Source organism: Rhinatrema bivittatum, chromosome 1 (assembly GCF_901001135.1).
Source record: "Rhinatrema bivittatum chromosome 1, aRhiBiv1.1, whole genome shotgun sequence".
Lineage (NCBI taxonomy): Eukaryota > Metazoa > Chordata > Amphibia > Gymnophiona > Rhinatrematidae > Rhinatrema > Rhinatrema bivittatum.
Window position 1 is genome coordinate 641,202,653 of NC_042615.1, and position 72,089 is coordinate 641,274,741.

The window sequence follows — 72,089 nt, forward strand, 5'->3', positions numbered from 1 at the left end:
GAAAAGCAGGTTGTTAATACAAACAAAAAAAACACTTTGAAATGTCGGTATGCCAATGCCAGAAGTCTAAGAAGTAAGATGAGAGAGTTATAGTGTATAGCAGTAAATGATGAGACTGACATAATTGGCATCACATAAACTTGGTGGAAGGAGGACAACCAATGGGACAGTACTATATCAGGGTACAAATTATATCACAATGATAGGGAGGATCAACTTGGTGGGGGTGTGGCACTTTATGTCCGGGAGGGTATAGAGTCCAACAGGATAAAGATCATACAAGAGACTAAATGCTCAGTAGAATCTATATGGGTAGAAATCCCATGTGTGTTGGGTAAGAGTATAGTAATAGAAGTATACTACCGTCCACCTGGACAAAATGCTCAGACAGATGATGAAATGCTAAGAGAAATCAGGGAAGCTAATCAATTTGGCAGTGCAATAATAATGGGAGATTTCCATTACCATAGGAAAAATACGTTGTATCAAACTCTTATCTTTTTTGTATCATTACTGTTATATATACTAATAATCATTATTATTTTTTTCCATTATTATTTTTTTTTTTGAATTTGACAATTTTTATTATATAACAATAAAAGCATCATCGAGCAAAAGCAAGTGCTACAAAACAGGTGACTATGTCACAACTGGCCTTCCAGAGGAAGTCACACCCGATCCCACCCGTCCACCCCCCCTTCCCTCCCCCCCCAAAAAATAGTATCATATTTGTACAGGAGAAACAGCACTTAAGCGGAGAACGAGTACAGGAAATAAGTTGGAATACAGGATAACATGGCAAAACACGTTTCAAGGGTCTGGTACAGGGTGAAGCATGGTATTACGCCCTAGCAAACCTAGCAAAGGAGTCGCTGCGCCAGGAAAACATCATAACAATGTGACAGAGCTCGACTAGCAACTGGGGTTTAAGGGGCTGCAGTAAGGGAATCCATAAAGGGTTTCCAGGCAGCCTGAAAGGCGGGTATATGGCGATACTTAACAGCCATTAGATGGGCCATCCGATAGAAGGAGTAAAGTTTAGCTGTAATCTCCCGGAATGATGGTAAAGCCTCGGATTTCCAATGAGAAGCAAACAGAGACCTGGCCGCAATAAATACTTGGGCACAAAACTTCTGATATTTCCAGGGTATATTGTCCGGGAAGATATTTAATAACGCCACCTTGGCATCTGGAGCGATATCAGTACCAAGAAAGGTCTGTAGCCAATCAAATATTTCGCGCCATAATGGGGTGAGTTTAGGGCATTCCCACCAGATATGCAGGTATGTCCCAATGGCTCCGCAGTTGCGCCAGCACTTATCCCCGAGATGAGCGTAAAATTTATATAACTTGTCAGGGGTGAGGTACCACTGGTACACCATTTTATAACAATTTTCCTGTAGTTTGGCTGATATCGAGCAATGTCTAGCTTGTTGCAAAATATCCCCCCAAACACGTGGCTCTAGCTGTAGATGTAAATCCAGCTCCCACCGTTTGACAAAAGTGCACTGTGTAACGCCCTGCTGGAAAAATAGTTGATACAGTTTGGAGATGGCTCCACGAAGAACATCACAATACAGAAAATAGGATTCAAACATAGAGCGGCCCGGCCTGAGAGTGCCCAAACGCTGCAGGGAATGGATAAGTGAGTAATCTGCATATAGGCCATAGCACTTAGTGGCGGTAGATTATATGTGAGTGCTAATTGTGCTAAAGAGATAAGAGCCCCTTGGGAGAGAAAACGCCCTATAGTGAAGATGCCTTTCTCCCTCCAGAAGTGAAACAAGGGGGAGGTGTATCCCAGGCTAAAGCGAGTAGTATATGCCAGTGAGGACTGATAAAAATAAGTAAAATCCCCTACTAACTGCTTGCGTGCCTGACCCCAAACACGCAGTGTGGTGTCAAGAGCCCAAGGAATGCAGCGAGTGGGCCTCCAGTCGACCCTTGGCAACCAAAACATAGAGTCGAGGGCCATAGGACCCAACATGGCCTGTTCCAACTGTGCCCACTGTTTGGGATGTTAAGAGCAGTTAATATCCAAAATAGCTTTGAGCTGGGCTGCTTGGTAGTACCACAACATGTTCAGGACCCCCAGACCACCCTGTTGTTTGGGAAGGTACAGAAGGTCTCGGGGAAATCGCGGTGGTCGTCTGCACCAGATGAAATCAAAAATCTTGCGCTGCCATCTGCGAAATATATGGATAGGGAGATACACCGGCAGGGAAGCGAATAGATAAAGAAATTTAGGCAATATATTCATTTTAACAATGGCAATTCTGCCTAGCCAGGAGTATGGGCCCCTATTCCACCGGCTCATATCAATAGTAGTTTTGTCATCTAGCAATTGATAATTCAGCCGAAATAAATCAGATATTTGGGATGATATGCGGACACCAAGATATTTTATATGAGAGCAAGCCCACTTAAAAGGATATCTATCCTTAATCTGCTGTACCGTCTGAGGAGACAGATTGACGTTTAGCAACTCAGACTTATCCAAGTTAACTTTTAAACCAGACACAACGCTAAACATATCCAATTCTTTCGTGACCTCAGCAAGTGACGACACAGGATCAGTCAACATGAGCAGCACATCGTCCGCAAATAATGAGAGTTTATAGTGTGCGGACCCCAACTCAACCCCTTGAATACTCCTAGAGGCACGAATTCTAGTGGTGACAGGTTCTAAATAAAGTGCAAATAGGAGAGGGGACAGAGGACATCCCTGTCGGGTGCCTCTGTGAATCCCAAAGGCATTCCCATAACCACTATTTACCTTAACCCGGGCCCTAGGTTGGTCGTATAATTTTTGTATCCACTGTAGGAAGTAGGGCCCAAACTCCATACGTTGCAAAGTGTGGAATAAAAAGGGCCAGTGGACCAAATCGAACGCTTTCTCAGCATCTAATGAGAGCAAGACTGCAGGGGTCTGTTCTTTTTGCACCCACCACATTAAGTCCAAGACCTTCCTAATATTATCAGCAGCCATACGATGAGGAACAAATCCCACTTGGTCATTGTGGACAAGAGAGGGGAGACAGGCATTGAGCCGGAGCACCAGGATACGGGCCAAGATCTTAAGGTCCACATTAATAAGGGAGATGGGCCTATAAGACGCGCATTGCATGGGATCCCTGCCTGGTTTAGCCAATACAGTGATACCCGCCACATTCGCTTGAGGGGCAAGAGTCCCACCATCCCGTAAGCTATTAAAGAAATGTACTAGGGGTTCAGCCACGGTGGTCGCACATTTCTTATAGTAAGTTCCGGACAGGCCATCCAAACCCGGTGCCTTACCAAGCTTAAGAGTTTTGATAACCGCCATGACCTTCGCTACTGTAATGGGTGCCTCCAGGGACGACTGCTGCGAGGGAGTTAAACTAGGCAAAGATATATCCTGCAGATACTCCGTTATGCTATTCGGGCATATAGCCGCATCCGCTGCATATAACCGACCATAAAAGTCAGTGAATGTCTCCCTTATGTCCCGAGAAGCTGTCTGCATCTGTCCCTGGGCAGATTTAATTTTAGTGATAGAATTGTGTGCCAACCTGGTTTTCAGGCTACGAGCCAACAAGCGACCCACCTTATCCCCACTCTCAAAATAAACCTGTTTGGTGATCTCCATGGCATGCAGCAATTGGGCGTTATCCAGTTTATATAGTTCGGATTTGACCGCTAATAACTTTTGATAGCAGCGAGGGGAGAGGGTTTGCATATGTTCCCTAGTGAGTGTTTGGAGTTTAGATAGCAGCGCCACCTTCTCTTGCTGGCGCAGCCGCTTGCAGGCCGCTGCTCTAGAGATCAAGAGCCCCCGGACATAAGCCTTGGAGCACTCCCACACCAGTGCCGAGCTGACCTCCGGGGCGGTGTTTAAGGTAAAATATTCAAGTATCTGAGGTTCCAGCCCCCGGAGGAAAGACTCATCTTGTAAAAGGGATTCATTTAACCTCCAAAATCTAACCCCTTGATCCCCGTCACTCACGTCCAGTTCTAATGTAATGGGGGCATGGTCCGACCAGGAAATAGCATCAATATCCGCTTTGCGCTAGAGATGTGAATCGTGTCCTCGATCGTCTTAACGATCGATTTCGGCTGGGAGGGGGAGGGAATCGTATTGTTGCCGTTTGGGTGTTTAAAGTATCGTGAGTATCGTGAAAATCGTGAGCCGGCACACTAAAACCCCCTAAAACCCACCCCTGACTCTTTAAATTAAATCCCCCACCCTCCCGAACCCCCCCCCCCCAATGCCTTAAATTACCTGGGGGTCCAGCGGCGGTCCGGAATGTCAGCGGTCCGGAACGGCCTCCTACAATTGAATCGTGTTGTCTTCAGCCAGTGCCATTTTTCAAAATGGCGGCGCAAAATGGCGGCGGCCATAGACCAACACGATTCGACTGCAGGAGGTCGTTCCGGACCCCCGCTGGACTTTTGGCAAGTCTTGTGGGGGTCAGGAGGCACCCCCAAGCTGGACAAAAGTCCCTGGGGGTCCAGCGGGGGTCCGGAAAACGATCTCCTGCCGCAAATCGTTTTCCGTACGGAAAATGGCGCCGGCAGGAGATCGACTGCAGGAGGTCGTTCAGCGGACCCCCGCTGGATCCCCAGGGACTTTTGGCCAGCTTGGGGGGGCCTCCTGACCCCCACAAGACTTTCCAAAAGTCCAGCGGGGGTCCGGAACGACCTCCTGCAGTCGAATCGTGTTGGTCTATGGCCGCCGCCATTTTGCGCCGCCATTTTGAAAAATGGCGCCGGCTGAAGACAACACGATTCAATTGTAGGAGGCCGTTCCGGACCGCTGCCGTTCCGGACCGCCGCTGGACCCCCAGGTAATTTAAGGCATTTTGGGGGGGGGGTTCGGGAGGGTGGGGGATTTAATTTAAAGGGTCAGGGGTGGGTTTTAGGAGGTTTTAGTGTGCCGGTTTTCCTGCCCTCCCCCTTCCCCCGATTTACGATTTTTTGACGATAAATCGGGGGAATTGGTATTGTATCATGGCCCTAACAATTTTTGACGATTTAAAATATATCGGACGATATTTTAAATCGTCAAAAAACGATTCACATCCCTACTTTGCGCACCCTATTGCTTAACTGCTTATCCACCAAGAAATAGTCAATGCGGGAGTAGCTATCGTGAGGGGAGGAATAAAATGTATATGAACGTGAGGTCGGGTAGCGGTTTCTCCACACGTCTACAAGAGACCAATCCGCTATCAGGGTTTTTAGCTGCTGCCGATACTTCCGGGATGACGCACTGCGTGGGTTCGAATTATCTAAACCCTGTTGCAAAGAAACATTAAAATCGCCTCCCAGAAGGAGAACACCGTCAGCATGATCCAATAGCAAACTTTGAAGGGATGCCAAGAATGGGCCACAATCCTTATTGGGAGCGTAAACAGATACGAGGGTGTACACTCGTGGACCCAATTTAATCTTCAACAGTAGATAGCGGCCGGCCGGGTCCGCAACATGAGAGATATACTCATAAACAAGGGAAGCGGAGAGTAAAATCTCCGTACCCGTATACTTAGATCCGGCCCCACAACCCGCATGATACACATGGGGGTAAGCTCTGTGATCCAAAAGGCGGCCATATCGTGGTTTGAGATGTGTCTCTTGCACATAGACAATGTCCGCCCTTTGGAGACGCAGTTCCTTCCGAAGCAAATAGCGTTTCCTGCATGTATTTAGCCCCTTGACATTAAGGGAGAGTAATTTAACCATAAGGGGCATTAAATGTGAAGTTCCAGCTCTGAAACAGACCCCGATCCAACAGGATAACCATGACAGAAGAGAAAAGAAAAGGAGCTAATATGGGATCCCAATCCTGTACTAACAAATGAGAGAAAAGGTGCTGGCTTTTACACATGGACAGGTGATACTCTATCACTAGTGGGTATAACATCGAACAGGCCCGCTTAGCACTCAGCGAGCCCCTACCCAGGGGGTACCAAGTAGCAACACCAGTGACCCACAAAAGGTCCCCCCCGCAAGCCCAATTAAATCAACAAACTGTAGTCCATGAAAACTGTAAAATGTGCTATAAACAGAAATCCGAGAAGCCCAACTGAGGCTGCCAACAGTGCAGTAAAGGATACCACTGCAGGTATCCAGCAAACATGCATCCAAACCTGTATGCCAGCGTCCAATGTGGCCAGGCTCTAATTGCCCTCAAACATACAGTCCTTATCCGGCGAATAGCCAAAGTTCATCAGCCCTTGTCTGCAGGGTCAGCGCTGACTGAGGAAGCCTGCCGCCGGAGCCGGCCCTTGCCGACCCCGGGTCTCCTCCAACGTGGCGTGGCGTCGACCGTTGCTTTTTTGCTGGGGTACCCTTCAGTGGAAAACGAAAACGCCAGCCCTGCCTCCTGGAATGCTTGAGCGGCGTCCTGCAACGACTTAACCTTATATGTGATCCCATTATGCTAAAATAATAACGCAAAAGGGAAAGTCCAACGATACTTTATCTCCGCCTGCCAGAGAACTGCAGTGGCGTCCCGAAGCTGGAATCATTTTTGAAGCGTGGTGGGCGCCAGATCATTATAAAAAGTGACCGAGAGGCCCTGCCAGGCCCATCCGGGGTGTGCACGCACCAGGGACATAATTTCTTCCTTTTGTTTAAAGTTGAGAAATTTAAGGACAAGGTCTCGCGGTTGATTATCTCTCCTTTGCCCTAGGGCGCGATGTGCGCGTTCAAGCACAATGTCCGGGTCGGTAGGAGAATCCCCCACTGGTGCCCCGTGCTCTCGGAGAAGGGCTTTACAAATGGCTGCCGCCGTTTGTTCACTATCCTTGTAGATGTCAGTCTCCGGCACGCCACATATACGCAGGTTAGAGCGGCGGGACCGATTCTCGAGGTCCTCTAGTTTCTCCTCCATAGCCTCAATCTTTGAAGTCGTTTGTTTCGCGGCATCAGTGAGTGTGTCCAAATGTGCACTCTGGTTGTCAGCCCGCACGTCTAAATCGTCCACACGGCGCCCCACCGCATTTAGGTCCTCGCGAAGCTCAGCCATGCGCTCGATAAGGTCCGTCTTGTAAGATTTAATATCTGCCCGGATTTCGCAAAACCAGGAACGTATTTCAGACCTGGTAGGTATGTCCGGGTGCAGGCTGCCCGCTGCTCGGTCCCCCGCAGCCGCGGAGCCGGGATCCAATTCGGCCTCTGCCTGTAATTCAGGCCGGGGCGGCAGGGCCTGCTCATCGTCATCGGAAGGCAGATCGTCCTGCAATTTATTGAACGCGAACTGACGGAGGTCAGTCGCTCTTTTCTTAGCAGCCATCCTGACACTTTCCACTACCTGCCTGTATAATGTAATCACAAAAAAATCTCGGATATCTGCGAAATATGGAGCAAATTGCAAGCTTTGGGGAGGGAGCTCAACCCCTATGCGGCCATTAGCTAGCGCTGCTCAATAGCGCCCCCCTTCCATTATTATTTTTGTATTATTATTTCAAACCTTTATAACACCCCGCATTTTGCAAGTTCATAGTTTTCACTTGTCTATTCACCGCTGCAGGACATTTTTAATCATCGGTCCATTAATCCTTCTTTAAAAGCAAATACATTTTACTTTTGTGTTTTGTTTTTTGCTTTTTCACTTTTTACTTTTTACTTTTCTGCTTTTAGCTTTTTTGTAATGAACGTAAAGAATGGTACTGCCCTTTCTTGAAAAGACTGGGGTCCAGAGTCCAGAGCCCGACGTGAAATCACGTTTCATGAGCCGCTCCCTCAGGGACGCTCTAGTTGGTATCCGCAAGTGCTATCTCAAGGAATCTCTGAATGTTCATCAACATTTCATTTCAATTGGGATGTCCATCTTATCTTTTCTGCAAATGAGACTGTTTTAGTTTCACATATGATACAAACATTCATAACATGGTAGTGCACATCATGGAGTACTATCTAGGGCTCAAGACCAACTCGCTTACCAGACCCTGCCACCATTTTCTTTCTTCAGCATCTAGGTGTTTTCAGGATGAAAGCGAGTCTAATTTATGTATGAGGTTCACATGCCGCACAAGGCTGCTAACATGCTGTGATTGACAGGCAATAACATCACATGAATTGGACCCACTCAATCTTCTTATTTAACCCGTTCAGCGTTACTGAATGCAATTGATAGATACACCTTTGCTCATGTTGTTTGAGGCATCTTACTCTATCTCCCCCTCTCCAGTGTGATGGGACTATTTCTAACACTATCCATCGCATGTCTTCGAAGCTGTGATTTAACTCTTTAAAGTGGGCTACCAGAGGTTCTTCCATTTTGCCTGTTTTCAAGCAACACTTGTGCTCAGTCAATCTTGTGCGAACTTGGTGTTTGGTCATTCCCACATACACAAGTTGGCACGGGCAGGATATAGCATAAACCACAAGATTGACTGCCAAATGATGGCATCTGCTGGGGTCATTCCAGAGTGAAATATCTCTGGCGTATTCACCCCAGCACATGGCACCATTTTGATGTATGGCAATGGGGACCTGGAATTTGTGGTAGCTCATTTTTCAAGAAAAGGAATTACCATTCATTGCGTTCATTACAAAAAAGGCAGAAAGCAGAAAATGCAATATGGAACGTATGAAACATATGAAATGAATGCACATCTAATTGGCATATAATGGGAAACGTATGAAACAAATTAAATGAATGAAACAAATGCACATCCCTATCAGATTCTACTGCAGTAAATCAATATGCATTGGGCAACTGGGTTTTGTGGGCTCCATTGATTTCTATGGCATTACAAGCAGGAATTATTTTAAATGGTCTGCACTGCACTGCAGTGTATGGTATTAGTGAGAAATTTGACTTGATCCCATATGTTTATCATAGACACAATACTACAATTAAATAGTAGTCACAACTGTTGTACACAGAACAATAAGCGCTGCATGGCCAACAGGTTACATTTACATTGGAGGGTAGAGAAAGGAATCCGTTGCTTGGGCAGGCACTGGAAGGCACGCAACCAGTGAACCACCATTCTTGGGTAGGTAGGAAATTACAACAACTGCCCTGCGCCCATACTCAGGGGTGTGGCAGCCCTGGCACCAGTAGGGAGGCGAACCGGTTGGCCTAAGGGTGGTATCACACAAAACAAAACAGGATGTCATCAGGGAACACCATTACTCACTGATACAGCAGGTCCCGTAGGATCTCATTCATAATATGCTGAAACACTGCTGCTGCGTGGCTTAATCCGAAAGGCATAACGAGATATTCGATAGGGTCCATCGTGGGCGCTAAGGCTGTTCTCCAATCGTCACCAGAACCGTTATGCTTCAAGATCCAATTTAGAGAATATCTTGGCTCCCTGGAGTCCGGCAAAACTATTCTGATATTAAAAGCTAGGGATACAATCTTGGATAGTAAGCACATTCAGACCCTGTAATTGTTGCAGGGCCAAAGGATACTGTCCTTTTCAAAACAAAACAAAACAAAAAAAAAACCTGAGCCAGCCAGGTTTTGGGAGGGTCTGATGCATCCCTTCTGCAGGTTCACTGGTATTTAGGCAGACATAGCCTTACTCTCTACTACTGAGAGAGGATAAACCTTCCCGGGGGAGACGCTGATTTAGGTTTCAAGTTGCTAGCAAAGTCGAAAACCAGGCGAGGAAGAAGTACGGCTATGCTTAGGAGTACTTAATATGATGCTTGTTTTGAGAATACATCCTACAACGCGCATTGAGGAGGGAGGCCCGATAAAATGTTATAGTAGGAATACAGCGTACTGGAACGACTTCTGAAAGGAAGCTACCGGACAGTCAGATTCCCATCGTGAAAATGGAAAGGGGGCCCAGCTGAACTGTGGCATAGGGTTGGGTAGCCAGGGCTATCTGAGCCTCACAGGGTGCAAGCCTCTTCCAATATGAACAAACGTAGGGTCTCGGAGAGAAGCACCCCATTGCATAGGCCTATGGGTGGTTTGGTCGACGAGACCCCCCAGGAAGGGTTCTCCATGTAGCCGTTATGTAATGACATGGCCATGGGCATAGTTCGAATATGTTGATGTTTCACCCATCATTTTAAAATAAAATTGTCCTTCGGCCCCGGGGAGGCGCTGCTTTATTTATTTATTTATTTGCTTTTCTATGCTGACATTCGATCGAGTTATCACATTGGTTTACATATGGCTGAACAGGTGGGGCAGGATCTGCTTGTTTTGCATTGTGGCATGGTGACTTGTATAGTGGATAGAGGGATGCATTTATAATATAACATTACAGCATTGTAACTTGAGAAGATAAGGTTTCAAGTTGCTCAAAGACAAGGTTTTCAAAATACAGGCTTCTGCAGATCAGCGACATAGGCAAGGAGTGTTGGTGTTGTTAGTCCAGGAGGAGGCATGCGAATCCTCGGTCTACAGGTTTCCTGGACAGTTGGGACAATGTTGAAGGCATGGACAGATGGCCATTGTACATGCATTACCCCATGCGCTTGCAAATACGTCTCTCTTTCAAAGTTAAGTGCTACTATCTAATAGCATAAGATCGTCTCCCTCGGAAGGAGAAGGTAAGCCGAAGGTAGGCCGAGAGCAGTATGAAGAGGTTTAGGACATATTACTTACCTGGACATGCTTACGAGGACTCCTGGCCTCCTGAGTCCGGTATCAAATGTGGCAGTCAATTCTTCCAGACAATTCTACGAGAGACTCAAGAGTATCAGGTAAATCACGAGCCAACAATTCGTCCTTAAATCGAGGGTCTAGTTCCTCCAAGAAGATAGCAGGTAGACATCCTAAGTCCCAGCCCAGTCTGGAGGCCAAAGCTTTAAATTCAATCACAGAATATGGTAATAATGGTTTGTTACCTTGCTGGAGATGTAACAGGGTAGATCCAGCAATGGCTCGACGAGTGGGGTCTTCAAATACGGATTCGACGACTCCTTCCATGGAGAGGAGCCCTGAGGGGAACCTCACCGATGGGTTAGACCCAGTAGTAAGCGGTCACAGGTGAAGATGCTTTATTGTTCAGCAAGGGCCTACCCCAGGAGCAGGCAAGCTTGTAGACTGGTGATTCCTCTGCAAGAAGCGGACTACAGACGTTGAATGCTTTCCTGTGGTGGTCCGCTGAGCAGGTTAACTCGAGATCCCGATTCCAGCAAGACTCAGGTAGACAGATCCGGCAAGTGGTCCGCGCAGACGAGACACATGAGGAGCGGGTGTCCTGAGTGGTTAAAGCAAGGCAAACCCCGGAGGGTTGATAGAAGCAGAAGGGCCCCGAGCGGGTACCAAGAGCATGCTGGAATCAGCGAAGTTCTCCTAAGGCCAGAGGATGTCTTACAAGCTGGCGGCTTAGAAGCGGTCAGAATTAGCAGACAGATAGCGGAGGCTAAGACAGCTTCGGATAGGGCCGCCCAAGAAGTTCCCGCTAAGATGTGATGCGGGCACGGCCTTATTATGATGGACCCAATGGACTAGTGATGATGAGACATGGTTTCTATGTTATGGGTATGGTTGGATACCAGGGTTTTTGCTCTGGATAAAGGACCATAGCTAACAAAAGGTCTAATTATTTTGTGCAGATGCAATGTACATAAAGGGTTTATACTGGTCATGGGGTCAGCATATATGTGGAGCTCCAGGTCCGATAAGAGAGCACATGGATGACCCTTTGCGCTACACGTTGGGCTGGCACAGCCAGAGTGGGTCTCAAATTATAGCGTGCGTCCAAAACAGTTATTACAATGAATATGGCGCCCGAGAGGCCTGAGGGCTGTTACACAGGTAATAGCAATAATAAGAATACAGCTGGGGGGGGGGGGGGGTGTGAGGACTTATGACCCCACAGACCATACTTATGACCGGCACGACCTAGGTGGGTCGTCAAATGGATGCGAGAGCCTGGCATGCTTCAAGAACTATGGTGCCCAAGAGTTCAAGGGTTGCTAGAGGGAAGTAATAATAAAGGACTCGTAGGCTCATGGATGACTGAGCCATATTTAATATGCTCCACGGGTGGACATTGGGGCATAGTAAGACAAGACAAGGCACAGGCCACAACTTATTCATGAAGTGAGGGTCACGAGGCAAGGGTCCATCCTAGCTCGTGTTTTGGCGGTTACCCGGGCTGGATGGGCATATTGCAAGTGGTGCTGGTGACATCACAGGACGGCGTGGTAGCCGATCAGCGCCTTGGGCGGCGAAAAAGATAGGGGCGCAGAAGGCGCCAATGGTTGGGGGCCCCTCGCTGGTGGACAAGGCAGGGGCCCAGGGATTAAGACTGTCTTGCTTGGTCCCTATGGTGGGCAGCGGTGGAGACATCCTACCGGCTCGGGTACCCAGGGAAGTTTTTCTGGATGTGTTAAATAAAAACTGCGGCCTTATTGTTCATTGTGTATAAAGTGAATGCTTACGTGTCTAAGGAGAATAAGAAGCAGAAGGTAGGGACGACGGCCACGTGGGTAAATAGTGGTGGCTGCTAGAGTTAGTGTGTGATGAGATGGCAGAATGGCAGAGAGATCCGTTGTGTTGATAGCCTCCTGGGAACTGTGTGGCCCCTTAAACCACTCTACTCATAAATATGAAGGAGAGCTATGTTTGTGTCCAGGAGGGGCCCTAACCTGACAGTTTGCCTGAACCCTTTTACTCTGCTTCCAGATTCACACTGGCCAAAGTTGCTACAGGAAGCTGCCAAAGAGTAAATCCCTTGGGTATATGATGTATTTTTGGTTATGCCTTGAGGCTAAAATTCCTAACTCTGCCTTTGTTATGCAGACTTTGCCCTGATTTAGTCAACACACCAGGGGTCCAAAGAGGAGTTAGGGTTTTAATTTCATTGTTTTCTTTAGAGAAAGAGGAATGGAGTTTATCAGGTGCTAGAGCTAGGAGATAGGTTGCAAACCTCATTAGCCAATAGCCATGACCATACCCTTCAATTTATTTTCATTCTAAGCTTACATTGCTGTCCTGGTATGTAATCCAATCCTGAATCTTGTTTTTGCACCCTAATAGAGAGAAAACAGTGGATAGCGCTTTTTCCCCAGTAAACTCCTCAAAGCTGGTGTGTACAGGTAAGTCTATCCTTTAGGACTGTGTGCGTGAGCACAGCTCCTTACAATAACTACCATGGAAGGACTGCAGTAACAAAATTCAAGAATTGCTATAATGGAAGACCAGCCGGACCCCGTGTCCGGCCGGGCGGCGTAATGTGGGCGCAGGCTCACTTCAGAGGCGAGGCGCGTGTGATTGGAGAGGGGGGGGGGGGAAGGTGGAATAGACGGAGGTGAAAACAACGTGGGGACACAAGTAGGGCTGCAACGTGACGTACGTGAAGGAGGGGGGAGGGGGGGACTGAAGGCGAGTGTCATAGAGTCGTGGAATGCAGTGATTGGCTTTAGGTGCAAGGGGGGGGGGGGCAGAAGGAGTAAGCGTGGAGAGCTGGGATAGGTGGGGAGAAAATTCAAACTGCTGGTTAAGCAGTTTTAGTAACGCGGGCTTCAGTCGGTAGCTGCGAGCGAGAGAGGGGCAGAAGGTTCGCGCGATCTTAACATACCTTTTGTTGCTGGTTCCTGTGTGATTGTTCGTTGGGGACTGTTCGGAGATCGCAGGCATTTTTTGCAGCTGTAAACTTCCAGTGCTCGTGTGCTGACGGCAGCATGGCTGGCAAGAGGCCCGATTGGGAGGAGGAGGAGCTCGATGGTGGTGTGGCTGCGTTCCTGGAGTCAGAGGAAGCCGCATGGGTGCCGGGGGAGGAGGCAGCAGGCGACGGTGTGCTGATCCCAGAATGGGTGAGCGACTTTGGCGTTGCAGAGCAGGGAGGAGCACGATCGTTAGCTCGGGGGGCGGATAGAGGAGGTGTGGAGATTGAAAGGGAGGGACCGTTGCTGTTAATTGAGAGGTCTGCAGAGCTGGGTGTGGTGAGGGGGAGGGGCGGTAGAGCTGTGAGGCCCCGGGCTAAGGGGAAGTCTGGAAAGGCAGCTTCTAAGAGCTGTGAGCCCATTCTAGCTGCAGAAATGATTTCTGATGCTGCAGAGCGCTTTCCTGGCCCTGATGAAGGTTCATTTGGTGAGAGTGCTGTGTCTATGGGAGCTTTATACAAAACTAGGTTTCGTGGTCAGGGGGGTAAGGGAGCGATGGTAGGGCGGTTAAGTGGAGCGGAGGAGCGCAGGGCAAGGGGTGCCGGTAGCATGTTGGGGAGGGGCATGGCTGTGAGAGGGGAGAGGGTGAGTAATACGTTATTGGTTCCAGAACTGGCAAGGGGGATGTTGGGGGGGTAAGCAGGCACTGCATGGGGCAAAGAGGTAATCGTAGATTGACTGGGGGTTCTCGCCGGCGTTTGAATGGAGGGGGGAGAATCGGGAGGGGAAGAGATGACCTTGGTAGAGAGAGGTCTGTGGACAGGGGATGTGCGAGCAGTTTTGGGGAGTTTGGGGGGTTGGAGGTGGAGAGAATTTGGGATATTGCGCCGGCTCCTGTTCCGTCTCCTGCTCCTGCTGTTTTTCCACAGGGGAATTTGGCAGAGGATGATGGTGAAATACCTGGCCCATCTCAATGGGAGGCTTGGCGCAATGACGCGCCAGTGACGGCAGGCAGGGGTCGGCGAGAGCAGTTATACATGGATGATGTGCTGCCTGTGGAGCCTGAACAGACTGGTGAGTTTATTATTTTCCCTAGACAGGACAGAGGTGGAGCTGCATGTGTGAGGGGGGCAGAAGAGAGGGAGGGGGGGAAGCAGGATGGCAAGGACGCAGGTGGCAGCGAAGTGTTACCAAGTGTTAAGGAAGGGGGGGTGGATAGGAAACGGGGGTCTTCAAAGTCTGGGAAGTCTAAGAAAAAGAGAAAGAGGGGGCGCTCTAGTTCATCGGATTCGTCCTCGTCGTCGTCGTCCTCTTCGTCATCTTCTGATACCTCTTCGGATTCGGGAGCAGCGGTTCAGGGGGGAGCAGTCGGAGGGGCCACAGTACGTGGTGCCCCGGCTTTGGTGGCTTTTACGGAGTTATGGGAGGAGGTTCCGCGTTCCATTCGTAGACGAATTAGGCGTAGGCAGTTCATTGATATTTTTCAGCTGCTGGAGGGCAGGCGTGGTAAGCGTAAGGATAAGAAGAAGAGGAATAAGAGAGATCAATTTGTAGGGGTCCCGATTAAGGTGGCACGAAATATTCATAATTGGACAAGGGCTTTTCTGCGGCTAGCAAGTGTAGTGGGGAAGAAAGATCCGTCACAGTATGGGGCGTTGTTATCTTATGCAGATGCAATCCTAGCGGCCAGTAAGACTTACGAAGGTTGGTCCTGGCTTAATTATGATGAGCGATTCCGGGATCGTATGGAAGAAAATAAGTTTATCTCCTGGGGTACTCAGGATGTTGGACTCTGGCTAACGCAGATGGCTGCAAAACCGTCCTCAGGTAGTATGGGGCAGGGGTTAGTGGCTGGTACTGGGCCTGGGAGGTCCTTTCGGAGGGACGTGCCCGGCAGTAGTGTTGGAAAGGGGGGCGCGGGGCGCAGTGATGTGTGTTGGAGATTTAATCGCTCCACGTGTATTTTCCCGGACTGTAAGTTCCGGCACGCTTGTTCCGTGTGTGGAGCCGGTCACCCAGTGTCCAAGTGTTCAAAGCGTCAAGGGGACGGACCGGCCACAGCACAACCTGCAAAAGGTGCCAGTAGACCGGGTCTTTGAGCGAGCACATACACCTATCTGTTTAACCGCGATGTTGCCATGGTTACGGCTGTACCCGCGTATAAAGGTGGCGGAGTTGTTAGATCAGGGTTTTCGTTATGGTTTTAAAATACCGTTTCAAGGACAGGGGGAAGTTGGGGGTGGGGTCAATTGCCCGTCGGTTCGGCGTATGCTAGCGGTGGTAAGGGAAAAGTTGCTGGGGGAAATAGGACTGGGCCGTATTGCAGGTCCCTTTAATGTGATTCCGTTCCGTGATTTGGTCCTATCGCCTTTAGCTGTGATTCCAAAAAAGGATCCGGGCAAGTTTAGATTAATTCATAATTTGTCTTTCCCCGAAGGGAGGTCTGTGAATGATGGTATCCCGAGGGAATTATGCACGGTGCGATACGCATCTTTTGACTCCGCAGTGCGAATAGTTCGGCAGTGTGGCCCAGGGGCTTTAATGGCGAAAGCGGACATAGAAGCGGCATTTCGTTTGTTGCCGGTTCATCCTGATAGTTTTCACCTGTTAGGGTTCCGCTTTCAGCAGCAGTTTTACTTTGATAAGTGTATGCCTATGGGTTGTTCTATAGCATGCTCTTATTTTGAAGCCTTCAGTACATTTGTGCACTGGGTGGTACAGAAGAGGTCGGGATCGAGACTCGTGGTACATTATTTGGATGATTTTCTATTTGTGGGAAGGGCTGGTTCGGGTGATTGTCTCAGTTTGATGAATTGTTTTCAAGAGGTGGCCAATGATTTCGGGATTCCTCTTTCGGTCAGTAAAACAGAAGGACCTAGTACTTCATTGGTATTTTTGGGAATTGAGCTGGATTCGGTAGCTATGGTATCGCGGTTACCGGAGGATAAGGTTCAGCTGTTAAGGGACATGGTGCGTGGGGCTGTTGGTCGGCCTAAGTTGTCTTTACGAGAGTTACAGTCACTCGTTGGTAGTCTAAATTTCGCCTGTCGGGTGATTCCTATGGGCAGAGTGTTTTTGCGCAGGTTATCACATGCTATGTCCGGTTTAAGAAAACCGCATCATCGTGTGCGAAATTCTTGTTTTTTGCGGGAAGATCTGAGACTTTGGGATAGGTTTTTGGAGGATTTTAATGGGGAGGCGTTGTGGCAATCTAATCCGCGGTCAAATCATGATTTGGAGCTGTTCACCGACGCAGCGGGTTCGTTAGGTTTCGGGGCTTATTTTCGAGGGGCTTGGTGCGCAGCAGGTTGGCCGGAGGACTGGATTACGTCTGGAGTTACAAAAAATATAGCTTTCTTGGAATTATTTCCAATTGTAGTGGCAGTGTATATTTGGGGCGCTCAGTTGGCAGGAAAGAGAGTGGTATTTTGGAGCGATAATCAGGGGGTGGTTGAGGTCATAAATAAGAGATCGGCGCGTTGCATCAGAGTGTCAGAGTTATTGCGCGAGCTGATTTTGCGTTGTATGTCCTTAAATGTAACAGTATGGGCTCGACACGTGCCTGGAGTTTCTAACAGTGTGGCTGACTCTCTTTCTCGTTTCAAGTGGGACTTGTTTCGAGAACTCGCCCCAGAAGCGGAGTCATGCGGAACCCCGGTGCCGTCTTTCCTTTGGAAATTTGGTTCCCAGAGTCCTGAAAAATGCTGCGAGATTCATTAGCGCCCTCCACGTGGACAGGTTATGTAGGGGGGGCCCGACGAGTCTCAGCGTTTTTGTGTTCCTTGGGCTGGGCGGGGGGTCCGATCTCGGATATGGCATTGGTACGTTTCATTGAGCGTGCTCGGGCGAGTGGGTGTTCGCAGGCTGCAGTAGGCCGCCAGCTGGCGGGGTTTTCCTTTTTTATGAAGGCACATGGTTGGGGCTTTCCTTCGGGTCGTTTTATAGTTCGGCGTCTGTTGAGGGGTTGGTCGCGGACAACGCAGAGCAGAATTGATCAGCGTTTGCCCATTACACATGATATCTTGATGCTGTTATGGGAGGCGTTGTCTGCAGTGTGCTTTTCCCCTTATGAGACACTATTGTTTCGAGTTGCTTTCGTATTCGCTTTTTTCGGGGCCTTTAGGATTAGCGAGTTGGTGGCTCGCTCAGCCTCCAGTACTGATTACCCAGGGATTTTGGCGCGGAATGTGGTAGTCACGAACAGAGCAGTATTGATAGTAATTCCGCGATCTAAGACGGATCAGAGGGGTCGTGGAGCCTCCGTGTTGTTATCCAGGGTTCCAGGTTTGACGTCCTGCCCGGTTAGAAATGCAGCTGGGTATTGTAGGGTGCGGCCGGAGGTAGCAATGCAATTTCTAGTGCACGAGAACCGGAGGCCATTAACCAAGTATCAATTCGAGACGGTACTGCGCGCAGCATTGTATGCTGTCGGTTTGGAGGGGCGCAGGTTTGGAACACATTCGTTCCGCATTGGGGCCGCTACATCGGCGGCAACGGCGGGTGTGCCTGGAGGGGTCATACAGAGGATAGGCCGGTGGCGTTCCGGGGCCTATAAGAGTTATGTTCGCCCAGATTCTGGGCATGATTGATCTTTGCTAACTCTAGTTTCTTTGCAGGTGCTGCGTCTGAGCCCATGACAGTTTGGATCATTGGTCATTCGTTTACTTACTGGGGTCACAGACACGCCTGCGGCCGTCCTTACGGCCCTCACTTGGACTTACAACGAAGGGGGGTTCGGGTTATCTGGCTTGGCCGGAGGGGTATGCTGTGGGACGAACTTGTTCCTTATGTTAGGAAGGAGCGAGAGCGTCGGGCAGCTCCTCGGGTCTTGGTAGTTCATTTGGGGGGTAACGACTGGGGTAAGATGTCGGGCAAGCACTTCATTAGCAATGTCCGTAAGGACTTAATGACTATATCTATTTTGCTGCCGACGACGATCTTATGCTGGTCTGATATTGTGGTGAGGCCTGCTGAATTGGATAACATCAGATGGAAACGGTGTAGGTCCAAGGCAAACCAACAAATCGGGACTTGGTTGGAGCGCTTGGGTGGTCGGCATATTAAGTATGCCTGGTCATGGGGTAAGGTAACAGGTTTGTTCCGAGATGATGGGGTTCACCTGTCTTTTCTAGGATTAGACTTGTTCCTGAACTCCATTCAGGAGGTCTTAGAGGAGTTATTTCCTCTGTAAAGCGAGGCCGCATCTTTGGGGGTCACAGGGCATTATATGCCTGTGCCTGTGGCGGTTGGTCCGAGCCATAACTGTTCAATTTTGTTGTTCAAGTTATTTGGATTTTGGTAAAGCCGACGGTGGTTGACAACTGAGGGCTGTTGTCAGGGTGTGGCTCCTTGCCGGATGAGGCGGGGGCCGCTTGGCCAGACTCCTTGCAAGTTGGAGGCGGGAGTACACCTGGGTTGGCTCCTTGCAGGAGAGTGTGGCGGGAGTCGGAACCTGGCGTGTTGGGGCCAAAGAGTGTAACAGAGAGGCTGGTTAGGCTATCCTGCCGGAAGGTGGCGGATAGTCTGGTGGGGGCTGGGCAATACCAAAGTCCTAGTTGTTGGTGTTAATGTGTGGATATAAGCTCGGACCACTGAATGATTAAAGCTGCGGCCTTGTTTTACCCACAATGAAATGTGTCTGTGATTATTGGATTGTAAGGGGGTGGTTGCGAGCGAGTGAGGTCCTGCATGCCCACATTATGGAAGACCAGCCGGACCCCGTGTCCGGCCGGGCGGCGTAATGTGGGCGCAGGCTCACTTCAGAGGCGAGGCGCGTGTGGTTGGAGAGGGGGGGGGGGGGGAAGGTGGAATAGACGGAGGTGAAAACAACGTGGGGACACAAGTAGGGCTGCAACGTGACGTACGTGAAGGAGGGGGGAGGGGGGGACTGAAGGCGAGTGTCATAGAGTCGTGGAATGCAGTGATTGGCTTTAGGTGCAAGGGGGGGGGGGGCAGAAGGAGTAAGCGTGGAGAGCTGGGATAGGTGGGGAGAAAATTCAAACTGCTGGTTAAGCAGTTTTAGTAACGCGGGCTTCAGTCGGTAGCTGCGAGCGAGAGAGGGGCAGAAGGTTCGCGCGACCCTCCCACCCACCCTTAGTCCTAGGCGATTGTTGTTGGGGAATTGCAGTTTTGTTTGGGGGATTTGTCGCAGCGGGGGCGGTTGGTCCGAGCCATAACTGTTCAATTTTGTTGTTCAAGTTATTTGGATTTTGGTAAAGCCGACGGTGGTTGACAACTGAGGGCTGTTGTCAGGGTGTGGCTCCTTGCCGGATGAGGCGGGGGCCGCTTGGCCAGACTCCTTGCAAGTTGGAGGCGGGAGTACACCTGGGTTGGCTCCTTGCAGGAGAGTGTGGCGGGAGTCGGAACCTGGCGTGTTGGGGCCAAAGAGTGTAACAGAGAGGCTGGTTAGGCTATCCTGCCGGAAGGTGGCGGATAGTCTGGTGGGGGCTGGGCAATACCAAAGTCCTAGTTGTTGGTGTTAATGTGTGGATATAAGCTCGGACCACTGAATGATTAAAGCTGCGGCCTTGTTTTACCCACAATGAAATGTGTCTGTGATTATTGGATTGTAAGGGGGTGGTTGCGAGCGAGTGAGGTCCTGCATGCCCACATTATTGCAGCATCTTTCATAAAAGTAATTATTAATTAAATCATTGAGAGTTATGTTTCACAATGGATCTATAGCTATATCTTCTGTTGTATATGAGATGGTCCTAGCCTGCCCCTCATGCATTGAAAAGATCATTGCTTTTTTAACTGAAAACAGTATTTCTATTTTTAGAGGTCTTGGGCTAATTGGCAGATTTATTGTAAATGTTATTTTAAGTACTATCTTCATGCTTACTGTGTGCTTTTATATTTGTTTTGCGCTTGTCTTTTATTTGTTTGTATTACATATGTATTATGCAATCCACCTAGCACTTGTTTTGGAATATATGGGATATAAGTGTGATAAATAAATTGTCTGTCAAATATATTCCAGTTTGACCTCAGGGAGAAAGAAAAACATTTATTCAGCAAAGACAGTTCCTGGGGACTCAGTGATCACAGTATTACCCAATTGCTATTTACAGTTGATGGTCCTTCTGAAATGTCAAAAAGTTGTCTTACTAGTATGTCTGTGTTCTCTTATTGCTACACTTTTCTGTTAAAAAACAGTGTAACCTATGAGCAGTAGTGAATCTTTCATAAATATTCATAATTCTATTACTGTTTTAATATGCAATCTGTATTCACTCATTTCATGATTGCATTAGGGGCTCAAGCTGGCAAATAGATCAGGACATGCTCTCTCTGTCCTCTAACAGAATACACTTGGTCATCTGAATATCAATAAGGAAGGGGAGTTTACAGGGGATGTGATATTTCTGGATGGATGGGTGGGGGGTGAATATTGGAGAAAAAGAACATGTTTTACAATAGCTAGGAAGCTGACTTTGGGAGAAAGTCTATAACACAAAAATATAGGAAGAATAGCATACCCCTGTTCCCATCAAGAGCTCCAACTTCTCCCCATATTCATTTCTGAAACCTGATTGATTTTGTTTAGGATTTTACATTGTCCAACTGAACTAAAGTACATTTTTGAAGCCTTTTACAGTAAAGTGACAGCCTTCCTCATAAAGGGGATTCATTTCTCTTGATCTGTAAAGAAAGCATTGCTAGTATATATGCAGAATATATCGAACTGTAATTACACAGAAAAGTACATGTGCATATATTAGACTCTAGGGATGCACAGAGGAAATTTTTTCATTTCAATTCATTCATTCATTCATTTCATGGGGCACCTCCATTTGATTCATTAGTTTCAAACTAAAAAAATAAATTTGTCTCTTTGTTTCATTCGTTCATTAGTTTACCATTAAAGTCAATGGGGGAAGCACTGCAACCTTTTTTGGATTCCAAAATTGGGGTTTTTTTCATCAATTCTAATGAAATATATGGGAAGACATCATCAGAACTGTAAAAGAACTCAGGTTACCTAGACTGTGACAAAATGGCACCATAAAGGGGCAAAGGAGTACAAGCAGTTCTTTAAGGCAACATGAGAGCAGCAAAGAAGCAGCAAGAGTGGGAAAGACACCTAAGGCTTCATATGAGGGCACAAACAACAATGGCATGAACCTCCTAAGGCAGCAACATAGGCAAAGTGGCACCAAGACTGGGCATCAACTTCCTAGGCTTCATGAAAGGGGAGCAAAGCAGAAAATGTGATAGAAACCCCCCCAAGACATTGATAAAAGGACAAAGCACCAAAGCAGCACAAAGAGTGTCATCAATACATCAAGCAGCACCTCAGACACTGGCAAAGAACACCCCAGGTGTAGTGTCTGGGATATAGTAGCAAGGCAGAGTAACAGAAAGAACTCCAGGGTATAAATTCTGAGAAATGGCAGCAAGGCTGAGTGGCATAAAGACCCCAAGGTGTAGCATGAGGGGAAAAGCAGCAAGGCAGATGTTACGGTTCTGGCTACTGTGCAACCTCCCCTCCACCAGGGGACACATGTGAGCCCTGTTCTGAAATGTACTCTCTAGCATGTCCCTAGTTTCTTGCCTCAGCCAATCCTACATCTTCTGCTCCATCAGGGGACCTCCTGGAGCATACTTTCCTGGCTGGCCAAGCTCCTCTTGCATGCTTTCACTATGTTCAGACTGCAGCATTACTTAACCTAGTCTGTCCCTTTCCTCAGTGCTTTGGCATCGAGTTTATTTGTACTCCTTGCTCAAGCCACTTCTGCTTGCAGCCTTCTAAGGCCTTTCTTTTTTTTTTTTTGCCTCATGGTCTCTGAGCCTTTTGATCTCTGTTTTGCCTTGCTTTGTCTTTTGACCTTTGGCCCTTTCGACTTCAGCCTTCTTTGTCTTTGCCTTGTGGCCTCTAGGCCTTCAGGTCCTTTATTGTTTAGAGCTTTCCTTAACCCTGGCCTAGCCCTGAGGCCTCCCTAGGCCTCTTTCTGACTCTAGGCTTTTCTCTTACTCTTGACCTCTGGCCTAGCCCTGAGGCTTCCCTAGGTCTCTTGCTGACTCTAGGCCTTTCTCTGTCTTGCCCCTAGGGATCTTTCTACGTTGTTGCCTTCGGGTTTTATGTTCCATGTTCTGTGGTGTCCTTGTCCTGTCTTAGTCTCTCCATACCCTAGCCTTTGGTCCAATTCTAGGCTTACCCACACTCTGTTCCAGTGTTTCTGAGTTTCACTCTTACCTCCACACAGCTCCAGTCTGTTCCAGGTGTTCAAGTTCACTCTTATCTCCATGCAGCTCCTCTCCGTTTCTGTGTTCCGGTTCACTCTTACCTACATGCAGCTCCAGTCTGTTTCTTTGTTCCAGTTCACTCTTATCTCCACGCAGCTCAAGTCTGCTCCTTTGTTCCGGTTCACTCTTACCTCCACACAGCTCCAACCTGTTCCTGAGTTCCAGTCCAGTCTGCACTTTGTTCCTGAGTTCCAGCCCAGCCTGTACTCTGTTTCTGAACTTCAGCGAAGTCTGCACAGCCTGCCTTGCTCCAGCCTCACTGGACCACCCAAGTCTAACCCTAGTCTTGTTATGTCATCTTGTGGTACTCTGGAGGTGGTGTCCACCACCCTTCCCCAGCACTGAACCCGCAACATCAGAGTGGTGGGGGAGATATCTGTCTTCCTGTTGATGTACTTGCCACTTGTCAGATTTAGTACACTTTTGTGACATAAACTTTTATTACATTCCTTTCATGAAATTCATCTTGCTGCTGGGTGGAATTTTGGGTGTATTTAAGCTTTTTATATACCGTCATTCTTAATAAAGATCACAATGGTTCACAAGAGACATTCATAGATCATGGCTATTCAATAGTTTGAGGAGACATTCATAATATGGGTCTAACGGCTTGCGAATCTCAAACCCTTCCATTAACTGAGTGAAGATTAATTTAACGGTGGTTAAAGAGGATTGGTAATTCTAGCTTTCAGAAATTTTTGGGCTTATAAAAATTTGGTGAAAGGTGAAATTAAGGGATATATTCTTTAGAGTTTGTGTGTGTCTGAGGTAATAAGCAAGCCAGAGATAGTTAGTTCTAGTGTCTGTCTTTCCCACCCACTCAACCCTTGATTTTTAGGCATGAGACACTTTCTCATTAAAAATCAATCAGGGTCTTATGTAAATCATACTATTGTACCAGCCCTTATTGAAAGTTTAATCATCCACTTATAGGACACTAGCTGATTGATTAGTAAATTCACCTGTAAATTTAAACTACTCTCATTCCAACTCCCTTAGTATCCTAAACTTAACTAGGAACTCAATAAAACTAAGATGAAGGCAGCAGTCCAGCAGCAAGAGGGGGGCTTTCCAGTCTTTTGCATTGAGTGTCACATATATGATTTTGTACCCGCCGGTGAGAGATTGCATGTGTGCACTCGGTCCAAAGAGCTCCTGGCTCTCAGGGAACGAGTCCGATCTCTGGAGGCTAGAGTAGCAGACTTGGAGGAGCTGAGGGAGACAGAGAGGTACATTGATGAGACCTTCAGGGACATAGTAGCCAAGTCCCAAATCCAGTCTGGCAGCCCTAGTGCTGCCTTGGATCAGAAAGGTCTCTCAGTAGGAGAATATCACCCTGGTATAGGAGGAAGTGATCCTGTAGCAAGGACCTGCTCTCCTGGTGATGTATTGTCCTCTCCCAGGGCTACTGCCCAGGAGGGAAGGGTTAGGCTGGCCATCGCAGTTAGTGATTCGATTATTAGAAATGTAGATAGCAGGGTGGCTGGTGGACGTGAGGACCGTCTGGTAACTTGCTTGCCTGGTGCGAAGGTGGCAGACCTCACACGTCACCTAGATAGAATTATAGACAGTGCTGGGGAGGAGCCGGCTATCGTGGTACATATGGGCTCAAATGACATAGGAAAATGTGGGAGAGAGGTTCTGGAAGCCAAATCTAGGATTTTAGGTAGGAAGCTAAAATCCAGATCCTCCAGGGTGGCATTCTCTGAAATGCTTCCTGTTCCTCGTGCAGGTCCCCAGAGGCAGGCAGAGCTCCAGATTTTCAATGTGTGGATGAGATGATGGTGCAGGGAAGAGGGATTCAGCTTTGTAAGGAACTGGGGAAACTTAAACAATAAAGGCCCAGTTAAGGCATCCTTGTTATAATGTAACTTTATACTCCTTCAAATTGTCTCTTGTTGATTGGTTGGTTATAGTTACTGCCTAGTTCGATGTAAACCGAGTTGATTTGATTTGTATCAAGAAAGTCAGTATATAAAAGCCTTTAATAAATAAATAAATAAATAAACTTTTGGGGAAAGGGGAGACTTTTCCGAAAGGATGGGCTCCACCTTAACCAGAGTGGAACCAAGCTGCTGGCACTAACTTTCAAAAAAGAGATAGAGCAGCTTTTAAACTAGAACAAGGGGGAAAGCCAACAGTCACTCAGCAGTGCATGGTTCGGAGAAATGTATCCTTGAAGGATAGGCGCTAATTTCTGAAAGTAAAATGTGCAGCTTGGCTGCACATTTTACTTACTGAATCGCGCAGGAATAACTAATAGGGCCATCAACATGCATTTGCATGTTGCGGGTGCTATTAGTTTCGAGGGGGTTGGACGCGCGTTTTCAACGCACTATTACCCCTTACTGAATAAGGGGAAAGCTAGCATGTTGTAAATGCGCGTCCAAATGCGGGTTAACAGTGCGCTCCGCCAGAGTGCACTGTACTGTATCGGCCTGTGAGTTAGATTAGTTTGTATGCGTTTTTGAAGAGCCATGTTTTTAGCTCATTTTTATATTTCTTTTTGTTTGGGATCAGTTGTAGCCTTCCAGGTAGAGAGTTCCACAGATCTGGTCCAGCAGTGGAAAATTGATCATTTAATCCTAGTCTCTGGTTCCTGTCTTTTAACCAGTTTGTAATCCACGAAAGGACATTGCCTCCTATCCCATGACTTTTTAGTGTTCTTAGAAGGCTCTCATGAGGGACTTTATCAGACGCCTTCTGAAAATCCAAATACACTACATCTACTGGTTCACCTTTACCCACATGTTTATTAACCCCTTCAAATAACATTCAATAATTAAAACTAATAAGGATTTTAAAAATCCCCTGCATGCATGCATGCACACTGTTATGGTTATGAGGTAGGGATCTGAATTGGTACCGGACTCGTTTCTGGTATCGGGTTCGGGTAAAAACCGTGGGAAAAATTTGTTCCAGTGGTTTTTACCGGTTTTTGTCGGCTGTCTTGAGCCGAAAAAAACCCAACCCATCCCGACCCTTTAAATTTAATTCTTTCAAATCCCCCCCCCCCCCCCCCCCCCCCCCCCCCAACTTTTTTAAAGTACCTGGTGGTCCAGGTTCTAAACATTGATCTCACCTCTCGGGCCGTCGGCTGCCAGTAAACAAAATGGTGCCGATGGCCCTTTGCCCTTACCATGTGACAGGGGTATCCATGCCATTGGCTGGCCCCTGTCACATGGTAGGAGCAATGGATTGCCCGTGCTATTTTTTAAGATGGTGCCGGCCACCCATTGCTCCTACCATGTGACAGAGGCAAGCCAATGGCACCGATAGCTCCTCATATACTGACACACTTTCAGGGCCAGTTTCTCCCTTCTTCGGCTGCCGGTGGCAATGCTGGGCCTGGCCTTCTGCCACCAGTTCTCCGAGTGCCGCCACACTAGCTCCAGGAAATGCCGGCAGTGCCGCTGGCCTCTGCCACTGCAGCTCCTTGCTTTTGCTGGTGGGGTTTCCCCCACCATGTCACTGTTCCACGCTGCTGCAGGACCTTCCTGTCAGCAACAATGGCATTCCTCCCCCTGTTGCCACCTGGGCAGGACCGCCCCCTTGCCCCCCCCCCCCCCCCCCTTAGCATGTCTCTGCCACCAATAGTATGAGATTTGGTAGGCCTGGGATTACTTCTTCTGCAATAGTTACAGTATGTGTGTGTGGGGGGGTGGGGGGCAGGGGAGGGCATGGTTAGCCTGGGGTGAATAAAGAAACCCTTTTGGCTTCACTCAACCTTGTATTAGCCCTCAGTGATATGCAACCAGTGGTGGTGGTAACACATCAGCATTATCTTGTGCAATACACCAAATTTAACATATTTAAGTAAATTGGTGTTTAAAGGGGTGTTTTCTGGGAGATAATTCTCATTTTAAAATTGGCCATTAATGCATCTTAGTACATTGGCTCCTAAATAAGACCAAGTTGTGACTGAAGCAAAGGCATGACTTTTCACCCAGGCCTTCCCTGAAGACCCACTTTCTCTGGTCTGTCTACCTCAACTCCCATGAACGGACTGTGTTATACACAAGAGGGGCTCAACTGGGTCTTAAACTAATCGCAATTTGGAAATGGGTTTCCTATGCTGGATCCAATTTCTACTCAAATTGCACATTCTGATTGTAAGCTAGTCAAATGCCCCTGCTTATTTCAAATTTATTGTAATCCACCTTGAGACCAAAATTGTTAAAAGGCAAAATATCAAATTCTCATAAATAAATACATAAATAATATATAATAAGACGTTTACATGGCTATTTCAAATAAAAGGAGGCACTAATCTGAAGACTATACAACAAAAAAGCCTATCTCCTTTTCTAGGTCTCTTTTGCAATGTCAGGGAAAACTCCAATTTTAGAATTGTAAAATAAATAATCTCTATGTCTAAAAAACAATTTGAAAACTAACTCTGCATCTGATTCCAAGAAAAAAATTAACTATTAAAATAGAATCAAATATTGCTTGTATGTCCTTTTCTGTGAGAGGAGATATATCCAAGCTATCCGATGAAAGCATAATAACAACCATTTCCTTTGATTCAACCTTCTGGTATGGTGCAAGATAATAAATCCTATATACAAATGATAAATATTCAAGAAGAATTAGCAAATACTTTTTCAAATATTGCCAAAATTAGATATTGAAGTCAATGAGGGAACTTTAGGAAAATTAATAAATGTCAATGTTTTCTTCCAAACCAAGTTCTTTACACTTTCCAATGTTCCATGTAATGCAAAATTATTCTTAATAATAGTGCTTCCAGAATCTTCTGGCTTCTTTCAAGTCGTTTCTACTTTAGCAATCCGAGGGACCAATTTACTAAGGCTTTTCTGCCTTTTTTGATTAGGGGCTCATGGGACTGGCTCACAAGCTGCCGCACTTACCCTCACCACTGACCAACAATGACAGAGGCTTCCTCTTGTGGCAGAATGCCACCATCGATACACGCTGCTGACTGCTGCTGCCACCGCTGCCTTCCCTTAGATGTATTATGCGCGCATGTGCGTGTATAATATAAGCCCTGTGCCTGGACTGAGCAGCACCTCCCAATGATGTCAGCTCAACTGAGCTATTTAAGCAAGGGCCCTGCAGTATTACCTCAGCTCTGCAATGGGTCTCCTGCCTTGCAATATATGTTGCTTGCATGTTCCTGCTTCCTGTTTTCCTATGTTCCTGAGACCAGTCTTGTCTTCCAGTCTTGTCTTATCCAGCCTTGCCTTCTCCAGTTTTCTTTGTCCAATTTGCCTTATCTTATCTGTCTTGTCCAGTGTCTGGAGTGTGTCCTCATCCACCCTTGGTCTGACTTTCTGGATCTTGACTTCTTGCTTATACCTGACCATGATTGCCTGCTGTCTGGTACTGATCCATCACCTGGACCTGTCCATGATTGCTTGCTGCCTGGACCTGACCCCTTGCCTAGATCTGACCACTCTTGCTAGCTGCCTGCACCAACCTTGGCCTGTCTCTGACCATTAGTCTGCCACCTGCCCTAACTCTGGTATGCTTTTGGACTCTAGCTCTCTTCACCATCCTAGGGACCTGCCCAACTATTACCGGCCACCAGAACCCAAGGGCTCAAACTGCGGGGGAAGAGGCGGGTATAGGTGAAGCTCCAGACTGTCCCACTACAGGGCATGTTCATTAACTGCTGGTGTAGACCTTGCGGGTTCACTTTTGAGGCTGCGTCAACTACACCACAGCAAAAAAGGGATCACGCAGCCACCACCCTTCCTTCTGCCACTCTGTGTCTATGTGAAAAATGCTTAAAAACGGAGTCCCAACTTTGATCATTAATCTAATGTTCATAAACTTTTCCTTTAGCCTTAAGATCATGTAAATGCCCTGCAATTTGGAAAGTTTGGCCAGATAAGTGCTTCCCCATGTTGTAAATAACTTTCCAGAGTTCATCTAATGTAACCATCAAAGGTTTTTCCAAAGCAAAGACTTTATTATTAGTAGGAATAAAAGTTTGATGTGTACCTGAGAGAGGAATCCTAAATTACTTTTAAATCCATCTTCTTTGGTCTTCTATATGATAACATTAACAACTGGCTCAATGTCCTTTAACCTAGAAAAATGTTGTCTCTTCAAACTCAATGAACCAGCATCAAGCTGCTCTTTTTCACCTGAGAGCCTAAAGCTGGCATCTTTAAGCCACACCGCTGCATCCAAGGAGCCCAAATTGTTCAGCAAAGGTTTCTGGGAAGTGATGCATCTCCCCAAAGCTGAGGACATCTCAAACTCTGGTATTGAACTGCTGTTCAGCCCTGCCAAAGAATTCTCCCATCTAGGCAAACCTGCCACAGGGATATAGGGGGTTGAGGTCTGCATGCTTGCTGCTGTCAGAAAGGAGTCCACGGACCTACGGTTTTGATTGCATGATTCCAGGTGGAACAACCTGGGCTTTAACCTTTCTTTTGTGACCTATAAACCAAAAAGGTAATAAGTATATATTTATTTGTTTAAAAGGATTTATATTCCATACACATAGAGAAAATGTTTACAATGGAGGAAAAACTAAGGAAATTTAAGGAAGTGTCAGTAACAGTAACCTGACATGCTGCCATTTTATATCCCCTCCCTTTAACTTTTATCTTTATCTTTATTAATAGTTATTAATTGCTTAACATGAATTGCTTAACTTTATAACATACATATTTCAGACCATTTACAACAGAAATATTTCATATAAGGTATCACAGTGCTATGCCAAATGTAGAAATATCTAGACCAAACTATAGATAGGCCTGCTTATAAAGAAAGGCTTTTAGTAGGATCTTGAATGATTTAAGATAATCACATAAGTGCATCTCTTCTTGAAAAGAGTTTTACAAAGTTGAAGCCACCACAGGAAAGACAGGTTCTCTCTCATCATCGGGAGTTGTGCAAATCTGACCACAGGGATGTCTAGCATGCCTCTTTGGGAAGACCTGAGTGAGTGTGTAGGCTGAAAGATCCTCAAATCGGTATTAACCCAAGGACAGGCAGTGCAGTTGTAGAATGCGTTGTAGAATTGATAGCCAGTCTAGGTTAATGAGAGTCAGGGTGATGTGTTTTCTGTGGTTCAGACCTGATAAAAATGAGATACACAGTTAATCACCCAATATAGTTACAAGATATTACAACATAAACAAAATACATATAACTAATTTTAACAAATAGAGATGTGTGGGGACATTGCAATTTTTTTGTTTTATTTTATTTAGTTTTAGATCATTTGTTCATTTTGTTGGCTTTTTTTTTCATTTGTTCCGTTTTTTTTCATAAAATAGTGTGCTATTGCACTGTTTGCAAACAATACTCACTATTTTCCAAAATGAATGAACCTGAAAATTTTAGGGATTTTCAGGAGGATTGGGCATTTGTTTTGGGGTAAAGTGAAACGAGATGAAAATGCCTGATTCTGTTTGGATAACCATTAATTTTATAAGTCATACATATTCTTAATAACAATTAGTTTAATTACTCCAGCAAAATGAACCCCATACAATCATCCCAACAACCCTCTTCAAAGACCTCAGAACCTCATCCTCCAGTGGTCTACTTCATAGAACAAAACTGACCACCATTTCACTATGTAGCACTTTCTCTAAAACAAAGTAATACCTAAGATCCTACTGATTAATAAATCAAGGAAAGAAATCTAACAGCTAAAAGGGTAGCCATATAACTATTGTGCAAATAGCAAATATGTTTAACTAACATTTGAAATAAAGCAAATCACCTGCAAGCCTTAATTCACGTGACCACAAACCTGATGTTACACACATTGGCTAGATGTCATTGAGGGTGAAATAAGTAAATTCTCTAACTGGGAGCATAGGAATCTGCCTTGAATATACTTATATAATCTAGATCTTAATAGTCTGGATTATATTACTGAAGAGTCTTAAATGCAAGAGATAAAGCCTAAAAAAAAATTTCTGGCATCAATTGGCAACCAATTTAAGATGGCTAGAATTGGACTGATATGTAGATGTGACTCACTCCCCACCAGCAACATAGTTGTGGTGTTCTGGATGATTTGTAAGCATTTAAGACTGTTCTGTGGCAGCCCTGCATACAGCAGATTACTGTAGCCTAACCTGGAATTGAAAACTGCATAAATGATAAGGGCAAATGCTATCTGGAAAAAATATGGTTGGATCTGGTGAAGTTGGCAAAGATGAAAGAAGCAAGATTTCATTATCTATTCATCTCTAATTTGGCTCTCAGGGAGCAGTTTCCAAACTCAAGATAGCATATAAGATATTCACCAGACCCAACCCTCTTTAATAGCTATTCAGCACAGAGCCTCATTTCTAGTCTCTAAATGGATGAAATGACCCTAAATATGGATTTGGATTTTTTGCCCATCATTCCGAATGATGCCCAAGAATAAGCCCCTGGCTATATAAGCATAAAGATGAATTTTAAAACCTGGCACAGACATAAATTAGGGCATATGCTTAAAAGTCAGGATTATGTGCACCAAATGAATTTTAAAAGCCTCATGCATATCTCCTGTTATTTGCACCTCACTTGATTTCTAAAAGGGGTGCTGTGTGGGAGTGGTCTAGGCAGGATGCGGACATTTCAGGGCATGGTCAAGAGATGTGTGTGTAAATTCTTATGAGTCCCGGGGCAGCCCAGTTCCACTGCTGCATAACTTTAATTCAGCTATGTAGGAGATATAACTTAAAAAAATAAAATAAATTAGCCATTTCTGCTGGGTTTAAAGGGCCTGGAGTAATTAGGGGGAGTGCAGGCTATCAAACCAGTGGGTTTGAAAGTCCTAGCTCTTAACTGGTCAAACTGGTGGATGGACTGGTGAAATTCTGTCCTCAGAGAATCTCTACCATGGCTATAGAGATAAATCAGGACTTAGTCCGGTATTGCGTGGTGACTCCCTGACCTGAAGAGTACTTGGGGAAGGGAGAGAGTGTTGCACGCCCCGTCCGTGCTCGGCCCACGCCCGGACCTGCTCACCTCGTCCCAGCTTTGACGGGTACCAGGACGTCCTCCCCCACTGCTGCTGCTAGCTCAGCTTGGCTGCGGCGTCCTGCAGTGATGACCGCCGGGGCCTTCCAGCTCCTACTTGGCCTCACGGCGGGGCTCAGCGTCCTCTGTGGCGTCGGTCCCACCCCTAGGCGCGCTTGCGTGGACTGCCCGGCTTCTTAAAGGGCCAAGGGCAGGTCCCAGCTCTGTGGCATGCCCTGATTGATGGGAATACTTAAGGAAGTGGTCAACCACCACTTCCTCGCCTTGGCAATTGGGTCAACACTCCGGTGTCTCTAGTTTGCCTTCCAGCATCTCCTGTTCCAGTGTCTCTTTTTCCAGCGTCTCCTGTTCCAGTGTCTCCTATGTCTCCTGTTCCAGCGTCTCCTGCGTCTCCTGTTCCAGCATCTCCTGTGTCTCCTGTTCCAGCGTCTCCTGTTCCTTTGTCTCTCCATCCCTGGCAGTACCCTTTGGACTGATCTCACGGTACTGACCATTGCTTGCTCTCTGACTACTCCTGATTGCTGCCTGGACCTGACCTGATCGCTGCCTGGAACCGATCTCTGCCCTGACTACTGATGTCTCCTGACCGCTGCCTGACCTAACTACTTCTGGATTGACTGCAGGTACTGACCCCTGCTTTGGCTGACCATTCTGGACTGATACTCTGGCCTTGATCCTCACTATACACTCGGACTCTCTGTTCTGGCCTCCTGTGACCTTTGGACCTTCTGCTCTGAACATCGACCATGCACCCTTGTTCGTGGTGGGCACGCCACTGCACTTCCTCTCTAGGAGACCCTGCGAGACCCACCTAAGATCAGGCGGCCCGGGTAACCAAGGGCTCAACCTGAGGGAACCCCGGGTTGCTATTGGTGAAGCTCCCGCTAGCCTCTGTCTCCTCCTGTGCTCCGCCTTCTGGTGGCAAGTGCTCTCCGGGTCCGGCCGGAGGGCCGTACCAATCCTGCATCAGGCCAAGGGTCCACCTCCAGTGCAACAGGTTGCCAAGGCCATGGACTTGGCGGAGTCTCCCGCCTTACAGGCAGGCCATTCCGGGCCTAGCCGCTCATGTCCGAGAACAACAGCGAACTATTGAAGCGTTGACTTCATCCGTGGAGAGACTCCAGTCTCAGTTACAAGACTCTGTCATGGCCAATTCTGGGGGTTGGGCTCAAAGCCCGCCTCCACGGGCATCATTAGTCCTTCCAGATCCACCTCGTTTCAATGGGGATCCATGCCTCTGCTGAGCCTTCATCAATCAGTGCTTTATGCAATAGAGATGTGAATCGTGTGATCGATCGTCTTAACGATCGATTTCGGCTGGGGGGGGGGGAGGGAATCGGATCGTCGCGGTTTTGTTTTTGTAAATATCGTGTAAATCGTAAATCTGGGGAGGGCGGGAAAACCGGCACACTAAAACATCCCTAAAACCCACCCCGACCCTTTAAAATAAATCCCCCACCCTCCTGAACCCCCCCAAAATGCCTTAAATTACCTGGGGTCCAGAGCGGGGGTCCCGGTGTGATCTTTTACTCTCAGGCCTGCGGTGCGTTGTAGAAATGGCGCTGGCGCCATTTTGTTTTTTGTCCCCCGACGTCAGGAGCGTAGGAGATCGCTCCCGGACCCCCATTGGACCCCAGGGGACTTTTGGCCAGCTTGGGGGGCCTCCTGACCCCCACAAGACTTGCCAAAAGTCCAGCGGGGGTCCGGGAGCGACCTCCTGCAGTCGAATCGTGTTGCCGTACGGCCGGCGCCATTTTGGCGCCGGCCTACGGACCCCCAGTGGGGGTGCGAGATCGCTCTCGCACCCCCACTGGGGGTCCAGTGGGGGTGTGAGAGCGATCTCCTACGCTCCTGACGTCATTTTGCCGTAGAAAATGGCGCCGGCCATACGGCGTATGGCCGGCGCCATTTTGTACGGCAAAACGATTCGAGTGCAGGAGGTCGCTCCCGGACCCCCGCTGGACTTTTGGCAAGTCTTGTGGGGGTCAGGAGGCCCCCCAAGCTGGCCAAAAGTCCCCTGGGGTCCAGCGGGGGTCCGGGAGCGATCTCCTACGCTCCTGACGTCGGGGGACAAAAAACAAAATGGCGCCGGCGCCATTTCTACAACGCACCGCAGGCCCGAGAGTAAAAGATCACACCGGGACCCCTGCTCTGGACCCCAGGTAATTTAAGGCATTTTGGGGGGGTTCAGGAGGGTGGGGGATTTATTTTAAAGGGTCGGGGTGGGTTTTAGGGATTGTTTTAGTGTGCCGGTTTTCCCGCCCTCCCCCTTCCACTCCCCCTTCCCCCGATTTACGATTTTTGACGATAAATTGGGGGAATTCCTATTGTATCGCGCTTCTAACGATTTTTGACGATTTAAAATATATCGGACGATATTTTAAATCGTCAAAAAACGATTCACATCCCTATTATGCAATTTGCACTGCAGCCTGCATTGTTTCCAAGTGAGACCACTAAGATTACCTTCATCCTCTCACGCCTTGAAGGGTGTTGCATTCGTGCCTGTTCTCGCCCTCGCTCCACCCTCTCTACCTTAGTGGTGACTCCCTTTGGGTCTGACGGACAGATGCTTCGCTGCTTCTCCTCACCGCTTCTCCCTGGAATCCCCGGGCTGGCCTGATGCTGCGGATCTGCCATGTTCTTGATGTCGTAAGGGTGCGCGCGTGAGTGTGCGCTCCAGACTTTGTACCAGCAAGGGCGCGAACCTCGGGGATGTCCCCCCATTGTGACGTCATCTGCTTCCAACTTACAAGGTCTTTGCTTGCAACTACGAATCGAGTTAGCAAGGGAAGGAGAACATCTCTCTCTGCTGCTCTGCCTCCACAAACGTACCTAGGGGTACGCGCTCCTCGGGGGCCCCACACTCTCTTCTTGATTCCAGATTGCTAAGACGGGATCCGGTACTCGCTCCTCGAGGGCCTACGTCCATGAATGCTCAGAAGACTCCTTACTGCCTGGAAGTGATCGCAGACGTGAACACTGTGAGTTCCATTACAGATAGGAACCAGTACTCGCTCCACGAGGGCCTATGTTCCTAATCTCTGAAGACTCTCTTCTGTCTAAGACGTTATCGCAGGTACGGAGATCGTGAGTTATATTTGCAGTTTGCAGATAGGAACGGTACTCACTCCATGAGGGCCCATGTTCCTAAAACCCTTCAAAAACTCTCTTCTATCTCAGAAGCTGTTGCCTATCTATATCTTGTGAATTACTATTACAGATTGCAGATAGGAACCGGTACTCGCTCCATGAGGGCCTATGTTCCTAAAACCCTCCAAAGACTCTCTTCTATTCCAGAAGCTATCTCATACACAGATATTGTGAGTTCTTATTCCAGACTGCATTTAGGAACCAGTACTCGCCTACGGCTCCTGTTCCTGAATATACTGAAGACTCTCTGTTGCATAGAAGCCATTACAGATATCTACAACTGTGAGTGTATCATCTACTACTGGTTATATATCCTGCATACCCTGTCTACTCACTACCTATAGTCGCCCTTGGGAACTCCTCCAGCCTCTTCCAGCTCCCACCGAAACTTGGTCAAGCATCTCAACTGACTTCATCATTGATCTGCCCCCGTCAAAGGGCAACATGGTCATCTGGGTTATCTTCAACTGTTTTTTGAAAATGGGCCACTTCGTGCCTTTGTCGAGTCTCCCCTCAGCTCCTGAATTGACAAAGCTCTTCTTAAAGAATGTATTCCGCTTACATGGGCTGCCCAGAGAAATTGTTTCTGATCGTGGTCGGCAATTCACTGCCAAATACTGGAAATTCTTGTGTACCAAATTTGACATCATCCTGAACCTGACGTCAGCTTATCATCCTCAAGTGAATGGCCAAGCCGAGAGGACGAACCACTCACTGAAGACGTTCCTGAGGTCCTACGTCAATGATCAACAGAATGATTGGGCCGACCTCTTGCCGTGGGCTGAGTTGTCAGCGTCGAAGCCGCTGGGAATACCTTCTTGCCTGGGAGGGATTTGAGGCCAAAGAGAAATCTTGGGAACCCTCACAGAATATCCTCGATAAGAATCTATTGCAAGACTCCTATCAGTCTCACCCAGACAAACCTCGACCGAGGAGGGGGAGGCCTAGAGGGGTGATACAGTTGCACGCCCCAACCGCGCTCGGCCCACACTCGGGCCTGCTCACCTCATCCCAGCTCCAATGGGTCCTGGGCCATTCTCCCCCCCCTGCTGCTGCTAGCTCGACTCGGGGCTCGGCATCCTATGTGGCGTTGGCCCCGCCCCTAGGCACACGCGCGTGGACCGCCCGGCCTCTTAATGGGCCAAGGGCAGGTCCCAGCTCTGCGGCGCGCCGTGATAGATGGGAATACTTAAGTAAGTGGTTAGACACCACTTTCTCACCTTGGCAATCGGGTCGTATACTCCGGTGTCTCTAGTTTGCCTTCCAGAGTCTCTTGTTCCAGCGTCTCCTGTTCCAGCGTCTCCTGTTCCTTTGTCTCTCCATTCCTGGTAGTACCCTTTGGGCTGATCTCACGGTACTGACCATTGTTTGTTCTCTGACTACTCCTGATTGCTGCCTGGACCTGACCTCTGCCTGTTCTCTGACTACTCCTGATCGCTGCCTGGAACTGACCTCTGCCTGATTACTGACTACTCCTGATCGCTGCCTGGAACTTGACCTCTGCCTGTCCACTGACTTCTCCTGATTGCTGCCTGGATCTTGACCGCTGCCTGACCTGACTACTTCTGGACTGATACTCTGGCCTTGATCCTTGCTATACCCTCAGACTCTCTGTTCTGGCCTCCTTTGGACATTCTACTCTGAACATCGACCACGCACCCTTGTTCATGGTGGGCACGCCCCTGTGCTTCCTCTCTAGGAGACCCTGCAAGGCCCACCTAAGACCAGGTGGCCCGGGTAACCAAGGGCTCAACCTGATGAAACCCCAGGTTACTATTGGCGAAGCTCTAGCTAGCCTCTGTCTCTTCCTGTGCTCCGCCTCCTGGTGACAGGCGCTCTCCGGGTCTGACCGGAGGGCTGTACCAATCCTGCACCAGGCCAAGGGTCCACCTCCAGCGCCACAGAGATTTTAGCCCAATCCTCAAATCTCTTTCTTTAGTTTTTACTGTTAGACAATGCCAAATAAAAGGTTGTGAAACTAATGCAGTACAAATATAGTAAAAGGTCATCTCCCACTCTCTGCTCCACATGGCATAATCATTTATGTTAATAAAATAAATTTCATTGAACAGTTTTAAACTGAGTCAATGCACAGCACTCTCTCCCATATTCTTGAAACTTGTGCATATAGCCGCTAACCATTACATCCACAGACAACAGTACACGATAGTTTGAATATTTTTAATTGAGACACATCCAGATTTTAAAATGCAAAACTCAGAATAAAATAAATGTACTTGGTCTATTCAATTTATAAAGCTTGAGAAAATTTTGTAATGGCTTCCTTGGGCATGTGTTTGACAGGTATAAGAAACTAGCAGCCACTGAACATTTTCAACACTTGACATCATCCGTTAATGGCAGCCCCGTGCAGCTTGGCTGCTCAAATGCCATCCACTGCAGGAAACACAAAGTGAAATAATTCCTGAGAGAAACCTAAATGAAGCCTTTAATTAAAAAATGAAGTCTGACTGGGGCTTTAGTTATTGAATACCCCTTCCGAATTGATAGAACTCAGTTTTGTCATTTGAGCACCAGCAGGCTCTCTTTCAAATAAGAATATCAAAACCCAATTTCTCTCTATAAGAAAGGAATAAAAAAGGATGGTACTAGGGACAAAAATAATAAATGATGATTGCTTTATTATGTTTATTGAAATATGTTTTTATGTATCTGTAATGTATTATAGCAAGATATTGAAACTTAGATACTCATGTACCCAGAATAATAGGGAAACAGCAAGAGGAGATGACAGAGCAATAATGCTGATGTGTCAAAAAGATGAGATAAGGTCAACCATCATGCAGGGCAGCTTTAGTACATTCTAATATAAAGTCAGGTAAGGTACAAAGGTTCATAGCATGAGCAATAGGATGACTTGGCTATACTTCCTAGCTAAGAGCAAAAAGAGTCCATTGTAGTAAAGTGCACTAACGGCCAGATTTTAAATTGGCCACATGCATAGAAATCACTTACAGGCGTGGCTGGGTCCTGCGCACATTTAAAAAAGGCCCAGCCACGAGCATAAATGGCGATATGCGCATAAGTGCCAGGCCCTGACAAATGGGTGGTCCAGGGGGCAGGCTGGGACAGTGCCATTCATCGCTGTCCCGGAGCCTCGCACGCTGGCTGACTGTCAGCATGTGCAAGTTACTTTGGGTTGAGCCCTAAAGTAACTTGAAGAATAGAAGATAAAAAAAATAAAGGGATTTAGAGGATGGGGAGGAGAGGGGAAGGGAGATTAGGGTAGGGGGTAGGAAAGTTCCCTCCCAGTCCACACTTAAATTGGAGCGGACTGTGAGGGAACTCCGATCTTGTTGCTGTGCGAATTTTGTAAACTTTTTCCCCCCTTGTGCGTGTCGCCCGCACATAATCATGCAGATTATAAAATCTGGTGCATATGTGTGTATGGCCCATGTATTTTATAACGTGTGTACCGGTGTGCGCATGTTATAAAATCAGCGCGTCCATGTGCGCGCGGCGGGTAGCACGTGCACATGGATGTGCGCGCACGTTTTAAAATCTACCCTTAATTCTTTAGCGAGCTGTAATGTGTGTTAAGAGTCCAGTTAGCATGCACAATCTAATTAATGAGCAGACAAAATGAAGGATAGATGATCACCTTAGATGTAGGGATACATTTATTCGCTATGCAACTTCACAGGATAAAATGATATTCGCCTGACTCAGGCCGAGTTCTACCTATAAATTAGGCTGCATCAGGGGCTAAAGGACATATTAAATAAAAACATATCAAATTAAACCTAAAAGAAAACAATAACTAAATGTAAAATACATTAGAATAGCTATGAAAAGGCTAAAAAAAAAATAAAAAAAAAATATATTAAACATTATGACATTTATTTATTTATTTGAAACCTTTTATATACCGGCATTAGTAAGCATACATCATACCGGTTCACATGTCAGCAAATGGTCAAACATGGGCCATAAAGACATAAAAAGGTAAATTGAAAAGTACATGGCAAAAAGTATAGAGGTGATAACACAGAAACAAGCATAATCACAATAAAAAAAATGTGAATATCTACTATTTATCAAATCACCACTAATTAAATGTAAAAATATAAAATGTATAATGCTTTTAAAAATAACATTTATACATACGGGGTAGATTTTAAAAGGTGTGCGCGGGAGTACATGTGCTACCCGACATGAACACACGTATGCCCGATTTTATAACATGAGCGCGCAGGCATGTACATGTTATAAAATCAGGGGTCAGCATGTGCAAGGGGGTGCACAATTATGCACCTTGTGCACGCTGAGCCGCACTGCCTTCCCCCGTTCCCTTCCCCCTAGCCTGACCTTCCCACCCCTTCCCCTAACCTTCCCCTCTAGCCCTAATCTAACCCCCCTCCTGACCTTTGATTTACCTTTTGCGCATGCCTCTTGTGTGCGCCGGCAACCTGCCAGCATGTGATCCTTCAAAACAGCCGCAAAGGCCGCTGTGTCAGAGGCTTCTGGCCCCGCCCCCTCCCCACCCCTTTTTGCAAGCTCCCGGACTTACATGCATCCCGGGGCTTTACTCGCGTCACCGGGCCTTTAAAAAATAGTCCCGGCATGCGTAATCCCCCCTATACGTGTAAATCCTCTGGATTTACACGCATAGGGCTTTTAAAATCTGGCCCGTATTGTGAAAAATCAAATGCATGCATCCATTTTACATTGATCAAGATAAAAATATAGTCATCTTAAATACAAATATGTAACTGTTGAGAGAGCGCTATGGAGTGGTCCCGATTCCAGGGAGATTAGTGTGCCCTTGGACCACGGCATGACTGCAGAGAAGCTCCGTGGAAGTGCTGAGGCAGGCAAGACGTGTCAAAGCATGGGCGGACAGGCTGAAGATCAAGAGCCCTGACCTCTGCCAAACCTGAACGCATCGGAAGAGACCCAGCAACACAATGCTGGTCTCTGGGGTGGTCCTCTGGCCACTTGATAGCCCTTTTGGATCTGCTGCCTGGGAATGGCAGATGCGACAGGATGGACAGAGGACAGGCAATGGTACTGTAACTGGAACAAACGAGGATACTAGGAGACTTGGATGAGACGAGGATACTTGGAGACTTGGATGAGACAAGCACTTAGAACTTGGACAAGAATTCAGGATGCTCAGACGTGAATGGAGATACATGATGCTCAGATGTGGATGGAGATACAGGATAGTCAGACGAGAACTCAGGATAGTCAGACGAGCACTCAAGATACAGGTATAGTATGGATTGAGTACTGCGCCACAGTGCACCCTACACAGCCACTCATGGCTGGTCACAGAGCACGCCGGAATCGAAGCAGACTCCAGTGAAGAAGTGAAGACTTGGATTCAGAAACATAGCGGAGATTCAGGAGAAGCCTGCACTGAGGCGCACCCTACACAGCCGCCGATGGCTGGTCGTGGACCATGCTGAAGCAGAGCAGGATCCGGCTTGAGTCTAAGTCATGGACATAAGCAGGTAAGAGGTACTCTGAAGACTGGGAACATGATATAAGATTCTTATATTGGATCCTGGAACTCAGAACTCAGATTCAGGAACATTAAAAGCAAGGGTCTTCTGGAGGTTTGAGCTGCAGACGTGAAGGTAGGCCTTGTGCCACGAAGTGCCCTACGCAGCCTCAGGGGCTGGTCACGGACCATGACAGAGGCACCCCAGGAAGGATGGACGAGAGGAACCTGGAAGCTGGACGAAGAGCAGGCGAGAAGGATATCAGGATTAGGACTGAAACATAGGACATCAGGAACATCAGGACACCGGGACCTCTGGACACCAGGACATCGAGGCATCTGGACATCAGGGACCTCCGGAGACGAGGACTTCAGGGATGTCAGAAACACGGAGCATGGGACATCAGGTACCTCTGGACTAGGAACATCAGGACTAGGAACATCCAGAGACTTGAACATCTGAAGACAAGGACATCTGAAGACAGGGACATCTAAAGACAGGGACATATGAAGACAGGACGAATGAGGATGCAGGATCTGATGAGAGACCAGGAAGTATGAACAAAGATGGAGATGAAGGATCAGGAACCACAGATGAAGACACGGGAATTCCCATGAAGAACAGAGTGCCTTGAAGAAGCAGAGATGGACTTCGGAGTCTCCTGGAACAAAGAGCTGAAACAGCAGAGAATCCAGGAGCAGGCTAGCTCCTTGCAAAGGTGAATACAGACTGACAGAAGGCCCTTCTTATAGGGCTGAAGAGGAGACGCCTTGGAAACGTCATCAGATGGAGCCATGGAGGACTGCCCACCGCGGGCCCTTTAAATGATGAAGAGCGGCACGGCCACACGCCTAGGAGAGGGGCAGGACCATGGACAGCGGCGACGGCATCCATGCTGCGAAGCAAGACCCAGATATCAGCGGCTCCCTGCCGCGAAGAAATAAGATTGATGGCAGCTCCCTGCTGCGAGAAGTGGAGCTCCGCAACGGCCTCCAGGCTGCAGAAGAGGACCTAGTCGGTGGCGGCCTCCGGGCTGCATGAAGGAGGAGCATCAGTGGTGGCCTAGCCATGAAGAGCAGGAGGTGGTGGTGCCCAGGCCCTGCGGAAGGCAGCAGCAGCGAGGCCGCGCCAAAGGTAAGAGGCTGCTTGTGGCTGGGCCCACAAGCAGCATCGCAACACGTAACCTCAAGAAAAAGAAAAAATATATACCGTAAAAGGGGCAATCATCTTTAATAAAAATATGTATAAAAAAAAGGAAAAAAGGACAGCAAACTGAGAGAGATTATCTAAAATCTTTGAAACAGCATCTATATAAATCATTATGAGGAGTAATGAATATACAATAGGTTGACAAGCAAGCCGATTAAGTCGCCAAGAAAGCAATAATGTACAGGATCCACTAAGTAAAAACATCTAAAGTGCAATTTAAGTACATAATCTTAACATAGTAAAATGTATCAGGAGATAAATATCTATACTATAGAGGTAACCACCATGAACAAATCTATAAAAAAGCTAAGAAATTACATACCTAAGCTGATATGTATCACGTGAGCAATTGGAAATGCTGTCAAAAAAATAAAACCATTATAAAATCAACAAAAAGAATTAAATGTAAAACATATTTAAAAAGCAATGATAAAAACATGCACAGTCAGACATATGAACAGCACAGTACACATCAGTGAAGATTGGATGTGATTTGGAATGAGGAATGATATACAAAAATGAGATTTGTACAGTGTTCTCTTGCCTTAGCTTGTTGCTTCTCTACCTGGGTACTATGAATATTTGAATCAATGTATATCATTTTTTTGGTATGTTTTTATAAATATGTAACTCATATGTTTTATGTATACCTACATGTTTGCATTCTTATTTCTATAAGTTTTTCACAACTTTATGAGCATTATCTAATAATGTGGCAATATTTTTATTTATATTTTTTATATATGTTCCATCTTCTTATAATGAGTGATTTATGTGCCTTTAATTGCAAAATGGATGATGGACATGTGTATTCTTTTATGCTACATCCTGTACTATTTTTGACAACTGCCGTGTTTTTGTGAATTTTGATTTATCACTCGGTACAATATTGATGCCATTTGTCCTTACCCTTTTATACACATTTATTGTGACACTTATATTTAGTCCATGGTGCTCCCTTTCTTCCCTCCTTTTATTTTTTATTTACTATAGCACTTCCTTGAGTATTATAAGGCATATTGGATACATATGGTTTATATTGGTGTACGATTATATGTATTGGTATTTTCGGTTTATTATTTGGACTGACTCCTTATGTTGCAGCTAGAAGTAATTGAGCAAACATAAGCCTAGATTTATCAAATTGCTATAAATAAAGCTAAAATAATGCTCACAATAGAACAAGGGCTGAGTTAGGGTAATTTGAATGATGCCACACTGCGCGATAAATTGCCACATTGCATAGCAATTTTTTTGCATGCTGCGTTGCATCATTGCGCTGCACATTGTGTAATTTATTTTATTTATTTATTTCAGGTTTTTATATACCGGCATTCGAGAGCGCAGTCCCATCATGCTGGTTCACATAAAACAGGGGTGCATTGTGAACATAAACTAAAACAATGGTGCGGAAAAGGCAGTTACATATAACAGGGTGATTAGAACTTGGCAGAGAAAGAAGAGAAAGGACAGGTTAATAATTAATTTAAACATGTAAACAATAGTGGAGGTGGTTAATCATGGTGTAGGTGGTGATAAGGATTGGTGTGGAAGAGATAGGTCAGTTTGAGTCCGGGAATGCTTGTATGAATATCCATGTTTTTAGTCTTTTTTTAAAAGTTGAGATGCATGTTTCCAGTCTGAGGTTTGAGGGGATGGAGTTCCATAACGGTGGAATGGCTGTAGAGCATGCCCGATCTCTTAGCGTGATGTGTCTGGTAGATTTGGGCGGTGGTACCTGTAGCAATCCTTTGTAGGCATCTCTTGTTGGTCTTGATGAATTATGTAGTTGTAGAATATAGTTGGAGAGGGATCTGTAGGTCAATGGGAGCCAGTAGGTGGATATTTTTGTATGTGGTAAGAATGGCTTTGTATATTATTCTAAAGTGTATAGGTAACCAATGGAGGCTCTTTAGGATGGGGGTTATGTGATCCCTTCTCCTGGAATTTGTCAGTATTCGTGCAGCTGTATTTTGTACCATCTGAAGTGGTTTGGTGTAAGAGGCGGGAAGTCCAAGTAGGATGGTGTTACAATAGTCTAATTTAGAGAAAATGATTGCTTGCAGGATGGTTCTGAAATCTTGTGCATGGAAAAGAGGTCTAATTCTTTTCAGCACCTGTAGTGCTGAAAAGAATGACATAACGCCATGTTATGTCATTGCACTGTAGAGATGTGAATCGTGTCCTCGATCGTCTTAACGATCGATTTCGGCTGGGAGGGGGAGGGAATCGTATCGTCGCCGTTTGGGTGTTTAGAGTATCGTTAAAATCGTTAAAATCGTGAACCGGCACACTAAAACCCCCTAAAACCCACCCCCGCTGAACGACCTCCTGCAGTCGATCTCCTGCCGGCGCCATTTTCCGTACGGAAACGATTCGCGGCAGGAGATCGCTCCAGGGCCCCCGCTGGACCCCCAGGAACTTTTGGCCAGCTTGGGGGGGCCTCCTGACCCCCACAAGACTTGCCAAAAGTCCAGCGGGGGTCCGGAACGACCTCCTGCGCCGAATCGTATTGGTCTATGGCCGCCGCCATTTTGCGGCGGCCATTTTGCAAAATGGCGCCGGCTGAAGACACCACGATTCAGTTTGCCGGATTTCCTGCGCTCACCCTTCCCTCGTTTAGCTACGGACCCGGGGGTAATTTAAGCTACGGACTGCCGCTACGGACCCCCAGGTAATTTAAGGCATTTGGGGTGGGGGATTTAATTTAAAGGGTCGGGGTGGGTTTTAGGGGGTTTTAGTGTGCCGCTGGACCCCCAGGTCATTTAAGGCATTTGGTGGGGGGGGTCGGGAGGGTGGGGGATTTAATTTAAAGGGTCGGGGGTGGGTTTTAGGGGGTTTTAGTGTGCCGGTTTTCCTGCCCTCCCCCTTCCCCCGATTTACGATTTTTTGACGATAAATCGGGGGAATTGGTATTGTATCGTGGCCCTAACGATTTTTGACGATTTAAAATATATCGGACGATATTTTAAATCGTCAAAAAACGATTCACATCCCTATTGCACTGCGTCTTGTGTCATTGTGGCATGAATTATTTTTTCCCAGTATAAATACTCACTTCCTGCACATGCCTCTTTGAGGGTGTTAGGCACTGGAGTGAGAGGAGAGGAGGTTAGTGGTTGTAGAGGAGGTTTAGAGGAGGTTTTGGCAAATACTGAGTGAGTTGACTTGTTTTTTTTGTTCTCATCTGTTTCCCTTTCCCTTTGTTATTAGTCTTATTTGTTGGAGTGAAAGATAGTTAGTCCAGTCTGTCATTTTGTGTGGGAGTAGTGAGGAGGAGTGGAGGAGTGTGTGGAAGAGATGAGGAGTGTGTGGAGGAGTAGAGGAGTAGAGGAGCAGAGGAGCAGAGAAGTGAGTGGAGGAGTGAGTGGAGGAGTGTGACTGTGTGCAGTGAGGAGTGTGTGTGTGTGTGTGTGTATGTCTGTTTGCTGAGATATGTGTGTGTGCTGAGAGAATTGGGCATGAGAGGCATGGGGAGAGAGGAGAGAAGAGGCATGAGGAGAGGGAGGAGGGGGCAGAGGGAGTGGGAGGGTGAGGGTAGGAGTGCCAGGAAAAGAAGGAGTAGGAGTTGGGACAGGGGTAGGAGTGGAGATAGGCAGGAGGGAAGAGATAGGAGGGTGCAGGTGGGGGAAGGGGTTAGGCAGGCCAGAGTGGAGGAAGGAGTAGGACAGTGGAGGAAGGAGTAGGAAGGAGTAGGAGTATAGACAGAGAGGGCACGGGGGGGAGTTGGTAGGCCAGGGTCAGGTGGGGAGGGGGGGGGGGAATGGAAGGGAGAGGAGAGCAGGATGGAGAGCGAGGAAAGGGAGGGCACCACTCCGGAACAGGAAGTGGCACCCCCCTCAAGCAGCCAAGTAGCACCAGGGAAGCATCTCAGAGCCATTAAGTTTAGTGTGCAGGAGAATGAGCTGCTAATCGCAGGGATCCTGAAACATTACCCGATGTTGTTTGGCAACTGGGCAGCAAAGATCTCTAAGACAAGCAAGGGCCAAATATGGCGAACCCTTGTCCAGGCCATCAGCTGGCACAGAGGAGTGGAAAAAAACAGAGAGCAGTCACCCATAGATATTGTGATATCAAAGCCCAGATCAAGGCAAAGCTTGCATCCAGAGCTAAGTATCAATGGATGACCAGAGGAGGGGTCCCGTGTCCTATAGCTGTTACAGAAATAGAGCAACGACTAATTGAAAGGCTGGGACCAGACGTATATGAGGGCATGGAAGAGCGGCTAGACACCTCACGAGCTGCAGCCTGTAAGTTCAGAGTTGGTGTGCCGTCTAGCAGCTCCTGCAAGTGGTGCCTCCATGCGCTGCTGGTTTTCATCTCAGCTCCTGCAAGTGGTGCCTCTATGCTGCTGGGTCTCCTCCTGGGCTTTCATGCTGCCTTCATGCTGAACTGTTTGGTCTTGGTCCTGTTGCATTCATGCTGAACTCTGCTGCCTTGGCCTGTAGGCCGTCCTCTTTGAGTGTACTCTTTCAACATGGACAGTCTGGGGCCTTTGTGTTTACAGCACATATTTGTGCTGCTGTTACCTGTAATATTACAAAGTATTGTTATAGGGGTGCCACTTTCTGTTTCTATATTCTTAGTTGTAATTTTGATTGTGAATTAAGTATAAGATGCTAAGCCTGTATTTGTAAAGATCCAATGTCAATTTATGTTTGTACAGGTCTACACAGAATGTGAAGGAAATGAAATCTACAAATGGTTTTTGCTATTTCTTTTCTTGTCATTGCATAAAATGATTACTTAAGACATAAACTTTTTAAAAAAACAGTGCACTACATGTGTTTGTTATAAAGTGTTCACTGTTTCGCTTAACAAACATCATCTTCTTCCATTGTATACTTTTTTGTGCTAATGGTTGAGAGGGTTAATGGTTTGACCTCCACATTTACTCGCATGATAGAACACACAGGCACTTTCCAAATTTGCATTTATGTTGCAGCCAACAATATCTTGCCTAGCCCATACCACACAAACCTCTGGTTATGCTAGTAAGGAATACAGACAAGGGTTAAAAAGAAGCTCTCCCGACGAGCGCCCAGGCACCTCTCCTGGGCGCGCGATTCTGTATTTAAATTAGGCTTTGTGCTAATAAGGAGGTGCTAGGGACAATAGCGAGTCCCTAGCACCTCTCTATTAGTGGAAGAGTCAGCTGTCAGTGGGTCTGACAACCAATGCTTAATTTTACTGGCGTTAGTTATAGAACCCGCTGACAGCCACGGATTTGGAAAACGGATGCTGGCAAAATTGAGTGTCCATTTTCAAACCCGCAGACCAGGGAGAAGATTTTTTTTTTTAATATATATTTTTTAATTTTTGATGCCTCCAACTTAATATCGCTATGATATTAAGTCAGAGGGTATACAGAAAAGCAGTTTTTTCTACTTTTCTGTACACTTTTCCCTGTGATTTCAAAGTTAACGCCGGCCCTGCTTGGCCGCACATTTTACTTTCAGTATTCCGGGCAAATAACCAATAGGCTCATCAACATGCATTTGCATGTGATAAGCGCTATTAGTTTCGTGAGGGTTGGCAGCGGTTTTCCACAGGCTATTACCCCTTACAGTATAAGGGGTAATGGGAGCGCTTCAAAAACACGTGTCTAAATGGGCGTTAAATGGTGCACTCGGCTGAGCGCACCGTACTGTATCAGCCTGATTGACAGCACTTTTCTTAACCTGCACAACCTTCTGCTAGAAAGTTTAACACATCCGTGACCAGCAAAGGCCTGTGTAGGATGCCCATCCCTGTAATAACTGGCTTCTCCAACTTGTATGTGTAAATAATCAAGGGTGGGAGAGGGTGCAGGCGCCAAAACAGTGTCGCATAAACTATGACAATCAAGTTGTACAGCATCTTTGATGTGGCACAATGACAACCAGCACACCTCGGACTCTATAAACAGTAGGGATGTGAATCGTTTTAGGACGATTAAAATTATCGTCCGATAATTTTAATATCGTCTTAAACCGTTATGGAACACAATACAATAGAGATTCTAACGATTTATCGTTATAAATCGTTAGAATCGTGAGCCGGCACACTAAAACCCCCTAAAACCCACCCCCGACCCTTTAAATTAAATCCCCCACCCTCCCGAACCCCCCCCCCAAATGACTTAAATAACCTGCGGGTCCAGCGGCGGTCCGGAACAGCAGCGGTCCGGAACGGGCTCCTGCTACTGAATCTTGTTGTCTTCGGCCGGCGCCATTTTCCAAAATGGCGCCGAAAAATGGCGGCGGCCATAGACGAACACGATTGGACGGCAGGAGGTCCTTCCGGACCCCCGCTGGACTTTTGGCAAGTCTTGTGGGGGTCAGGAGGCCCCCCCCAAGCTGTCCAAAAGTTCCTGGAGGTCCAGCGGGGGTCAGGGAGTGATTTCCCGCCGCGAATCGTTTTCGTACGGAAAATGGCGCCGGCAGGAGATCGACTGCAGGAGGTCGTTCAGCGAGGGTTCCGGCGCCTCGCTGAACGACCTCCTGCAGTCGATCTCCTGCCAGCGCCATTTTCCGTACGAAAACGATTCGCGGCGGGAAATCGCTCCCTGACCCCCGCTGGACCTCCAGGAACTTTTGGCCAGCTTGGGGGGGGCCTCCTGACCCCCACAAGACTTGCCAAAAGTCCAGCGGGGGTCCGGAAGGACCTCCTGCCGTCCAATCGTGTTCGTCTATGGCCGCCGCCATTTTTCGGCGCCATTTTGGAAAATGGCGCCGGCCGAAGACAACAAGATTCAGTAGCAGGAGCCCGTTCCGGACCGCTGCCGTTCCGGACCGCCGCTGGACCCGCAGGTTATTTAAGTCATTTGGGGGGGGTTCGGGAGGGTGGGGGATTTAATTTAAAGGGTCGGGGGTGGGTTTTAGGGGGTTTTAATGTGCCGGTTTTGCGATTTTACGTTTTTTCGATTTTTTACGATTTTTCACGATATTTTACCCCCCCAAACGGCAACAATACGATTCCCTCCCCTTCCCAGCCGAAATCGATCGTTAAGACGATCGAGGACACGATTCACATCTCTAATAAACAGTATGCATAAACTCTGAGTGTAATTGGGGAAATGTTACAGTACAAGGGGTCAGGCCATTGCAACCTAAGGTCATATGCTGCACTTTCAGAGGCGCCATGTTTCAACACTCTGCTAACACCGCTAGCTCTGTATGAATCTGCACCCAGTGCCTGCTCAGGGTTCAGGATTGTAGTGGCAAGGGAGGGACCTCAGAGTTCTGCTGCACCCACACACACAACAATTGAGCAAGGAAAACACAGCAGGTCTTTTACACAGTGAGACCAACACAGTAATATTTTGAGTATGGATGACCCTGTCAACTTCCTGCACCTACACATGTGCTATGTGTTAGGGATGTGAATCGTATTTCTGACGATTGAAAATATCGTACGATATTTTCAAAATCGTCAGAAATTGGGGGCTCCCCGAAACCGATAGGAAAACCTCTTGAAATTGTTCGTGGGGTTCTCTTATCGTTTTGGGGAGGGGCGGGAAAAACAGCACACAAAAATAACCCCTAAACCCACCCTGACCCTTTAAAACTAATCCCTTGGCTTCCCCCACCCTCCCAACCCCCCCAAAATTTTTTTTACAGATACCTGGTGGTCCAGTGGAGGTCCCGGGAGCGATCTCCCGCTCTCGGGCCGTCGGCTGCCACTAATAAAAATGGCGCCGATGGCCCTTTGCCCTTACCATGTGACAGGGTATCCGTGCCATTGGCCAGCCCCTGTCACATGGTAGGAGCACTGGATGGCCCACGCCATTTTTAAAGATGTGTTAGTTATCACATTTTTGTGATCCTGGTACATTGAGCTCTATGATTGCTTCTCTGTAAGGGCCCTATAAAAGAACTGTGAAGGACTTCAAAGGGGCGTGGGATAAACACTGTGGATCCATAAAGTCAAGAGGCCGCCAATGAAGAGTGGGTGACTCACCAGAATGACAGCTACTGCCTGGAGACAATACCCTTATTCAATAAACATACATATGCTTACTGTGACTCCAACATCGCTCTAAGCTTCAACAGCAAGAGGAAATGTGGAAAAATGGATTTACACTCACAAAGAGGGGAGTAGCTGGCTTGTTACGGCGGTTACTACCCCAAACCAAATGTGTCTGATACTTCACTTTCGATGCATATCCAGCATGGCTCTCTGCTTCAACGGCATGGGAGAAGACTGATACATCACGCATTTCCAGCATAGCTCCCTGCTTCAACAGCAGGGGAGAAGAAAAACAACCAATAAGGACTGTAAAACATAGTCTGGGTAAAACAAATAAGCATGGGTGTAGCTTGCTTATTGCGGCGGTTACTACCCCTACTACCCCTAACTAATCAAGCTAGATATTTCAATGGTGGGGGTGGAAGGTAAATAGAACCAAGAGCTAAGAGAAACAGACAAGTATGAGAGAAAAAATGTGTGAAGCTTGCTGGGCAGACTGGATGGGCCGTTTGGTCTTCTTCTGCCGTCATTTCTATGTTTCTATGTTTCTATGTTTCTATGTTTCTTACAATCTGTGTGTGTAGATAAAATGCTTTACATCCTGCAGTAAGTTCGACTGACTGTCTCTGAGTCCTTCCTGGCAAACCTAAGTAGCTGGACACCTAAAATCATTATGTCTGAGGCATTAATTATATAGACTTAGCGTGAGTTAGTGGGATAGGTGGCTGAAGGGCCTAGGTAGCACTAAATTTGTGTCTCGCAAGACTGCAACACAGAAAGGCCATCAGCCAGCATGCCTAAGACATTATAATTGTGGGCGCAGTAGGAATATACATTCAGCACTATTTGCCCTTTAGTATGTGGCCAGCTATTAAGCTCTGGACCTCTTCAGCTGAGAATATTTTCTCTACACCTAATGCTATGCACAGACCACTTCACTGCCAGTGCAGCAGCACACCTGCCATTCTCAGAACAAGCAGTGGAAGAAACTTACAGCACTTGAGGCTCGGCCTAGAGGATAGCATCTCTTCCTGATTCCCCAACAGTGGTGTTAAGCATGTGCATCAGCAAGGACATGCAACCATAAAATCATGAAAATGTTTGTGGTTTTCGCAAAGGAACTGTCAGCAAACATTTTGGGCGAGGACTCATCAGCCTATGTGCTTTCCCAGTGTTAATATGTGGCAGCTGCACTGTAAGAGATTCTTGGTATATGTAAAAGGGTAATAATCAGTATATGTTAAATGGTCATACATATGTGCATACACCAGCACTGCATTAATGTCATTGATGCATAAGGCACAAATTCCTAGCATGTACGTGACTTCTTTATATCTGAGTAATGATACATGTCAGGGGACATTTGAAGGCAGGAGGTTCAGATACACCCTACCGTTGGCCTGTATCAGATATACCTTTGTTCTTGATCAATGTGAATGATGTAAGAGTGGTAAGGAAATAAACTGTGACAGTTACATATCAGTGGTCATTGCAAATGACACTTGAAGGCAGAACACTATCTGATACCTAATCCTGCCTTCACTACATGTTATGTGCATGCTGCTGCTGCTGCAGCCTCACCAAGAAGCTAACATTATATACATGACATCACGATGGAAAAGGGCGTCACCTTTTTCACAGCATATTTTAGAAACAGCATAGCTATGTGTAGTGGTGTGCATGTGTGTTGGGATGCATACAGACCTAACACGATTTGAAAAATGACCCTGATAGTTTCCGTTACTGTTTTCCACATTAATATTTACTTTTTATTTAACAACAGCAATTTAGTCTTTACTTTGAATTTGGGATACATATTTTTTTATTTATGTACAATTATTTTTAGATTATTTTATAATTTTTTCCTATTGCGGTTAATGTTTTGGCATCATTTCCATTTTTAAAGTGTTTCCAGTTTGTTAACATCGCTCTTTGCAAGGGACATGCTGCTGCATGTTCGAGTGGAGTAACATATGGGGGTAATACCGCAGCTTGTTTTATCATTTCCTTTTTAGTATTTATTTATTTATTTATTTAGCATTTTTATATACCGACTTTCCAATAACAGAATTACTGATCAATTCGGTTTACATTTTAACAGAACAATAACATTGACAAGTAAATGTCTTACAAAGAACAGGTCGATATAACTTGGATAAGTAAATATGGGGTTAACCAGTAAAGATACATTGCCTAATATAGGTATAAGTAAAAGATACAGTGCCTAATGTAGGTTAAATAAACAGTTGCTAATTATAAGGGGAGGCCTAAGTTAAATAAACAGTTGCTAATTATAAGACTAGGTTATGTCTTCGACTGCCATAGATTAAGTGAGTTCTATAGATGATCTAAATAGCTCTCAGGTGGGTAATCATTGGCCGAGATGTTCCACAGGAAGCTGTTATGAGAAAGCTTGGTTGAACAACCAAGTCTTGAGTCTTTTTTTAAATGTAGATGAGCATTGCACTGCTCTGAGTTCTGGTGGGAGAGAGTTCCAGATTTTGGGGCCCGCTGTAGAGAAGTATGTTTTATACTTAATTTGTTTTGTCAATTTTATAATGGTTTTATTTTTTGAAAGCATTTCCAATTTCTCACTGAGATGTTGCAGGAGCGCTAGGGAGTGGTCCCGATTCCGGTGAGATTGGTGTGCCCTTGGACCATGGCGTGACTGCAGAGAGCTCCGTAGAAGCACTGAGGCAGGCAAGACGTGTCTAAGCATGGGCAGATAGGCTGACCTCTGCTGAACCTGCACGCACTGGGAGAGACCCAGCAATGCAATACTGGTCTCTGGGGTAGCCCTCCAGCCCTGCCACTTGGGAATGGCAGATGCAACAGGATGGACAGAGGTTGAGAACAGGCGATGGTTCTTGAACTTGGAACAAGACAGTAACTCAGGGGGTCATTTTCTAAGGAGTTACCGCAGGAGATAAATTTGCAAATTTCTTAATTTAGTATTCAGGGGGCAGAGTTTATGTAAAGTTATCACATGTGGCGAAACACGGCCAATAGCTACAACCCTTTCATTCACGATACAGGCCGGTAAAGGGTTATCACGGTTCACAGACAGCCCATTTCAGTGTATATATATATATATGTGAGAGAGAGAGAGAGAGAGAGAGAGAGAACCTTCCTATAATGCCTATGCCCTAGACAGGTATTTGTATCCCTATGGGAGGGCCACCTAGTAACTCGAGGTGGGGATTAGGTATGAGCGTAGGGGGTTGGGGGCCACTTTCACATTCAACATGAGACCTACGGAAAGAACAGTGGTCTCTAGTGAAGATTTGCTGGCCGTCGGAGTGAGGAAACTCACTCCAAGAAGAGATTTGGGCAACGTTCTCTCAACCTAGCTTGTTGTTGCCCAGGGTAGAGTGTCCATCAAGCTAGGTTGAGAGAACGTTGCCCAAATCTTTTCTTGGAGTGAGTGTCCTCACTCCGACGGCCAGCAAATCTTCACTAGAGACCATGTGAAAGTGGCCCCCAACCCCCTACACTCATACCTAATCCCCACCTCGAGTTACTAGGTGGCCCTCCCATAGGGATACAAATACCTGTCTAGGGCATAGGCATTATAGGAAGTCTCTCTCCTCTCTCTCTCTCTCTCTCTCTCTCTCTCTCTCTCTCTCTCGTCTATCTCTCTCTCTCTCTCTCTCTCTCTCCCTCCCTCCCCTCCATCCCCATATGATACTCCTGGCTGGACACTTTCGTGTACTGTGAAGATTCATTGGTTGTTTTATTGCGATGTTTCCCCGCTGCACGAAAAATGCCTTATTTGCATAGGACACGCCCCCTCATGCGTTACCACCGTGATATTGGAAAATGAGGCCCTTGGACAAGGTTAGAAGACTTGAACAATACGAGGACACTTGGAAACTCAGACGAGACGAGATAATTTGGAACTTGGACAAGATGAGGATGGTTCGAATTCAGACAGGACGAGGATGCTTGGAACCTGGAACTCAGATGAGATCAGGACACTTGGAACTCAGATGAGACGAGGATAATTTGAATTTGGAACTTGGATGAGATGAGGATGCTTGGAATTCAGACGGGACGAGGATACTTGGAACTTGGACAAGACGAGGATAAGGACTCAGGATAGTCAGAAGCTTAGACAGTGCCCCTCAGGGCACCCTACACAGCCAATGTGGGCTGGTCACGGACCACCCTGTCCCACTGCGTACCCTAACCAACCTGAAGAGGCTGGTCACGGACCACGTGGAGAGCAGGACATGTGCTGGACTGAGGCTCAGGACGAAGGAGGAATCTGGGCAGTGCTCAAGGAAGGATCCATCCGGAAGAGGACTCCAGCCACTAGAAATGGACACTGCATCAATACGGATTTACTCCCAGGAAGGTCAGCTGGAGGTGAGGTCCTGGGCGAGGAAAAGTTGAACCCGGACTAGGAACTAGTGGTTACATCAGGATCAGGACTGGAACATAGGTCATCAGGATCAGGACTCTGAACTTGGAACTCGGAACATCAGGATCAGGACTTGGAACTTGGAACTTGGAAACATCAGGATCAGGACTCAGAACTTGGAACTCGGAACTTGGAACTCAAAACTCAGAAACATCAGGATCATGACTTGGAACTAGAACTTGGAGCTTGGAACTCGGATACATCAGGGTCAGGACTGGAACATAGGACAATGGGTACAACAGGACACCAGTACCTCTGGACACCTGAAGACGAAGACATCGGAAGTCAGGAACATCTGGACATCTAGAGACAAGGACATCTGGACAACTGGAAACAAGGACATCTGGACATCTGGAAACAAGGAGACTTGATCCGACGAGTGACCAGGACATGGAATGAAGTTGAAGACAAAGGATCAGGAACCACAGATGAAGACAAGGGAATTCCCACAAAGAAACAGAGTGACTTGAAGAAGCGAAGATGGACGTCAGAGCCTCCTGGACAAAGAGCTGGAACAGCGGAGAATCCAGGAGCAGGCAGCTCTTGCAAAGGTGATGACGGACTGAAGGAAGGCCCTCTTTATAGGGCTAAAGAGGGAGACACCTCAGGAACGTCATCAGGAAGAACTGCCCACCACTGGCCCTTTAAAAGAAGCACAGAAGTGTGGCCACATGCCTAGGAGGAGGGCAGGACCTTGGAGAGTGGCGTCCATGCTGCGAAGGAGGAACAGGCCCCGACGTGAACGGCTCCCTGCCGTGAAGAAAGAAGATGATGGCGGCTCCCAGGCCACATGAAGAGGAGCTCCGGGGCGGCCTCCTGGCCGCAGAAGAGGACCTGGTCGGTGGCTCCCAGGCCGCATGGAAGGCGCGGCGTCAGCTGGCCCACCACAGAAGAGGAGCATCGGCGGCATCCTCCAGGCTGCGAAGAGTAGGATGGAGACGGCACCCAGGCCACAGGAGGCAGTGAGAGTGGAGGCGGCCTCCAGGCCACAAGGGAATGATGGCGGCCTCCAAGCCGTGGAGGATGGCAGGCGCTCCAGGCTGCATGGAAACCCAGTTGCGGCGGCGACAGCAGCAGCAACGGTGGTGGCCTCCAAGCCGTGGGAGATGAAGTGGCAGCAGCGGCCTCCAGGTCCCGCTGCAAGCTGAGAGGCTGCTTGTGGATCTAGCCCGCAAGCAGCATCGTAACACACAATACATATCAGCTTAGTATTTCCAATTGCGCACCATGATACATATCAGCTTAGGTATGTAATTTGTTTGCTTTTTTATAGATTCCTTCATGGTAGTTACCTCTACAGTAAAGATATTTATCTCCTGACATGTTTTTCTATGTTAAGATTATCTATTTAAAGTGCACTTATCTATTTAGATTTTTTTTACTTAGTGGATACTGTACATTATTGTTTTCTTGGCGGCTTAATCAGCTTGCTTTTCATCCTATTGTATATTTATTAATCTTCATAATGATTTATATAGATGCTGTTTCAAAGTTTCTGGATACTATCTCTCAGTATGCTGTCCTTTTTTCCTTTTTTTTTTAAATACATATTTTTATTAAAGATGATTGTACCCTTTATGGTATATATTTTTTTCTTTTACTTGAAGCTACATATTTTTATTTAAGATGATTATAGTTAAATCTTGTTAAATGTAAAATGTGTGCATGCATTTGATTTTTCACAATATATGTATGAATGTTATTTTTAAAAGCAGTACACTTTTTATATTTTTATATTTAATTAGTGGTGCTTTTGCTGAATAATAGATATTCACATTTTTTTTATTGTGATTATGCTTGCAACTGCGTTATCACCTCTAAATGTTTTACCATGTACTTTTCAATTTATCTTTTTATGTCTTTGATGCCCATATTTGACCATTTGCTGACGTGATAATTTTTTTTAGTTTTTTATTTTTCTTAGCCTTTTCATAGATATTTTAATGTATTTTAAATGTTGTTATTGTTACCTTTTATGTTTAATATGATATGTTTTTATTTTATATGTCCTTTAGCCTCTGATGCAGCCTAGTTAGTTGGGCGAAACTCAGCCTGAGTCGGGCATATGTCATTTTATCCTGTAAAGTTGCACAACGAATAAAAGTATTCCTACATCTAAGGTGACCGGTCTAATCTTCATTTTGTCTGCTCACTGTCTTTATTAGACTGCCTTCCTTGTTGTTTTCTGGGACAATCTAATTAATGCACATTGACTGTTTTTTTAACACACATAAATTAGCTCACAAGAGTTTTAACACAAAAGCCTATTTTAATAAGATAATGAGACACAAAACAATGCTAAAGAGTTTATTGATGCTTTCTTCATAGAAAAATAACATGCTTTCAAATGCATAAAAGTGAACACAGAACTATTAGTGCAAAGCACTTAACTGAGGTGTAGTTAAGTCATTGAGATATTGCCCATGTTAATGCACTAACTTTATTGTTGTTAAATTAATGCAGAATTTATTTCCATGTCAACAGCATAGCCCTGTAATGCAAGCTAATTAACTTGCTTTAGCACATTGGTCTCACTCTCAACAGATAAGAAGTGATCTCTTGCAAGGTGGTCAAGCTTGTCCATTTGAAAGTTGGAAGATATCATAGGTGGTAAGGGAAAGGAAGAATGTACATAAACTGGTCCACATAAAGTAGTTATTAGGGGTGTGCATTCGGATTGACCGCATTAGTAAAACGCAACTCATATTTTTTTTTTACTTAAAAAATTGATTCGACATAAACAATCGGATTTCCCACATATCGAACATAGATATGTTCGATATGTGGGAAATCGCGATTGTTGAGCCAAAATAAAAATATAAACCCCCTCACCCTCCTTAATCCCCCCCCGACTTACCACAACTCCCTGGTGATCGAGCGAGGAGTGAGGACGTCATTTCTGCAATCCTTGGCGAGAAGCATGTGACATCGGCGGCACGTCGAGTGACGCCGGCGTCACGTGATTCCCGGCAAGTTCGCGCCGGACGGCTCGTTCGGCCCAAAAAGAACTTTTGGCCAGATTGGGGGGGCCTCCTGACTTGCCGGGAATCACGTGACGCCGCGTCTGAGTGACGCGGCGCCACGTGATTCCCGGCTCGTTCGCGCCGGACGGCTCGTTCGGCCCAAAAAGAACTTTTGGCCAGATTGAGGGGGTCAGGAGGCCCCCCAAGCTGGCCAAAAGTTCTTTTTGGGCCGAACGAGCCGTCCGGCGCGAACTCGCCGGGAATCACGTGATGCCGCGTCACTCGACGTGCCACCGACGTCACATGCTTCTCGCCAAGGATTGCAGAAATGACGTCCTCACTCCTCGCTTGATCACCAGGGAGTTGTGGTAAGTCTGGGGGGGGGATTAAGGAGGGTGAGGGGGTTTAAATTTTTTTTTTTGCACATATGTACATATACCCAACTCATTGGATTTTTTTTATGTCCATATTGGCCGCAAGTGGGACCCCCTTTCGGACATAAAAAATATGAACATAAAATTTTGCTCTGCACATCCCTAGTAGTTATTCATCCACTCACTCACATATTCCAGAGCCCTGAAACCAAATATATTTATTCCTTCCAAGGTCTAGAATATTTATTGATGAGCTATTTGCTGCATAATGTAACTTCCTTTATAGTGTATGGGACTGATTTTGTTACTTTTATTTTAGTTTTCTCTCATGATAAACATAGAAAACCTTGTTTAAATAACCTATGCCATTTTACTCTATCACATGCCATGAAAAAGGAAAGCAACAAAGCCTCTTTTTCTGTACAAAAACACTGTGGGGTAGATTTTCAGAGCCCTGCTCGCCTAAATCCGCCCAAAACCGGGCGGATTTAGGCGAGCAGGGCCCTGCGCGCCGGTAAGCCTATTTTACATAGGCCTACCGGCGCGCGCAGGACCCCGGGACTCGCGTACGTCCCGGGGGTTTCGGAGGGGGGCGAGTCGGGGGTGTGTCGGGGGGCGGGCCCGGTCGTCGCGGCGTTTCGGGGGCGTGTCGGCAGCGTTTTGGGGGCGGGTACGGGGCGTGGCTACGGCCCGGGGGCGTGGCCGCACCCTCCGTACCCGCCCCCAGGTCGCGGCCCGGCGCGCAGCAGGCCCGCTGGCGCGCGGGGATTTACGTCTCCCTCCGGGAGGCGTAAATCCCCCGACAAAGGTAAGGGGGGGGTGTAGACAGGGCCGGGTGGGTGGGTTAGGTAGGGGAAGGGAGGGTAAGGTGAGGGGAGGGCAAAGGAAAGTTCCCTCCGAGGCCGCTCCGATTTCGGAGCGGCCTTGGAGGGAACGGGGGGAGGCAGCGCGGCTCGGCGCGCGCAGGCTATACAAAATCGATAGCCTTGCGCGCGCCGATCCAGGATTTTAGTGGATACGCGCGGCTCCGCGCGTATCTACTAAAATCCAGCGTACTTTTGCTTGAGTCTGATGCGCAAGCAAAAGTAGGCTGATCGCGCTTCTTTTAAAATCTACCCCTGTGCACTCTCTTAAGGCAAATACTGCTTTTATAGAGGCAATGCCATTTTCTCCACAGGAAATCATGGCACTCATCTTTTCAAAGTGCCTGGTCAGACCTGCATTCTATACAACCACTCTTTTATCATATATGACCCTCCCTTTTAATCTTACCACATCTTCACATTCTTTTTATCATATACACAGTTGCAGATTATACATCCTGCACATATGTATGTATACTCTTTCACTCGTGATACCAGTCTTATACATAGTACACATGTCTCAAATGAATCCCTGCCCTTTATGTATACTGTAACAAAACACATATTCATTATAGCTATAAATTTCCCTTTCATCTATACCCAGGACTCTGTCACAATTACACGTTGCTCTACCATCTGCCAACACCTTAATCCTTTTCAAACATATGCAAACAAAAATTCCAGCATCCATTACAACATAAATATACATACCTCTGTCTTTCGCATATGCACACACTCACTTCTTCTGCACCATACAGATTCCCTCACAGCTGTACCAGGAAGAAATGATATCATACAACATATTCACAGTATATTGCATTTTTACTGATATTATTCAGTAGTAAAAAAAAAAATCTCAATATGTTTCATCCCCTTTGGGAAGTATTGCTGTTTGTTGAAAGATGGTGGGTTCCTCTCAGCATGTCCTAGAGGGGGTGGAAATGTTGCTTTCCTCCTGCTCTGCTCCCTCCTCTGGCTCACATTCCTGCCAAGGAACCAGCATGTCAAGATGCAGTTAAAAGAGAAAAAGTTAAATAGGAAATAATTCTCAACAGACTTACCACAAGGCAAAGCATAACACTGAAAATGTGAAGCACAATTATAAGAATCAGCAGCCATCAATTCCATGCTAGGTTAAATCTTAGTGCACACATGCATTCACTGGTATAAAACCTGGACTGGAAGGGGTAAGACCTTTGAGAGAAGGATGCTGTACTTTCTCAGGACCCTCCTTGTATATGTCAAGGGGCCGCCTTCAGATGCTGCAGAGTTAGGGCAAAACTGGCTGCAACTCTGGATCAGGAGTCTCCAATAGCAGGCATGGGAGGGGCTAGGCAGCAAAGTCTGCGAGCCTCAAGGGATTAATGGGAAGTTATTCTAATAAAAAAAACCCTTCTATACCAGTAGAGTTGTTCCAAAACTCAAAGTTTATGGAAAAATAATAAAGCTGTAGAAAATGGCAAAAAGCCTCTTTCAAAAGTACAATCTCTTCAAACACTTTTATTTTTTTGCTAGAAAGTGTCATACACAGAGCTGTCAAGTTACCCATTTTCAGGAAGGTGATTTTATTCAGCCAGTCCTGGTTTTGATTTTGTATTCTAAAGCAGTGTGGTATTTGTAGTCCCTGATTATGCCTGTTGGAATTAGTGCTGCAAGTCCCATAATGCATCAGAATAGAGTTGTCAGAAATCCGGGACTGGCTTAAAATGTTTAAAGCACATTAATTTCTGCATTAGTCTTAATGCACTTGTGTGTAAGTCTATGTTAAACATTTTTTCAGACACATAATGTGGACTTACATGATACAAATATTAATGAACAGCTCATTCATATTAAAATGGAGATAATGGGAAATGTAAGTAATGCAATTTTAACCAATTTAAAAGCATCTCCTTGCGTTATCACTGCTAACATAAAGTCCACTCTGGGCTGTGATAGCCCCTGGAATTTGAAAACAGGTTTCACCAGCCACTTGACACTCCACCCAGTCCACTGGACATTGAAAATAAGCTTCTTGGGCTGCCCAAAAAAAACCCTGTCCCTTTTCCCTCCCCCTAGGTTGGGATCCCTGACTACCACTTGGCAGCAGCCTATATGCTCATGTGGACAGGAGAGGTTTCTTGCCTCTTGCCACATTGACTCTGCCATATAAAACAACATGCATATGAGGTAAAGGAGGTTTGCAGGTAAGTTTGTGCCATTTGATGCCTCAGAGCGAGCAGATCCGAAGACCAGAACAGGACTCAGAAACTCAAACTGAGACTCAGGAACTTGGACTCAGATTCAGGATCTCAGACTCAGACTCAGGAACTCAAGACCAGGGACAAAACTCCAGTATTCAGGAACTCGAACTCAGACTCAGACTCAGGAACTCAGGACCAGGGATGGGACCCCAGAATTCAGGAACTCAGAACAGGAATTTAAAACTAAAGCATTTCCAGAGACTTGGACGAGCAGACGAAGACTCTGGACAGGATGATGACCTGGAACCAGGAACAAGATGTAGAATGCAGGAATGAAGACTTCGACTCAGGAATGAAGACACTGAAGACAGGACCCAGGAACTGATGAGACCAGGAACATAGAACAGGCAACATGGAAGACCTTGAAAGTGCTTACAGACCTTTGCTAAGGCAATGAGGGACTGACTAAAGAGCCCTTATATATACGACTGGCTGGAGATGACATCATCAGGAGGCACCAAGGCATTTCGCGCCATGGGCCCTTTAAATGCTAAACAGAGGCACATGTTTGTTTAAAGTTTTAAAGTTAAAGTTTTATGGTTTTATTGTTTTAACTTAATTTAATATTTTGATGTTATGATTTGACTATTAACTTGTCTTTGATTAGATTACCATATTATTGTATATAACTGTATTTTATGTACACTGTTATGATGGTTGAATAACTGATGTGATGGTATATAAAACCAAATAAACTATAAACTATAGGGCGATGGTGCTGTGGTGCTGAGCAGGAGCAGAGATGGACATCAGTGGCCCTCAGGCCACAAAGACCAGGACGGCACGTTGATGAGGCTATACTCAGTGGCATCACTCTGGGCTGTGAAGAACAGGTGGCTCCCCTCCAGCCACAGAAAGGAAGATGTAGCAGTGACAATGGCGGCATTAAGAGGGTTCACTCAGTGCTGCATGGGAGTATTAGCATGGCTTGGAGGCGACAGCCATGTCTTGGGAGGTGATTGAGCAGCTCATCAGGCCCTCCCATGAGCGGAATCACACCATTTTCCCCCTTAGATACCCAGCCTGTCCTGGTTCTTTGATGTGCAAAGATCCAGATGGGGTCTTCTCCTCTTGATCTTTCTTCCTTTGACTCAGTTGTTCATTTCCTTAGCTGTTACTTCTGGGGTTTCTCTTGTGGGAAAATCAGGGGATTGGGCTATTTCTCAGCACTGCCATTCCAGTGGAGAAGGGGGATCCAAAACTTCCCCACTTACCCATAGTCCAAATCATACTTTCAAAAGTATCTCGCAGCAGGATCCATCATTGGTGCTTGTCTACCTAGTGAATAGAATAGGCTCACAGGTCTTAGGTCCTCTGAAAAGAGCTCCTTTGCTCCAAAGGGATATCAGGCTTAAAATCTATCTCTCTGTAAAATAGAAGACCCTCAGGCTGTGAATGTACTGGGAGGTATCACTTCTAAACAAAACTCCTTTGGGTGGAACTGGGTGACCTCACCAGAGTGTAGTAAAAATACATCCTGCTCTCTGACTTCTCTCTAATTGAATCCCATAGTGTTTTAAAATGGTTGGGCTAAGTGGTACTGAGTCATCCAATCAGAACCTCCAGGTGGGAGGCTCTGAAGGGTATGGATGGCTCCCTTTCTAAGTGTATTATAAGGACAGGAATAGTGGCATCTAGGGGCCAGACTGGGAGCATCTGTCACAAATATAGTAATGGGACAAAGATTGCTTAATTGCCAGCAAATCATTTCTGGGCCAGGGGGTCATATACTTCCTGAAGGCAATCACCATTTGCAGCTGGTATTGTCCTCAATGGAAATAGAGCCATTGGCTCTGGCTTCAGCTGGAAGGCACCCAACTCAGTAGGAGATGTTTTGGTAATGAAGGGGCTCTGAAAGTAGGAGTGCTGACACTCAGATTCCCCCTTACATCCTGGGAAATTAGACACACACATCAATGTTAAACTAGGGAGTGGGGAATTGGAACTTTCCTCACCGGTTGCATTGTCCGACTTGAATGACTTACTCTCCAGGTTAAATGAGAATTGCTCCCGGACGTCATCTAGTTTCTGGTAAGCCTGTTGTAATGTTTAATTTTCTTTATTAACTAAAGCCTGCAAGGTGTACAGCCCTTCCTGTAATGTTTTATTTTTTGCCTAGCCTAAACCTGTTAGTCATCAAGGCACTGCATGGTTGGGGATCTTCGAGCTGCCTCCTCCAAGGATGGCACAGAGGAAATATTCCTAATGTGACCCAGAGGACTCACAGTGGCATACTGAACCTGATAAGGTGGTCTGGTAATGAGAGGGAGGGGGGTCCTTGACAAACTGAGAGGAGATTTCCCCCCCCCCCGACAGCACATCTCAAAGGTGAGGATCTTCACATTCCAGCCTGATAAGCTGAGTCATTCAGGATATCCTCTGATGGAAGATCTGGACAGGAGGGAACAATGACAGGATATAATGGGACAGAAGTATATTAGGGAGGGGCTGGATGACTGATATTCGAGACAAGGGCAAGCCCTTTCTTTCATCTTTCATTTGTATTGAGCTGCAGATGCCAGAACCAGGGACACACCCATTTTTGCTTCCTGTGACTGCAGCTGCACTCTGACAGTATTTAACTTCCTCATTTGAATATTCACTGCACAAAGACCTTAGTTCTTCTTTGGCCACAAGTAATGCCTTTTGAGATTTTCCTTAATAATCTGTTAAACTCACTTTGATAGATTTATCCTTCCTAAGGGAAATTTCATGCTACCAGTGTTGATATCATAACCCAGTGGCGTAGCCAGAATTGATTTTTTGGGTGGGCACAAGGTTAACATAGGTGGGCACAAGGCATGCAGGTCTACTAGTTGTTTTCTTACTGATAAATAATGCCATATACTGCACCCTAGAATGGCTTTCTAAGTAGTTTGCAACAGCCATTATGTGTCATGTATGAAACTTTAAAATAATTTACTTCAATTATTTCAAGTATAGAAAACAATCAAATCCAATCATATAATAAAACAAAAATTAATGTATTCTTTCATGAACCATCTTTGCAGAAACCCATAAATCTTCATAAATACAATAAAATATAATTAATCATCAGAACAGGTGCAGCGCAAAGCTAGGGCAATTCACATTACAAGTAACATGAAAAAAAAAATTCAAATTCTGGTGTAATCTCAGCAAAAAATAACCCTCCACTGCTATTTTGTGAAGTAACAAACTCTTGCAAAGAAAGAGGCATCTGGAACCTTGCCAAACAATCACAGCACTGACTCTCAGGATTCAAACAGCAACCTTATGAAAAAGCAGCAATGCAAACACTACACCAGGCCCTAGAACATTAATACATCACCTACAGGAATAACAGAACAGGCTGGACTACTACTACAGAGAAACTATATGCTAGAAATACTCATTTCTGTCACAAACAGGCAAAACTGAGACCGACCCTTACCTAATATAGAAATAAGAGACTATAAATTAGAAACAGAAACATGCAGATAAAGCCAAAATAGAAAGCCTGAGAAACTAAAATGTCTGAACAGTGGAATACTTAAGAAAGAGCAAAATACAAAAATATAAGAATGCACATTCCCAAAGATGACATATTTAAATTGCTAACATCTCTCTCTCTCTCTATATATATATATATATTTATTTTTTTTTTTACCTTTGTTGTCTGATCTTTGTATTTTTCTAATCAGTTGGTCCTGGTCTCTCTTTCCCATTTTTTCCCTTGTCGCTCATTTCCTAATTCCTCTTCAGTGTCTTTTCTACTACTGTCTTCTTCCCTTCCACACACACACACACACACACATATATACATAAATGCTTTCTCTCACAGACTCCCTCACACACTCAGGCTCTCACTCTCATATGCTCTCCTCCCCCCCCCCCCCCAGCTCACATTCTCTGCAGACACACATACAAGCTCTCACTTTCTCACCCCTCCCCAGGCTTATATTCTTATGCACACACAGACGCACATCCAGGCACCCATTCTCATCCACACACACAAACCCATTCTCCCCCACACATACACACATTTAAGGTCCCATTCTCACCCACACATACACACTTTCAAGCACCCATTCTTACCCACATATTCAAGCTTCCATTCTCACCCACACACACAAACCCTGGCTCCCATTCTCACCCATATATATACACATTCAAGCTTCCATCCTCACCCACATATTCAAGCTTCCATTCTCACCCACACACACAAACCCAGGCTCCCATTCTCACCCATATATACACACATTCAAGCTTCCAACCTCACCCACATATTCAAGCTTCCAACCTCACCCACATATTCAAGCTTCCATCCTCACCCACATATTCAAGCTTCCATTATCACCCACACACATTCAAGACTCCATTCTCACTCCCATACACACCCAGGGTCCGATTTTCACCCACACACACACAAGGCTCCCATTCTCATCCTCACATACACATTCAAGCCTGTGCACAGTTTCCGCTTCCTCCCCCCAGAGCAGGAAGATCAGCTGGCCTCTCCTGCTGCCACTGGCCTCCTGCTATCTTCGGGCTGTATGGCCGACCGATCTTCCTGTTGGGGGGGGGGGGAGGAGAGCGGAAGCGCCGCGCACAGTTTCCGCTTCCTCCCCCCAGAGCAGGAAGATTAGCTGGCCTCTCCTGCTGCCACTGGCCTCCTGCTATCTTCGGGCTGTATGGCCGACCGATCTTCCTGTTTGGGGGGGGGGGGAGGAAGCGGAAACTGTGCGCGGCGCTTCCGCTCTCCTCCCCCCCCCCCCCCAACAGGAAGATCGGTCGGCCATACGGCCCGAAGATAGCAGGAGGCCAGTGGCAGCAGGAGAGGCCAGCTGATCTTCCTGCTCTGGGGGGAGGAAGCGGAAACTGTGCGCGGCGCTTCCGCTCTCCTCCCCCCCCCCCCAACAGGAAGATCGGTCGGCCATATGGTTGTAGGACCGCTTCGCCACGTGTGCCGTGATGGCGCGCCAGGCATGGGTTCTCCTCTTCACTGTCGCGGGGATGGGATCCCGCGACAGCCTTGCAGTTCTGGTGTCAGTTGGGTGGGCCTGGGTCTAAATTGGGTGGGCAGCTGCCCACCCAGGCCCACCCGTGGCTACGCCACTGTCATAACCATTCACATGCACTGTTTTCTCTTTCTTTCAAAACCTTCTCTAGATATACAAGCTTATCCCAATTATAGGTGCCTTCAAGAGGAAATTGTAACTGTACATCTTCTTTAGTACAAGAATGCCATTTCTTCAAATAAGAAAGATCAGTGTGCTCAGGGCCGGTGCAAGAGTATTAGGCACCCTAGGCAAACCTTACAGTCTGGTGCCCCCTCCCCATACACAATTTTAAATTAGACACAATTTTAAATTATGCATTTATAAGATATTTTACATGAAAAATGACATTCTGAGGTCAAATTAACATACAAGTTGTTGTGATAATTTCATACACTGTTGTGATGCCAACAAGAAAAGTTTGCATCTTGGAATTCATATTGCATCATACCTATTATGATATATTTCGGCATGGTCCTCCCGTATCAACACAGTACTATCTGCCAACACTCAAAGAATAACAACCCTACCTATGAAAAAGAATACCACAAATATTACACCAGAATCTAAAATATCAATACACCTCCTATCAGGAAAACAGAACAGGCCAAGCTATTACAGATCCCTACAGAAAACCAAATGCTTAAAGAATGCTTCATCTCAGTCTTTGCATGCAGAACACAAACCCTCACCAAATACAGAATAAAGCCACATAAAGTATAAATAGAAATGTGCAGACAAAAACTGAACTGTAAAACGCATCACGCCAGACTCTATACAGTGTAACAATGGAAAAACAAAAATTTCACCTTTCCTCGTGAAACAAATCAATAAAATAAAGATATATAAATCATTAATCATAATTATAAAATCATACAAATAAAATAATTTCAAAACAGCTGATGAATAGAATATCCAATAATTAAAGACTCATGCAAATTTTGAAAGCTTTACCAAACACCAATAAAATATTTCAAACAGCAGACACATCACATACTACCCAATAATTAAAATGGTAGTCAATCAAGAAAAATGAACTTAAAAATCCACCTTTACTTACCCTCTCCATCAGTTCTCCTACTCCTTTCCCTTGCAGGCCATACTAGAAGCAGCAGTAGCTGCTGAAGCAGTCCTCTTCCTTAGGGACCACAACCAGTCTCTTCTCTCTCTCTCTCTCACACACACACACACACACCAGTCAAACCCTCAGGACCAGTTTCTGTTTCTCACATACCAATCATCTCCCCAACCAGTCTCTCTCTCTCTCTCTCACATACACACATACCAGTCATCTCCCTGATCAGTCTTTCTCACACATACACACGTCACCTCTCTGGCCAGTCTCTCTCAATCACTCAATGCTCTCGCTCTCTCTTACTTACACATAGGCTTTCAATCACACACATGCTCTATTTCACTTACAAACAGGCTCAATCATACACATGCCCTCTCTCACAGCCACAAGCTAGCCAAAAACATGCTCCATCTCTCTCGCACACACACATTGACGCACAGAATCACCCTCCCTGACTCACATATACACCACACACACATACAGAAGCACCCTCCCTGTCTCACATACACGAAGCACCCTCCCTGTCTCACATACACATTACACTCTCACAAAAGCACCTTGCTTTCAGACTTGCAGCATTTTTCACTTTTACTAAAAGTGAAAGTGATGCTCCCAACTGTTAAATAAGAAAACCACATTCCTATCAAAAGGCGAAATGATACTCTTCCTTCAGGTTCTGTCCTCCCAAGGGACAGCCACCCACAATGTACAGCTTCTCTTGTTTTATGCTTTCAGGCAATAAAGCAAGTGTCTTTCTTCAAACTATCAGTCGTATGATTATTCATGTGGGAGATATGGAACAGAAAGACATCCTTAGTCGGCTTCCCTTTTAAATGGGAAGATTCCAGACTTAGTCATTTAAAAATATACATTTTCTAAAGGCTTAAAAAAAAACAACAAAAAAAACAAAACGTTTCAGATTCTATTCTAGTCTTCATGCTTAAATTATGCTTAAAAAAAAAAAGAAAAAAACCCCACCTGGCATCAGTATCTTAAATTTGTGATTTTGCTGAGATGAACATTTTAAATACTTTAATTTTTTTTTTGCTTTAGTATTTATCTCTACCCACTTTAAATTAAATTTTATTTTCCAGAAGAGGGAAAATCAGTAATTTCATCTTTCATCCAACTTTTCAAAAGTTCAGGTATATGTATTATCATATTTCATTTTTTTAAACTGGCAGATTCCTTTCTCACATACACACACACTCACAGAAAGAAGATCGGCGCCGAGTCTTAGGGGGCACCGCGGCAGGCAGCCAACTCCCGACTCGCCCTGCCTCCCTGCCAGTGCCACCCTCCTGACACCCCCCTAGTGGTCCAGCGGAGGTCCCATGAGCGATCTGCCGCTCCTGGGGTCTCGGCTGCCACTTAGCCCCTGACACATGGTAGGGGCTGAAAGCCTCCAGCGGCATTTTGCTTATTGGCAGCCGAGACCCCGGGAGCGGCAGATTGCTCTCGGGACCTCTGCTGGACCATTAGGGGGGTGTCGGGAGGGTGGCACTCGGGGGGAGGCAGGGCGAGTCGGGAGCTGGCTGCCTGCCGCGGCGCTCCCTAAGTCTCGGTGCTTGGTCTCCACCTAGGCGAGTTGGAGGCTGGCAGAATTTTGAAAGGGCACTTTTTGCCCTTTCAAAATTCTGCTGCCCACCGCGGCACCCCCTAAGTCTCGGCGCCCTAGGCACAGGCCTAGCTCACCTAGTGGTTCCTCCGGCCCTGAGTGTGCTCATAGTTTGCACCACATCCAATTGGTTGGTGTGCACTAGCAGGTGGTTTGGGCACCGGCATAGAAGCAATGAAACCCAAGACTAAAACAAAAATCTAAATCACTAGGCACTCCCTCTATCATACCTCAGTCACTCTCACACTCACACACAACTGCCCTCTATATTGCCAAGTGGCAAAGGTATTCCAGGGGGTCCTCTTTCTCCCTATCTGGCTCTCTCTTTTCTCTTGTGCACACTACAAAAACTAGACACAAGCAAGACACCACAAGAAACAGTTTTCAAGACATTTTTTCCTAGATACTACACTGAGTGTCTACTATCAAGTAATTGGCCATCTGAGGACTCTGTCCACAGTTGCCAGGTTTCCTAGCCTGGGAACTGCCCTTCTCGCCCTCCTCAGGAAGAACTTGAACCTCCTGCACCAGCCGTTGGGGGAGATACCAATTACCAGGTGCACCGAGGCAAGAACTCAAACCTCTACAGCAGATGTGGCGAACTCCAGTCCTCGAGGGCCACAAACAGGCCAGGTTTTCAGGATAACCACAATGAACATGCATGAGATAGTTTTGCATACATTGGAGGCAGAGCATGTAGATCTATCTCATGCATATTCATTGTGGATATCCGGAAAACCTGGCCTGTTTGTGGCCCTCGAGGACCGGAGTTTGCCACCTTTGTTCTACAGCTTCGAGACCAATTTCACTAAATGGGGATGCTTCCTTGACTTTATCTAGATCCTGGAATCCGGCTCCAAAACACACATATTATGTTCTCAACTCTCTTGTATGAGAATGTGCTTTTTGAATCCATGGGAGGGAATTTGAATAGGAGAGAGAATCAGAGATAGATAGATAGATAGATAGATAGATAGACAGACAGACAGACTCTGTATAAGAGTCAGTCTGACACTCTTTATATATGAACCACTGTAGAGGGGCACTTTGAATCGGGGTGGGTTTCAGAAGGTGGGGTGGAGTTTACTGGTGTATTGTTTCAGAAACTTTCTGATGTATTTATAGTAATATTGACATCACAAAACATTTGTAGCCATGTTAATGAATGAAAAGTATAACAAAAGGCCTGCAGGGGTATGTGCTGAAATGTTTGAGCCTCTCATGCTTTTATTTGTTGCTTTGGATATGTTACCCTTCATGACTGTATTTCTTAATACATTATACCCCTGGAGCCACTGTAGTTATTTTTTGACTAAAATGATGAGGTTTTCCATGTGAATGTTCATGCTGCTTTCTTTCCTATTGCTTCCTATGGAGCAAGGCCAAATAAGTGTTTCAGAACATATTTATGCAAAACCAAACAATGGTTGAAGTTAGGAAATCATTTTGGCATTTTGCCTTTAGTTTTCACTAACATCATGCAATTAGTGTGTTCAGTGTGCTTTCCCTACCTGAGAACATCAGCAGAGTGACTGCAGGTCTGAAAAGGAATGATGAGGCTGATACATTATTAAGCTCAATTCAATATGTATTATGTGTTGCTTTCCACCTGGCTGCACCATAGTGCTTGGAATAGTTTTCCTGAGTTGGTGTGTCATACTCATTTTCGTGCTTTATTCAAATCCAATCTAAAAAAACCCCACCTTTTTGAGGTTTCTTTAAAATCTTAGTCCTTGTTTATCCCCCTTACAGCATTCTTAATTTTACTGGTTGAGCTTACTTAGCCAATTTGTTAATTCCTTAGGTACCATCAAAAGTCCTTTGATCCTCTCAGCAACATCTTCCTAAGTTGCCTGCTCCTTATGAAATTAGTCTGGAGATGGAGAGCACTCAGTTTTACTTTTCTTCTCAAGTGCCACTACTATGGAATTCATTGCCAATCTGCATTGCTTTGAAAGGAATTATATTAAGTTTAGGAAACATATTAAAGCCTTGTTATTTTAGACAGGCTTTTAATATTACCTGTTTTTCTATTTATTTCAATATTCAGTTTTAAATTTTGTGATTTATTGGTTGATAACTAAACACTTTTGTATAGTTTTCCAGCAAAATTTGTAAAAAATATTTTATTCTTTCCTGCAGAGCAACTTTTTAACCAAAAACACACGTGGCTGTTGTAAAAGGTCAACTTTCAAGATGGCTGCCACAAACACAGAGTGACTAAATATACCTCAAATGATACCAACGGATGCAAAAACTATTTAAAAACAAAGAATTAGAGTCAATATGGGAATATCTTACTTATCACAAAAATATTAATGTGAAATTTCAATGCTCCCAAATGTGGGCATTGGGCACTAAAGAGTTAGAGCAGAAAGGCTGAGATCCAGAGATCAAATCCCAGTGCTGCTCCTTGTGACTATAGGTAAGTTACTTCAACCTTCCTTGATTCAGGTACAAATTTAGGAGCTCATTCACTAAGCCATGATATTTTTCCCTGAGGGCCAAATACCGTGGGAGTCATTCTTTATGATTCTCATGGTATTCCTCGTGGCTGAATACCATGGGGAAAAAAATCCTGCAAAGATAAAAGCCCCCAAACACACGATGACGGCACTGTGACAGTGGGGCTGCAATTGTTTAAAGGAGTTGAATTGCTTAAAGCCCTAAGTAACCGCACCCCTCCCCGAAAGAAGTAAAAAAATTCCAGGACTCTCATAGACGCTCCATCTCACTCTTCCCTGAACCCACTGGAGTTGGCTCATTGTCAAAACAGAAAAAATAAATACATTTTATAAATCAGTACCACACCAGACCCCCCAACCCTCTACACCTCCCCTTAAATAAAAAAAATCTGGGCTCCAGAGGCGAGAATCCCCACCCCTTGCCCCCCTGGTGGTACGGGGGGCTGGGGAGAGGCAAGCCTGGTTATTTGATTTGCATCATTAAGAGAATTTGTCAGCCACGTCCTAATTAACTCTTTAAATATATGTGATGCTGGTGCCAGATTAATGAAGGATGTTTGAAATCCTTTATATTAGCTCTACTTTAGGCCATTTATCACATGAAAAACATCATTTATTGCTCAGTAAATGACTTAACATGGCTTAGTGAATGAGCTCCTTAGATTGTAAGTTCTCTGGGAACAGAGAAATACTTACTGTACCCAAATATAACTCACTACAAGCTACTAGGGATGTGCAGCAGGAACGGATTCGTCCCATTCGGTATACATATTTGTCGGCACCCAAATTCATTGCATCCGTTCTTGGGGGACCCCTGTCACATGGGGTCAGGAGGGTGGGTATGTCACAGGGGCTACCGGTGCCATTGGTCAGCCCCTGTCACATGGTAGGAGCACAAGATGGCGCCGGCTGTCCATTGCTCCTACCATGTGACAGGGGCTGACCAATGGCACTGGTAGCCCCTGTGACATAGTAAGGGCAAAGACTATCGGTGCCATTTTGAATACGTTGTATTCGTGGGGGTTCGCCATACGGTTCGCGACTCCCACGAATACAACGAATATGGCATATACATTGTGGATTACGTTGCAAACAAATGCACACCCCTACAAGCTACCAGTGAAAAGGTGTGAGCTAACATGTAAAAATAAATATATACCTTTTGTAGGAAAGTAATGCAAAACTGGAAAAAACTGAAAAGATAATGCAGTTTGGTAGCATACAAATACAGTTGCAAAAATTGGGATGAGAATGAGGAAGGTCACGTTTTAGTATTATATACCCACGAAACAGAGCAGGTCCCAAATCTACTATAAAATATAAGCCTAAGGAGGTCATTTTCTATTGATATCGCATGTGATAGCTTCATAGGGGCGGAGTTGGGGCGGTGTCGGCACTGGAAGAGGAGGAGTCGGGACGGCACCCGGGCGGATGCGGCGGAAACATCGCTGGCGGCGAAAAGGTAGGAACCCTTATTGTTGCCAGTAGCGCGCCCAATAGCACCACCTTTTATGTGGTAGTGCGATCGCTGCC

The 72,089-nt window shown here is 46.2% G+C and overlaps 1 protein-coding gene and 1 long non-coding RNA gene across 2 annotated transcripts; one reads left to right on the forward strand and one right to left on the reverse strand.

Annotated features, from left to right (window-relative positions):
• Positions 1-14,334: 14,334 nt before the first annotated feature.
• Positions 14,335-19,302, forward strand: LOC115073822. The gene is made up of 2 exons (XM_029572689.1): positions 14,335-14,589; positions 18,132-19,302. Exons 1-2 carry the CDS (start codon positions 14,553-14,555, stop codon positions 18,704-18,706), a joined length of 612 nt encoding a protein of 203 aa, XP_029428549.1. The 5' UTR covers positions 14,335-14,552; the 3' UTR covers positions 18,707-19,302.
• Positions 19,303-29,749: 10,447 nt separating this feature from the next.
• Positions 29,750-58,901, reverse strand: LOC115081797. The gene is made up of 3 exons (XR_003853877.1): positions 58,849-58,901; positions 41,887-41,922; positions 29,750-29,824 (listed from the first exon to the last, which is right to left on the reverse strand). It is a non-coding gene; the product is annotated as an uncharacterized LOC115081797 (long non-coding RNA).
• Between the last annotated feature and the right edge of the window lie 13,188 nt (positions 58,902-72,089).

Coding starts and splice junctions, on each gene's coding strand:
- LOC115073822 (XM_029572689.1), top strand. CDS start 14,553: ATGGATGATGTGCTGCCTGTGGAGCCTGAACAGACTG. Junction 14,590..18,131: donor TGTGGAGCCTGAACAGACTG/GTGAGTTTATTA, acceptor GTTTCTTTGCAG/GTGCTGCGTCTGAGCCCATG.